The following is a 72089-nucleotide window of genomic DNA, read 5'->3' on the forward strand; positions in this document are numbered from 1 at the left end:
TTTGGATCAACTCCAGGGGCCTCATACGCGTTCCAAGCAAATACATCCATATTTTTCTTTAAAAGTAAAATCAGCTCTGTCTTCTCTTCCTGCGGCATTTGAACTCCAACCTGGAAGAATTTCTCAGGATCATTGTCTATGAGAATTTTTTCCAATTCTTCACATACCGCTTCATCTACCTCGGCTGTGTGAAGAGACTTTGATTGCTATGTCTCTCCGTTAGCCGAGGCCGAGGAGTCCGGTTCTGGTCGACGCAGAATTGCAGCCGTGACACACTGTCGAGCCACAGACTGACTCCCAAGTAACTCCACCACCTGGTCTCCAGAATGAAATTTGACTTTGACATGCAAGGTTGAGGAAACAGCCCCTAACGCATGCAGCCAAGGTCTTGCCACAATAGCTGTATAGGGAGAATAAGCATCGACCACGATGAAATCTACGTCTACCACCTCCGGACCTGATTGCACCGGCAGTCTAATCTGTCCCTTTGGAACGACAGCTCTCCCTTCGAAGCTTATCAAGGGTGAGTCATATGGCATAAGATCTTCAACTCTTAACTTCAAGCCCCTAAATAGGTCAGGGTACATGATATCTGCACCACTACCTTGATCAACCATTACCCTCCTTACATCATAGTTCCCTATTCTGAGGGTTACCACTAAGGCGTCATCATGAGGCTAGATGGTCCCCATCTTGTCCTCTTCAGAGAAACTTAGGACTGGCAGGATACTTGCCTTAATCCTCTTCGGCTGATCCCGTGACTCCTCGGCCAATGTTCGAGCAACTGACATTACCCTGAAAGGAGCTGAGCCAGTCCTACCAGGTGCTGCAAAAATGACATTGATAGTACCTAGAGGAGGTCTGGATGAAGGATCGTCGTGGTTTGCCACTCCTGATTGGTTTCCTCGCCCGTTGGGTTGGTACAGAAACTGCTTCAACTTTCCCTCTTTAACCAATTGTTCCAGATGATTCCACAAAGTGCGACAGTCCTCGGTGGTATGACCTCTCTCCTGGTGATAATGGCAGTGGAGATTTTGGTTGCGTCTCAAAGGGTCCCCTGCCATTTTATTTGGCCATTTGAAAAAAGGCTCATGCCTTATTTTCTCCAACGACTGCCGCACCGGCTCCCCGAAGACGGTGTTGACCACTTGTGGGGGTATGTGACCACTGCCCGGAAAAATCCCGCGCAGCCCGTTGTTGTTGTATCGGTCCGACCTGAAATCCCTCCTTTCTTGTGGGATAACCTTCGCCTTGCCCTTTCCCTGCTGCTGATCTTCCTCAACCCTTTTATACTCGTCGATGCGATCCATTAGTCGACGTACGCTTCTGACAGGTTTCTTCGTTAAGGATTTCCTCAAGTCATGCTCCGTTGGTAGGCCGACCTTGAAGGTCCTTATTGCTACATCGTCAAAGTCTCCGTCAATTTCGTTGAACATTTCCCAATACCGGTCCGAATATGTTTTCAGGGTTTCCCCTTCCTTCATGGCCATGGATAATAAAGAATCCAATGGACGAGGAACTCTACTGCACGTGATGAAGCGAGAACCAAATGCCCTAGTAAGCTCTTTGAAAGAATCAATGGAGCCTGCCCTTAAGCCGTCAAACCATCTCATGGCTACGGGCCCTAGGCTAGAAGGAAAAATCTTGCATAACAAAGTTTCATTCCTGGAATGCACTGCCATTATCTGGCTGAAATGGCTTACGTGCTCCACAGGATTCGTCCGACCATTGTAAAGAGTGAAGGCCGGTTGTGTGAAGCGCCGAGGTAACCTCCCTTCTTCCAATCTGCGCGCGAAGGGTGACCTGGAGATTTGGTGTAACGCTCTTCCCATTGCGTCATTTCCTAAGCCCCTAGGGGGTAGTCTCTGCCACGCCTCCCATGCAGATTGTCTTCCTCGGAAGAGACATATTCACCTGGGGGAGTTCTGGATCTCCGCCCGTAATTGTCATCCTCGGATCCCTCCGAAGAGGGGTCAGAGACCGGAGGAGTTCTCCTTCTCCTTTCGTGACGCAATCTCCTCCTTAGGCCGTCAATCTCCTTCTGCATGGCCCTGGCATTTCTTTCGTAAGGAACTCTGCTTCCTCCTTGCGAATGACTTGCACTTCTGATGGTGTGTGTAGTATGTACACTTCCTTCTCGGTTCTCTCCATGATCAGGATGTAAGGAATGATCCTCACGCTGGGAGCCCACGGACTCCGCACTGCGTTGTGGTTCTGATCCTACCATGATGTCCTAAACTTCCCTAAAGACTAAATTCCCACAGACGGCGCCAATTGTAAGGGCACAATTCAAATTCCCAAACCACGACTGGGAGGAAAATGGGCTTGAAAGGCCTTTCTTCACAATGAATTTGTAGAGGATGGGTTTGTAATTTAGATTTCAAGGATGGTTTAGACAATTACAAAAAGAACGGGCTTTGGGCCCAATGGAACAAAACAAAGAATCGTTTGCAAAGAGTAAGACTGAGAAATCGTCCTCGGATTGTTTCCGAGGATGGTTTATAATAATATTTCTCAAGTTTGGATACAAGTGTTGATTCTCATTTACTATTGACTCTATCTCTTCTACTCCAAAAGTCCTCCCTCTTCTTCGTATGCCTTCCCTCCTATTTATACTCCTCCTCTTCTCTTCATCATCTTCCACTTTATGGTTGCAACCCTGATTTTTGGATACTTGTCCCATCCATTCTTCCCTAAAGCCCGCTGGGATTTTGGGACCAAGTTCCAAGCTCTATGCTTAGGTCCCATCCTTCCATCTATTCTGTCAGCGTATCAATTACAGAGTCTTTAATACATGGGCGGTGGTAGCAGCTTTACTTTAGACATTCCACCGCTCTTTCTACTGTCCTCCACGTACACTGTGTATCCTCGGCCTAACATTCCGAGGACAAATCTATTCCTCGGACGGTATGGGACACTTAAATACTCCACGATCATTTTGATGTTTTCGGATTTGGGTTTCTAGCCCAAAAGACCTCGTTGGGCCGTCCTTCATAAATTACTGGGCCCAACACCCCTACAGATGTTATTCATACTCAAGAATAACAAAGTTTCCACTATAATTTAAACAGTCAATCCATCAATCATCATCATTCCTATTATTAAAATTTTCCAGTATTTTAATTTTTTTAAAATACAACTTTAATTAATAATAACCCCTTAAATAAAAACAAAAATTAAACACACAAGTATTGATACACAACATAAACCAAACAATTTAACAACACTCACAGCCACATGATATCTAACTAATCAAAAATAGGTAATAAATCAAAACAATTTTACCTTAGAAACTTTGTCTCTACAAAGTGCAAAGATGAGTGTGGGCTGTGTCAGTGTGGCAATGCCTACAACTGTAGATCTTCCCTTCAAGACTCATTACAAACAATCTCCACATGCCTTCAATCATATATTTCTCTAAAATTTATGAAAATATAAAGAGCATGTGAATATTTAGGTGTAGATAGTTGAGGGAAAAAAAAAAAAAAAAAAACAAAGATGAAGGTCTATTGCTTAAGAAAGAGAAGAAAACTCACTAGGTAGTCGCCAAGTTCCAAATCCTAAAATTTGACAATGAAATATGCTGAGTGATTTGTTTTAGAAAGCAAGAAGAAAGAAAAAATTGGTCTTTTATTTTTTTTTTTTTTTTCGGGACTGTGAGGACTGATGGATGATGTTGAGTTTTGGGCCTGGTAGCGGTACCAGTGGGAAGTGAAAGTGTACCACAGAAGAGTATAAGAAGTAAAGGGATCCATGGGGTGGGTTTTGAGATTGATAAAGTGTAATTTTGTTGTGAAGTATTTAGATTTTGAGTATTTAAATGTAAGGTGGGCTAGGTTTTGTTTTACTTGGGTATAAAAGAGGCCTAAAACTAAAGCTGGGAGAATAGTGGACTATGGAGGTGTGTGTGTGTGTGTGTGTGTGTGTGTGTGTGTGTGTGTGGGGGGGGGGGGGGTGGGGGTGGGGGAATCAATTTTCCTATATCCTCTAATGGACTTTTTTTTTTCGCAGGGGCCACGGCCCCCCCAAGGGACTACGTGGCTCTGCCTCTGACTATAAACACAATCGTATTATTCCAACGAGAAGCACACATCCGAATAAATTTCTTATATAAAGTGTATGTTTGACAAATATTATTTTTGTCAATTTATTTTACTATTTAGCTTATTTTTGCTATTATTCATGGGTCTCATTGCATTTTTTGTACTATTTATAGGTCCTACTGTATTATTTCACCTAACTTTTACTTTTATCTAAGCAAAAAATTTTCAGTCCAGCAAAATAAGTAGATGCCAAATAGAGCCAAAGCAAGAGAATTTAGGGAGAAAATAAAGCAAACTATTATACCATGGATGATTATAATTTATATAATTAGTTATTTCCATTTTTATCAATACTAACTTTCAAAATACATCAGAGTAACAAATTTTAATTATATATATTTTGCCAAACTGAATTGGGAAAAATAAAATAAAGTTAGAACCCAAGCCATGAAAACGGACACCAATTAGGAACATTGTATTGGGTTTGGTTTGTTCAATGGGTTGAATGCACATCACTATGGACCGGGTTTTAAGTCCAGGCCCAAATTCTCTCCTCTACTCCACAGTCCACGAGCTTTGATTGTCTCTCTCGCCTTGCCTCCATCTCTCTTTGAAAGCTAAGCTAAGCAGCAATGTCAGACTACGAGGAGAGATGGGAATGTTTCTAACCCATATTTTCATTTTCCTGCCTATCAAATCCATCATTGTCTATACCTCAGTCTCTAATCCAAAACCCATATTTCATTTCCACCCATCTACCACCACTCCCACAAAAACCTCCTCCTCTTCAGCCTCTGCTCACAGAATCACAAAGAAATCCTACGCTCCCATATGCTCTTTAAGTCGTCATGAGCCACAAGCATTTGTCAATGGGGCTCTGCCTTGAGCTGCTTTTAGGAAGAACTTCCAAATTGTGAGCTGCGCGGTACTCTTTTCCTAGCTATATGGGTCTGTTTCCGTATGTGGGAATTCCATCGCCTATAGTTATGAAAAGGAGTATATTTTTCAAGTTGGACATTATAGTCGTCGATTCATTTTCTGGGTGATGAAAGAGTGTGATGTTGCATCGTCGTGGACACCATTTTTTACTGCTGATGAAGATTTTGGAAAGTCCAAACCAAGGCCAAGAGTTTTTAGGAGGAAGGGGACGTTGTGTTCGTATTGAGTGAAGGATAACTTGTCTCTTGGAATCGTGAGAGCAAAGAGTTTAAGGACAACGGTGCAGTTACATACTAAGGAGTAAGGAGCATTTCATGTTTAATTTTTTTAATGGTTTTTCATTTTGTTCTTTATATATACTTGACATTTATAATATCATACATTAGATATGAATATATACTGTTCAATATGACACTTTTCCATATATCTTATTATTGTTGATTCATAACCTTAATCAAGTGGATTTATCTTTAGGATAAATAGCTTATCAAGGTTGTGGTCACTCTCTGATAGTTGAGTACATAGCATATATACTTAAAATTGTTTGTCCTCAATTCAACTTTTGTTTAATGTAATAATTTATTACTTAAAAAAGAAAGTGGTCAGCATTACTTATCATATTTGACCTCTTTTAACTCCTTGTTTTCACACTTATACTAAAAGTTCTTCATGTTCTCCTTGTATTATTTATTCAAAAAGTTTCTCATTCTGTCAAATGTAATCTGTATAAGCTAAAGATTTTGCTTGTACATTTTAATTCTTTTTTTGCCTTCAATGCCTATCTTCTTACTGAAAAACAAGGAGAATCAGCTCTTTAACTGGTATTGCTTGCTTTGGGCAATTATGAAATAAGAACTGAAAATGACTTGTTGATATCTCCTGGATCTATTTTGGTATCTTTCCTTCCTTAGCATGATTTGCATCATTGTTTCTAGTCCCAATAAAGTAGTTTGCACTTTAACCTTGTTTTAATAAAGAGCAGCTATGTTTTGATTTTGTTAAAAAAATATCATTTTTTTATTAAATTGGTTCATTATATCAAACTGTTTATATCTTAGTTTGCTTGGAGTTGGACCATTATGGTATGCTTTGTTATGAACTGATTCTTTTCTTAACCCATTTTGTTTATTGTTGCCTATGCTTGTAAGATGAGGATCTTAGGAACTTCTTGATGCGTTATTGTCTTACAATTTTGGAAGAACATGAACTTCCAACAAATTTGAGAAAGATAAACAACTAGCAGCAGTTATCAAGCATATGGTTTTGACTCTGTAAATTCCTCCCTTGCCCTTGAAAGTTGTGACTTTTTTTTTTCTAACATGATAGGTAATCAATGATTTATGATAATCTGTTATTAGCACATGACCTGGTTGAGAAAATTAGAAAGACTAGGAGGTGGATAACTTGGTTGGTAGCCTATAAAGTTGATATGAATAAAGTTTATTATAAGTCGTATTTGGGACTTCATTTTGACTATGCTGGAAGAAATGAATTTTTGATTAAGCGGTGCATCTGCACAATTTCTTATCAGATTCTACTGAACGGTTCCCTGGGTAAAATTATATTCCCTCAATATGGCTCAAGGCAAGGGGATCCACTTTCACCTTATAAGCGTGCAAATAGCTTGTCTTTTGCCCTTTGTTCAAGGCAATAATGATATGCAACATAGTTTTTTGAAATTTTTTATTTGGTATTGTTTGTAATTCTTTCTAGAGACATTGTAGGGAGCAGGAAAATTCTTTTGCTAGACTGGAATTTTATCTGCAGACCTAGGAAAAGATCGTTGGTTAGGATGTAGAAAATGGGTCTTTTAAATAAGGTTTGGTGGCAAAGCAGTTCTGTTATAAAGGAGTTATTTGTAATCCAAATTGTTTGCTGCATAAGGATTTAATGGCTAAGTATTGTGAAGGAAAGCATTTTTAGTTTCAGATCTAAGCATTCTGACTATTGGGTTGGAAAGGTGTCCGATCTTGTAGATATTCTGCTTTGATTGAAACTACATGGTCTATTGGAGATGGTACTTAAGTTTCACTGAATCTGAGTTCTTATGCAAACTGCTGCAGATCTAATTGATTGTGACAGATTGTGTTGTAAATTATATCTCACTAGGAACCTTTACCAACCTACAGGGGCAGGTGAAATGTGTAAGATTTCATTGTCTAGAGGAACATTTAAGGAAAACTTAATCTGGCTACACTCTGAATCTGGACTTTATATTGTTGAAAAGGGTATTTCTTAAGCAAAAACCAGACTTTGGAAGATAATGATGGTACTGTTGTTTCTGCTTGGCAGGATTCTTTTTGGGCCAGATATGAGAGCTTGATATTACCTTTTAAATGTCTTATTTTTCTGTTGAAATAATTAATAATTATTTGTTTGTGAAGTCTAGCCTAATTAGAAGACAAGTTGTAGTTTCTGCTTCATGTGTGAATGTGTGATCCATGGTGAATATGAGGAAATTGTGAGTCATTTGTTTTTCCCTTGTCCAATTCCAAGTACAATTTGGTTTACTTCAGTGTGTGGTTTTAAAATGGATTTTTTGTTTTTTTGTTCCTTGGGATAAGTTAAAATGGACTTTTTGCAACCCCAATCAGTGAGGGTTAGGTTAGAGCACTGGCTATTTGTTCTCTTCGAAAATAATGTTATTTTCAAATTCAGGATGTGAAAAAAAACCAATCCATAGGGATTCTTACCTCTCCAATCACGTGATAAATTGCAATTCTAGAGCACCCCAACCAACCAAAGAAAATATGATTTGTAATTATTATAATTGAACTCCCTAACCAATTAATGGGGCTCTGCATTGGGTTGCTCTCAGGGTTAATGATAATAAATCTTATCTTTTTGGTCTGGTGTTCTATTTGGACAACGAGGTGAAATACTGCTTCCAGAACTTCCAGGTTATACATATAACAATGCAGGTTTGTTGTCTGCTTCTATTTCTGTTTATTGGAATTCCATTGCCTTGTTTCAAAAAGGTTATTTTAGTTTTTAAAAGGGTTGTCATATGGGTGAATTGTATTTATGGGTGATAAAGGAGTATGGTTGCATCATTGTGGACCAAAGTTTTAAAAATTGATGAGTGCATACCAAGGCCAGTAGGTTTTGAAGAGGTTGTATTGTTATCGTATGAAGGACAACTCGAATCCCGGGTTCCTGGGAGCAAAGAGATTAAGGATCTTTAGGATTATTGGATATGAGGATGCTTTTGTTGATTCTTATTCTAGTTTTGCTGGGCAAATTCGCCAACAGAGCAATTACATATTAAGGAAAATAGGTAAGATGCCCTCAAGCTTATCTTTTTATGGCTTTTCATTTTGTACCTTATACGTAGTTGACATTGATCATATCATACATTAGATATGAATATATAATGTTTGATGTGGCACTGTTTTATAAATTTTTTTTATTACTGATTACCTTCAAGTGGCTTTATCTTTAGGATAAATAACTTATCAAGGTTGTGGCTGCTGTCGATTATAATGAGGTGATAGTTGAGCACATAGCATGTATATTTAAAGTTTTTTGTTCATTTCAAATTTTCTTTAATATAATCATTTATTACTTATTAAAAAAAGTTGTCAATGTTGGTTATCAAGCTAAGTTCATGTTTCTTGCTTGCCACTTATAATTTACTATGTGTAGACAGATGTGCTCAACATTTTCTTTGTTGGCAATTTTATGGACATCTCTTTTAACATCATGTTTTCACACTCATACTAATGTTCTTCATGTTCTCCTTGTATTATTTATTTATAAAGTTTCTCATCATGTCAATTGTGATCTGTTATGCTAAAGATTTTTCCTGTACATTTTAAATCTTCCTTTTCCTTATATGAGTATATTCTTTGTTCTCTTCTTTTGGAATTATTTTGTTATCTTTCCTTGGCATAATTTGAGTTATTTTTCTCTAGTCCAAATAATGTAGTATGCTTGAATGTATTGAAGAAAACTTGTTTGTACTCCTCTTCTAGAACTATTCTCTTAATCTCTTGTGATTTGTGAATGAGTTAGTATTTTCTATTACACAATTGTCCGAAGTAAAAGCAAAAGGACAATGCTATTGGAATCAATAAAGAAGAAAACTAGGTAAATAGGGTCCAGCTCTTGCAAAGAAATTTAACTTAATCCCACAAAAGTTGATGTAAACCCCAATTCTTGCATAAGAATCTATTTGCTACAGTGCTACACAAGGTCTAATGCCACAATCATGTTTTTTGCATTAGAGTTCTTTCTTTCTTTCATTTTTCTGGGGGTGGGGGGGGGGGGGGGGGGGGGGGAAGGGGTGTCAAGCCACAGTCATGTTTTATGCCACCATTCTTGTAACCATTTTTCTGAAGTCGTTTATTCCATTCGTTCAAACATGTATATTACAACTGCTTAAGCTGTTCTAGTTACCTTTTTAATAATTTTTTTTTCCTTTCTTAAACCAATTTAGTACCATATGCATATTTTCTGCAAGTGACATTTGAACTCAAACAAGCTATATAACAATACTTATTATAATGCCTTGGAGATAGTACAATCAAAAGATCAGTGATACCCTTATTATATTCATCTGTCTTTAGTGAGGAGCTTGTTCCTTATATCCAACAAGCTATATAACAATACTTTGTCACAGACTAAGCATACCATATAATATTTCATGCCAATCCACCACGGGCAATCTATGTCTAACTGCATTCTATGTTTATGTATTTGTAAAACTGGACTTTCCCACTTTTCAAATCACTAAGTTCATGATTAGCATTTCATTGAACATTGCATGTTTGGAATTTTTTTTATATAAAAAAATTACTTAAATTGGTCAAAAGAGCATTTATTTGAGCTAGAGTCACAACTAAGCTCCAAATCCTAGTGTAACCTGATCTTGTGGTTAGCCAATACCAATTTTCGCCTTGAATGATGAGGAAACCTTCACATGTAGCGGTGTTTTAGGTTCACATACTCCTCTAGGACCATAAGCTTTGCATTATTGGTACCTTAAGGTGCCATATATCATGCCTTTTAGAAACTATGCGCTTCATTGTTTTTTCATTTTTCTTTCTTTGTTACATGAAATATTTTAGTTGTTGATGAGATATTGCTTGTAGATAAGATTTAATATTATAAAAAGGGTTTTTTTTTTTAAAAAAAAAAAATCTATGCATGATAACCCCCCCCCCCCCCCCCCCCAAAAAAAAGAAAAAGAAATTAATGGATGTAAAGTGTGTCTTTCTTCGACTTATAGCATTTGGTTACTAATGTTTTTGTAGAGATGTATAACCACTCATTGGGTTTGATAATTCTTCCTCATGCAAGCAAATAAGAGGTTTTGCTTCCATTGTTTCGAGTCCCAATAAAGTAGTTTGCACTTTAACCTTACATTAATAAAGAGCAGCTATGTTTTGATTTTGTTAAAAAGTATCATTTTTAAATAAAATGGTCCATTGTATTAAGCTGTTTATATCTTAGTTTGATTAGAGTTGGACCATTATGGTCTGCCTTGTTATGCACTGATTCTTTTCTTATCCCATTTTGCTTATTGTTGCCTATGCCTGTGCAGGTGAGGATCTTAGGGGCTTCTTGACGATAGGAGAAGAGAATATCTTTTAAAGAGGAGCTTCTTGTCATACAATTTTGGAAGAATATTAAGTTCCAACAAATTTGATAAAGATAAACAACTAGCAGCAGTTATCAAGCATATGGTTTTGAATTTGTAAATTCCTTCCTTCAATTTGAAAGTTGACTTTTTTTTTTCTTTTTTTTTTTCTAAAATAATAGTTGATCAATGATTTATGATAATCTGTTGTTAGCACTTGACCGGTTGAGGAAATTAGAAAGACTAGGAGGTGGAAAATTTGGTTGGTAGCCTATAATGTTGATATGAATAAAGCTTATGATAAGACTTATCTGTACAATGACTTGTAGATTAGGCAATGCATCTGCACAGTTTGTTATAAGTGTGCAAACATCTTGTCTCTGGCCTGTTGTTCAAGCTACTAATGATATGCAACATAGCGTTTTGAAATTTTTGAGGTGGTATTGTTTGTAATTCTTTCTGGATACATTTAAGGGAGCAGGTAAATTCATTTACCAAACTGGAATTTTATCTGCTCATCTAAGAAAAGATCGTTGGTTAGGATGTAGAAAATGGGTCCTTTAAATAAGGTTTGGTAGCGAAGCAGTTCTGTTAGAAAGGAGTTATTTGTGATCCAAATTGTTTGCTGCATAAGGATTTAATGGCTAAGTACTGTGAAGTAAAGCATTTTTAGTTTCAGATCTAAGCATTCTGACTATTGGGTTGGAAAGGTGTCCTGTCTTGTAGATATTGAGCTTTGACTGAAACTACATGGTGTATTGGTGATGGTACTTCAGTTTCACTCCTGTGCAAATTGTTGAAGATCTAATTGATCATGAAAAATTGTGTTGGAAATTTATGTCACTAGGAACCTTTACCAACCTACAGCGGCAGGTGAAATGTGTAAGATTTCATTGTCTAGAAGAAAATTTAAGGAGAACTTAATCTGGCTAAACTCTGAATCTGGACTTTATAGTGTTAAAAAGGGTATTTCTTAAGCAAAAACCAGACTTTGAAAGAAAATGATGGTACTGTTGTTTCTGTTTAGCAGGGTTCTTTTTGGGCCAGATATGAGAGCTTGATATTCCCTTGTCCAATTCCTAGTACAATTTGATTTACTTTAGTATGTGGTATAAGAGTTAAAATGGATAAGTTAAAATGGATTCTTGGCAACCCAAATCAGTGAGGGTTAGGTTAGAGCACTGGCTATTTGTTTTCTTCGAAAATATTTTTATTTTCAAATTCAGGATGTTAAATTTACCAAACCAATAAAGTAGTTCGCACTTTAACCTTATTTTAATAAAGAGCAGCTATGTTTTGATTTTGCTAAAAAAATATCATTTTTAATTAAACGGGTTCATTGTATTAAGCTGTTTATATTTTATTTTGATTGGAGTTGGACCATTATTGTGTGCTTTGTTATGCACTGATTCTTTTCTTATCCCATTTTGCTTATTGTTGCTTATGCTTGTGCAGGTGAGGATCTTAGGGACTTCTTGATGCTTTCTTGTGATACAATTTTGGAAGAACATTAACTTCCAACAAATTTGAGAGACATAAACAACTAGCAGCAGTTATCAAGCATATGGTTTTGACTCTGTAAATTCCTTTCTTGCCCTTGAAAGTTGTGACTTTTTTTTCTAACATAATAGGTGATCAATGATTTATGATAATCTGTTGTTAGCACATGACCTGGTTGAGAAAATTAGAGACTAGGAGGTGGATAATTTGGTTGGTAGCCTATAAAGTTGATATGAATAAAGTTTATGATAAGACGTATCTAAGGACTTCATTTTTACTATGCTGGAAGAAATGAATTTTTGATTAAGCGGTGCATCTGCACAATTTCTATCAGATTCTATTGAATGGTTCCCTGGGTAAAATTATTTTCCCTCAATATGGCTCAAGGCAAGGAGATCCACTTTTACCTTATAAGTGTGCAAATAGCTTGTGTTTGGCCCTTTGTTCAAGGAATAATGATATGCCACATAGTTTTTTGAAATTTTTGATGTGGTATTGTTTGTAATTCTTTCTAGAGACATTGTAGAGAGCAGGTAAATTCATTTACTAAACTGGAATTTTATCTACAGATCTAAGAAAAGATCGTTGGTTAGGATGTAGAAAATGCTTCCTTTAAATTAGGTTTGGTAGCGAAGCAGTTCTGTTATAAAGGAGTTATTTGTAATCAAATTGTTTGCTGCATAAGAAATTAATCTGTTAATGGCTACGTACTGTGAAGGAAAGCATTTCTAGTTTCAGGGCTAAGCATTCTGACTATTGGGTTGGAAAGGTTTCCTGTCTTGCAAATATTCAGCTTTGGCTGAGTCTACATGGTGTATTGGAGATGGTACTTCAGTTTCACCGAATCAGAATTCTTATGCAAACTGTTGCAGATCTAAGTGATAGTGACAGATTGTGTTGGAAATTTTATATCACTAGGAAATTTACCAGCCTACAGTGGCAGGTCAAATGTGTAAGATTTCATTGTCTAGTGGAAAATTTAAGGAGAAGTTAATCTGGCCACACTCTAAATCTGGACTTCGTAATGTTAAAAAGGTATTTCTTAAGCCAAAAGATAATGATGGTTCTTTTGTTTCTGCTTGGCAGAATTCTTTTTGGGCCAGCTTTGAGAGCTTGATATTACCTTTTAAATGTGTTATTTTTCTGTGGAAATAATTATTAATGATTTGTTTGTAAAGTCAGACCTAATTGGAAGACTAGTTGTAGTTTTTGATTCATGTGTGATGTGTGGTGAACATGAGGATATTGTGAATCATTTGTTTTTCTCTTGTCCAATTGCAAGTGCACTTTGGTTTGCTTCATTGTGTTGTATTTGAGTGGATTTTATTAAGTTAGAATGGATTCTTTGCAATTTAATTAAATCATATGGAAATTATGGAAGCATTTATTATTGAGTGACTCAACCTCGGTGGTTGTAGTTATCTCACTCTAATCTCATGATAATCCAATTACCATATTGGGAAGAGTTTTATGGTTTATGACACTAAACATCTTTAATAATCAGCTCTTCAATTTCTTATTCTTACCTCTCCAATGACATGATAAATTGTGAATCTAGAACACCCTAACCAACCTAAGAATATATGAAATGATGACCATGCTACAAACTCAAATTCATCAGCCTAGGAAGCTGGATGTGCCATTCAATCCAACAACTGGTGATTTATGTTAGTATGCCCCCTTTAATTAAAAGTTGCTTGACTCCTTAAAACAAATTTGTCGATGTATAATAAAAAATTCAACATTGATATAGCTCTGACAAAAGTTCTTAGCAATTCCTGGATTGAGATCACTTGGTTATAGATTTAAGCCTATAACCAAACACTTTGTGAGGGGGTCGTCTACGGATTGAGATCAAGTGGGATATTGCACCATATTCAATTGCTTTCGATGGCTCAACCTGAACAATTAAATAAAAAAATATTTTAAAAAAATTAAAAATTTATGGTCTGTTTGGATAGAGGAGAAAGGAGGGGGAGTGGAGGTGAGTAGAGTAGAATTGACTAAAAATAAGCTAATTTTGTGCTAAATCTATTTTATTCTACTCCTCTCCTTTCCTCTCAATCCAAACAGAATATTAATTGGTAAAATATTTTTGTGAGAGGGAAAATGGTGAATTGGACTTTGCAATATCTAGGGTATTACATCGGATCCTAATCCCTCATCTACCAATGTGTGCACTAATGGCGATCACATCGTCTTCACCTTATCAGTGACACTCACATCATCTCCCATTTGATAGGCTAATCAATGAGGTGGCTGGAGGTTGACGAATGTGGGCCCAATTAGAACGCCGACTAGGATGAAGAGGAGCCTCAATTTTGTTAAAGATTCTCAGCTCTGCAACCTGGTTTGCCAATGGTTAGTTTTGAAATTTTAAGAAATGAATTTGAAATGAAACGTAGATGGGAGATTTTTTTTTTACTTCTCAAGCGTTATGTATAAGCTGATATATTGATTAAAAGTGCCAATGGTTGAGTGGACTCTATAGAGCGAGTCAGATGAGGTATGAAAGTTCTTGAATGTAAATAAAGCAACTTTTCCATTTACAATTACCAGGATAATTGTACAATCTTGATAAAATTAAAATTTGACTATTTGGAATAAAAAAGAGAAATGCTACGTCTACAATATTTTCACAACAACTTATAAGTGGTTAATTATTATTGGTTCAAATTTGAATTTACTACTAAAATTTATTCTTACATAAAAGACAGATTTATTTCATATCAGTGGTCATTTATAAATCCTATTTAAAAAGAGAGAGAAAAAAATTGGTTATTGATGACCACTTTTTTGACTAAATAGTAATTAGAGATGAATTGGTACTGTACAATGACCATTTTTTTGAAAATGAATTATCACTATAATAAATTTTTACAATATAATGACATTTTTTTATGCATAAATATACTTCAAGATATATAATAAGATGCATAATATAATTCCTATATATATAATTTAAATACTATTGATAGTCATTTTTATATTTTGTTAACTTTTTAAAAAAAATTTATTAGGATATTATTAGGTATAAAATGTAAAAAAAAAATTTATAATTATTGTGAAGCACATTTTTTTTTTACTATTCATTTATTCTAGGCTCTTTAGTTTTTGTACTTAATAACTCACTTTGATGAATATTTATGATGTGGTCCCACATTTGATTTTAAAATTAAGAAATAAAACTCTTTAAGAATAAATAATTTATGACACATGGCACAAAATTAGAACTCTAATTTGAAATTCTAATTTGAGTTTCTCTCAACTTCACCTATTATTATTATTATTATTATTATTATTATTATTATTATTATTATTATTATTATTATATATATATATATATATATAGATTACTTATCAAAAAAATGAAGAAGACATTAGCAATTAAATGTAGTGGTATGAATCTAAAATTTTTGGCGATGCAATCATAACTAGATATCCTAACATTCTTCTCTTATTTTACCCTTTTTCTTCTATCTTCAGCATTATCGGTTTAAATACATGAAATTTGTGCTTTTGGTCTTATTATATAAATGTATTTATTGTTGAAGCATAACATTTGTTGTTGCTACACTTCTTTTGAGTCATGATAGTGTAGCATTTTGGTCTAGTTCAGTCTATTTCGGTACACTTCTGTCAAATTCGGTCCATTTGAACTAATTGGACTTTAAATTGATTTTTTTTTTTTTTGCAAGTTGGCTTTTTAGTTTTGGACTCAAAAATTCTTTTTTTTTTCCATTAATTTTTTATTTGAAAAATATGAAATTTTGGTCTATTTGGCCAAACTCTTTAGTTTTGGGCTAAAAATACAAATAAAATGGAATTAGAAATTAATGACATGGGCCTTGTAAGGGCAAGACAAACTCGAGGCCCACTTAGAACAGTGGCTAGATCAATTCATCTATGACCCAAAACAAAGAATTTTTAGAGAGGGAACAACACAACAAAGAAATGGCTCAGTCCAAGGGTCCGGACAAGAAAGAAAAAAGGCAAAATGCATTTATTAGGTGAACAAATCTATCCCTTCAAGCCTTCCCGAGGAGGTTAAAACTACAGTGTAAATAGTACTGTTCACTCTTCTTTCTCTCAATGTTCTTCTCGTTTCTATCCTCTATCTTGATATTTTTTCCACCCCTGCCCCCTCCTGCAATCTCTCTTTCTTATATATATATATATATACTCATTCCTTCCTTACATCTCAATCATCCATTTTTCACCTAACCAGTCCCCTTCCTTGACACTTGTCCCTTCCCACAGTTTGGTGAAGGTGGTGAAAAGAGCTGATAAAGTAGCTGATAAAGCTGTTGTCCACCATTTTTCACCTAGCTGTGACTTGCACTGCTCAGGTCACTTGTTTATCAATGCAGCTGATAAAACTGTTGTCCACCATTTAATGCGGCCAGGAGGCTAGATGCAGGACATTCAATGCAGAGGCCACAGACTACTCTAAACTAAAAACTTCCCCCCCTTGACCTTTGACTCCCACTTGGTAGGCCGTAGAGTGCTTTTGGATCTACCTCTACACCTCCCCAAGCAGTCCTCCTCTTCGGGCACATGGCCCTTGGCCTTGTCACCCTATACTATGACTCTTAAACTTCATCATCGGTCTTCGAGTCCCCTCATACTGTGACTTTTAAACTTCATCCTAGATCCTTGAACCCCCACAGGATCGAAAAAAGTAATAATAACGATAAATATTCAAAAAATTATCTTAAAATTTTGGTTTCAATAATATATGCATTATACTTATATTTGAAAAGAAAAAAAATGCTACAATCCTAAAATTATATAATAATTCAAACTTAAGGGTAAATTCCAGAAAACACCCCTGAGGTTTGGGTTAATCACAGTTAGGTCCCAAGATATTTTAAAAATGACCAATTTGGTCCTTAAAAGAAAAAAAAAAAAAAAAAAACCCTTACATTGTTATTACCATTTCTATTTCATCCGTTACTTTTTTTTTCTTCTCAATCCTGTCTGTCTCTCTGTTTCCTCTCTTCTTCCTCATAACTCTCCTTCTCCCTCTCATCCTCTCTCTCTCTCTCTCTCTAAACCGATCCACTCTTCTCCTTTTCAAGCCTCTGTTTCTCTCGTCCACGCCTCTTTTCTTCATAGTGGTGCGTGGGTTTGGTGGCTGTGAGTTGTGGTTTGGGTGATTTTTGCAGTGGTGGTGCATTTTCTAGCGGTTGGTTTTGGTTTGTTGATGATTTTTTTGGTGGGCTCTAATGTGTGGTTGGATGGTTTTGGGAGTTTTTTTTGTTTTTGTTTTTGGGTTTTATGGCCGGCAGTGGTGGTGGGCTATGATATGTGGTTGGTTTGTTTTGTTTTTTTTTTCTTTGGGTATTGTCGCCTGCAGTGGTTTTCGGTGGTGGTGATGGGCTCTGATATGGTTGGTTTATTTTGGGTTTATGGTTTTTTTTTTCTTTGGGTCTTATGATCAGTGGTGATGGTGGGATATGATGTTTATGTGGTTTGTTTTGGGTTTTGGGTTTTGGGTTTTTTTTTTTTTTTTTTCCCCTTTGGGTTTTGTGGCCAGCGGTGGTTTTCAGTGGTGGTGGTGGTTTCCAGTATGGGGTGGATTTGCAATAGAGGATGCTATGGTTTTTTGGATTTGCAGTGGAGGATGCTATAGGTTTTTTGGATTTGGGTCTTGATGCTATGGTTTGGCTGGGTTTTATGGCTGGTGGTGGTAGTAGTAGATCTGAGGTTATAGAGGGAGAGCAGGTCTGTGAGGAAGAAAGACAAGAAAAGAAAACTGTAACAGAGGGTTAAGAGAGTTAACGGTGTAAGGGTTTTTTTTGTCTTTTAAGGACCAAATTGGTCATTTTTAAAAATCTTGAACCTAATTGTCATTAACCCAAACCTTAGGGATGTCTTCTGGAATTCACCCTAAACTTAATGTAACATGTTACATGTGTTCCAAAAAATGAGGGTATACAAATATTTTTAATATTTATATTCTTGAATATATTCATTATATGAATTAGTCAGCTGATTATGGTTTATTTTAAAATTTTCATTTTAATAACATTATCTCCATTTATATAAAATAATACTATAAATATGTAATTTAAATCTTTTTTATTAATGATATATTTTAAAATTTTCATTTTAATAACATTATTTCCATTTATATAAAATAATATTATAAGTATGTAATTTTAATCTTTTTATTAAATAACGTTTTTCATATTACATTAAAATTATAAAAATATAAAATATTTTTAAATAACACATGCACTATTTAATGTACAAATTTTACATTATGAGTTTGCATCTGGTAAATATAATACTTATTCAAATGGAAACCAAAAAGAAGAGCACTCTGCTTATTTATACTACTATTTAAGGGGTTGCCCCTGTTTAAACCGGATTTTTTTTTTGTTTCAAAATACCCTTATGTCCTTAAGTTTAAGTAGAGACAAAACTAAAGGACAATCCGGGAAAAATACAATTATAATTTCCACTAAAACATTGCCTACAAAATAGAGCCACTCTCTTGTTGATTTTCAAATTTATTTATCCACTTATAAATCAGATTATCAAAATAAAAATTATATATATAAAATAAAATAAATATAGATTTTTTTTTTTTTTTTTTGCTACTACCACTAAAAAAAAAAGCTTCATCCCACGTGCATCGCAAGACTAGTACTAATAACTATTGAGTAACTATTGATAAGTGGAGTTTCTGTGTGACATTGGAGATTAGTAGTTTTAGTATGATCTCCTCTAAGATTACGGCTTTTGAGAACACGTGGAGGTAGCTGCACACATATGTCACTAACAACCAAAGGAAACCACTCTAGTCCGAATTGAATGTTTTTAGGCTTTTAAATCAGACGTATCGCGCACTACAGTTGTAAAGGATAAATATTCAATGAAAAAACATGAGAGTTCGTTGGAGATAGCAGAGTTGTAGTTAAACTATAGTATGAACTATGAAGTAGAGTCATAGTTAAACTCTATGTATCAAATGGTGGAATCCTTAAAATATAACTACGAATTAAACTCTTTTTAAGTATCAACAGTGGAATTGTTTGAGACTGTCCACATTCCACATTCCACATTCAAGAACACAAACTTCAATCTCAGTCTCTCTGTGTGGAAGCGGCAATGTCAGACGACAACAACAAAAACTGGGAATGTTTACCTGGTGAGATTGTAACTGATATTTTCCTACGCTTACCTATCAAATCCATCATTATCTGCACCTCCGTCTCCAAAACTTGGAGAAGACTAATCCAAAACCCCGCCTTCATTTCCACTCATCTCATCCACCACTCCAATACCAGCCATAACTTTCTCCTTTCCAGGCTCTGCTTACAACATCATCAAGAATTCTACACATTGCATAACGAAGATGATCCTGATTTCACTCAACACACCAAGTTTGATTCCCCTTTCCATGCTCCAAAATCAAAGTACTATTATGGAACATTCCGTGTTGTCGGTATGTGTAATGGCCTGCTCTGCCTTGTCGATGATGATATACTCACAGACATTAACAAATTATTTCTGTGGAACCCTTGTGTTAGAAAGTTTCTCAAACTTCCTGATCCCAATATTATCTCCTTCACATTGGGTGAGTTCACGGCATCTATTGGTTTTGGATTTGACCCCAAAACTAATGACTATAAAGTGGTGATGGTCGTGACCTTACTGTATAGACTTCACCATAGTAGGTCTAGACCCATGGTCACGGTTTATTCACTTTCCACTGGTAAATGGAGAATGTTTAAGGATCATGTTGTTCCCACATGTGCTGTACGTGGTCGTGAACCTCAAGCATTTGTCAATGGGGCTTTGCATTGGCTGGCTTGGAAGAGGACTAATGATCGCAAATTTCATCCTTTTGTTTTGGTGCTCGATTTGGGTGACGAGATCTTCAGTGAAATATCACTGCCAGAATTTCCAGGTTATACCTGTGAAAGTGCGGAGGCATTGGGCACTTCTGTTTCCGTGTATGGGAATTCCATCGCCTTGTTTCACAACGGAAATTATAGTTTTGAAAGACAGCATTTTAGTGGTTGTCTCAACGTATGGGTGATGAAAGAGTATGGTGTGGCATCATCATGGACAAATGTTTTAACTACTATTGATCAAGATCTCGGAGGGGGTGTACCAAGAGCATTAGGTTTTAAGAGGAATGGTGAGGTTGTATTGCTAAAGGATGGAGGACAGATCATCTTGTGGAATCCAGAGAGCCAAAATATTAAGCATCTTAGGATTACTGGATATCAGTATTCTTTTGTTGGTTCTTATGTTAAGAGTCTAGTTTTGCTAGACAAATCCACCAAAGGTGTAGTTACATACTAAGGAAAATAGTTAAAGATGCATTAAATGGTTTTTTTTTTAATGGTTTATGGTTTTGTTGGTCTGCCTCCATTGTAGCTCACTGATACATATAGTCCGTTTTAGCCTTGTATTTTCAGGAATTGAAAAATGTTGATGGACCAAGCAATACTAGGTTTTTAAGAGTAATTTCTGTTAGAAGCAATGAGATCTATCATAATTTATGATTGTTGCTTTGAAAGAAATTATGGTTCAATTTGTGGTTTTTGCATATATTTTATTATTTGTCAAGTTATCTAAGTATGCTTAACTTTTGCACTAGTTTCTCTGATGAGAATTACCAGTAATCTTATTATTCCAAATCTAATTAAATTATCTGTAGTTTGTATCAATTTGGGTGTTATATGCCTATTCAAAATGAATATGTAAAGTCAATTGGTTAATATATTTATATTATAAAATAATTAGAAGAACAAATCAATATAAAAAAAAGAAAAGAAAAGAAAAAAGAAGATGATGTGCCTGATTATTTGACCCATTCCATCTAATTTGGTCCATTTAGGTCCATTCGGTCCACTTCAATCCATTCGGTCAACTTTGGTTAATTTCTATCCATTTTGGTCCAATTCTATAAATTCAATCCATTTCAGTCTATTTAGATCCACGTTGGCCCTGTTCAGTCCATTCAGTTCAGTTTGGTCCATTCAAGTGCATTTATATAAGAATGGGATAAAACATGTTTGGATTGAGAGTACTTATTATAAATCCAAAATTATTTAAAATATAGATGATAGAGAGTAATATTATTATTTTTAATTGTTTAATTTAATGAAATGTGGTATAATCTTTCTTTATATTCTTAATTTTCCTTAGTTGATATTAATGTTTTAGTTTTTAAGTGAATTACACAATTTTAGTGTTTTGATTTGATATAATTTGAATTTGAAAACCAATTTCTAAGTCTGATAAAAATCTGGACAATACTATAACTATGGTTCTCATGCCAAACTGATGTCAATAAGTAGCAAAAGAGAATATGTATTCTTATATCACTTCCAGGGGTGCATAAATTTAGGCTAAAAAATCCCTCGACATGAGGAAATACTTGACAAAGTTCTTTTGAATTCAGATGAAACATAGGAAACAATGAAGTGATTACCTTCAAAAGAAGTGTATTGCATTTATGCAAGAAGACTAGAAACACGCAGATTTCATATGTTTAAATCGATAATGCTGAGAAAAACAAAGTGTTTGTGCATTTATACGGTGGACTTCATTTAATGAATGGGTTCTACTCAAGAGGCAAAGGCAATGACACAATACGTCGAATGCGAGACCAAATTGATAGAACCTAATAGAAGATAGAAGATAAGTGTAAAATAAGAGAAGAATGCTAGGATAACAATCTTACATACACACCCTATAGATGTTGGAGCTAATCGTAGGAGCCTATCTAGCTATATATATGTTTGCATCACCTTCAATATCAGATTCATACGTACTACCACATTCAATTGCTTGCTGATGTCTTTTTTTATACAACCACATTTATTTGCTAATGTCTTTTTCTTTTTCTTTCTATAAGTAAAAATTTATACATGTATTTCTTAAGATTATTAAGCAATTGAAAACCCAATGAAGCATATGGCTTATTCCAATGCCCTATGTGTGCAATTTGCCTGTTAAAACAAGGCCTCCAAGGATAGGAGCCTATCTAGTAATGTATGCATCACCAACAACTTTCAGGATTACAACATTTAAAAAAACTTCATTCTGGCAAAAAACATTTAAACTTGGGGAGCCTAAACAGAACTCAAAGGAGCTTTCAACCAATTGGTTGATCAAGTCCCTTTGCAAAGCCCTTATTAGATGGTATCGTGCAATTTTCTATATACTGCTCTCTAGTTGACTGAACAAGGTGATATTTAACACAACTAGGCAGCATATTCATGTCACCCCCCCCCCCCCCCCCCCACACGCGCACACACACACACAAATTGTATTGGCAAGCATCTTCATTACAATGTAAGCATGGCAGACAAAATCAGGTGCTTAATCATTTCAGTACACACACTGAAACCAAATTGCATATCATCTAGAAATACTAACATAAAATGTAGCTGCAAAAGGAGTTTAACATAAACAACTACAACTAGGCAAGGAGAAGCTTAACAAAATTGGGCAGCACATCCTTGTCCCCAAAACACGCACACACACACACACACACCCCCATGTTAATGAGCTTCTTCATCACAATGCAAGCATGGCAGTCAAAACTAAGTGCTTAATCATTTCCGCAAACACCAACTGCAAATCACCCATAATTAGTATTTAATTTAGTAATATAAAATTGGTGTATCCACAAAATGAGTCTTAACATAAACAACTACAATTCATTTTGGCATAATAAACTAATTCCATACCAAGAAACAAAACACCAACAAGAAGCTTTCTTGAAAAATTATCTTTTGCCAAGTTAAAGTCTGTTACTGCAGCTCCACACCAAGCATGTTTGCATAGTGTCCTGCAAGAAATTAAGACATGTAAGTGCATTCTTGCTTGTGATATAACACCAGAAGTAGATAAATAAACACCAATTAGAGTAGTGACCAAATAGAAAAAACCTAAACCAACCTCACTAATACTTATGGTTTTTAGAATGTACATATTAAGAAGTACTCCAAACCTTTACCACATGAACATGTGTGCCAAGGATGGGGACCAGGGTAAATGATCTAAGCATATACCCATGCCAACAAGTACATAATAAGAAGATATCACATATATCATTGCTACTGTTAGGAATGCTATAAGCATATGGATAATAATTGTTGTATTGAGATTTAGTTAGTTAATTAGTTACAATTTCAAGCATGTTAATCACATTTAGCACATATTGGAATTATTAATGCACATGGAGAATAATAGAACCAATAGGATGAGGCCATGTGGGCTAATGAGATTAGAGTTAGTCTTCTATAAACACATGATTGCAATTCAACATTAGATATCATTGAAGAATAAACCAATTTTTCAGTGCATTAGTGCATCTCTCTCTCTCTCTCTTTCTCTCTTTCTTAATCTCTCTCTTTCTCCATGGAGGGTGACTACCTCGAATTACGTCAATTTCCCTACAATTCCCATCAACCCCCCTATAATTCCCATCCATCACCATTAGGAACAACTAGGTTCCTAACAGCTACAAAAAGAATTATGAACCTAAGATTACTTTGTTCATCGCATATTTTCAATTACAGAAAAATAAAAGGCTAAAAAGATGCTTAATACCTATGAACTCCAACAATTTTCCCTTTCAAAATGGAGGCAAGAATGCTTGCCACGTCTACAGCCTATTGCTGCTTTGAACCAGGAAAAGTTATACCATTAAGAAACAACTTGATTGAGGGAAAATAGAAACTAGATGCAAAAGTTAACATCCTCCATAACAAGAAAAATATATGCAAGAATCACAAATTTAACCAAAATTTCTTGCCAACAACAAAAAAATATCATAAATCTAATTGCTACAAACAAAAATCACTCTTAAATCTCATGAGCTAGGATTGCTTTGTTCATCAGCATGTCCACAAAATTGTGGCTGACCTAATCAATAGCTCAACCAGAACTTGCAACTAGATCTAGTAACCTAGTTAGGAAGTTATACCACTCATGCCTAAGGAACACAATCCTATCTTACTCTTTACCCCCTCCCCAAAATTGATGGGGGCCAAAATAGGCTTGTTTGGCATCACTCCAGCTTGGGTGAATACCAGGTCAAAAAAGCATAAAACCTGCTCCATCTAGCTAATTTTCATAATGACCCAAATGAGGCCAAGGTACTTGGTACACCTAATGAGGTTTGGCCCAGCATCTGGAAAGTAAACTGCCAGTAAAAATCATTACCTTCATTTGGAAAAAAATTCATGACAGCCTGCCAGTCAGAATGAATCTCATGAATCTCAGACATAGAGGTATTCAGGCCACTAGCAACTGCCCTCTCTTCCAAGAGGAGAATGAAACCACCTCATATTCCTAGCTTGCCCCTTGGCAAGGGCTGTCTAGCCGGGATTAGATTATCCCTTAGAAAATAAGAGTTAGGACAGACTTCAGTAAAACAGTGGTTAACAAGGTGCATCACAACTAATAAGCTATACCTCCAAGACATTATGGCCTTCTTGCAAGTGATCTTCACCACCCTATATTCAGGTCATCCATGAGAGAAACACCCTAATCCAATTGAAGTGGCGCCCACATACATAACTCTCGTTTGCAGGTACCATGATGCATACAAGAACAGAAACAGGCCTTAAACTGAGGAAAGACATGATGCATCTACCATTGAGTTTGTTACGGTCTGGCAACTAAATATCAAAGCTGCAGGGGCAAGGCACAAGAAGAATAAAAGGAGGAGACACACATTTAAAGCCAGAAATATAGCAGGGACCAGAATCTTTGAGGGATGGAACAATTCCAAAGCCGATTCCATAATGTTGGTACATCAGGAAGCTATCTTGAAGTAGTTCTCAAGGCAAAGGAGCTCGGATGCTGGTGACTAATAGTGCTCACCAATAGCAAGAACCCAGAGAATGTGTGCTAGCACTTTCATTTCCACCTTCATGACTGTGTACTAAATTGATATTAGTGAAAACTATTAATAAGATACTGATTCTATGCAAAAGATTCATAACCCATAAACTTTTTTCTTTTCTTTCATAACTAAGAATAGTACTAACTCAAAATAAGTGAATCATTGATTCCATACCATCCAAATTGTGAGCAGCACAAAAACATTGAATCAAACAACACTAAGAAAAGCATCAAGTGGATTCTCAAATTCATGCTTTGAAGAAATGTATATTTAGCTAAGGGGAATTTTCACCATTCTATTACCTAAATAAGCACCATAGTTTAGTTGTTGGATGCCTGAACGATTAAGCGCTTCCTTCTCAACAAAATCCATGTATTTCGCTTTCACTACTTTCATTATCACACACCACAAATGGTTCCTAAGAGCACACTTCTGTGCAAATGGCTCAAATGCAATAACATGGGGTAAAGCTTAATTAACCTAAGACTTTGTTCCATGTAGAGATTTATATAACAGTAGAGTGAAATCACAAATAATTAAGGCATAGGGTAATATCATCCTATCATTCATTGCATCTCTCAACAACAAAATAAAATGATTCCATTTTGATTCAAACCTCATAAACATTGAAATTTCCATTAGGGGCTGGCAAGATGAAATAGAAGGTATCAATAATCAATATCAAATTCTAATAAAAAAAACAAGACCCTCAAGTATTTTATCAAACACCGTGCATGAATGTAACAAATAATCATAATTTATGGGAGGGAGAAGGGGTTGGTTTTTTTAGAGATTATATATGCAGCTTCTTGTGTAGCAAATACTTATTTGATATTCAAGTAGACAACATAATTTTTTATTTTTCATTTTTATAAAAGTAAACAACAAAACTATTTAAAGAACAAAAAGGACAAAAGAAAATAGAAGGCAGAAAATACCTGAGTTTTGCCAAGAAGAAATGAAACATAGATCAAATTTGGCTTTGGGAAACATGAATATCTAAAATAACAGGTTTTAGAATCAAAGATAAGCATAAACTTTCTCCCCCTATAAATGAATGAATTTTTAAAGTAAACAAACTATACAAACAGAGCAAGCAACAAACTAAATAGCAACTGAAACCAATGGTACAGATAATCGAACTAAAACCCCTAAATTATGGCTATCATACAAGATAGTGAAATGCAAACCCCCTCCCTCTCTTCCAAAGAGTTACAAGTTTACAACATAAGATTATTCACCAACAATTTTTTCATTCTCATTACAAACTCAACCTAGGCCTTAATCTCTCTTCTAATCAAAAGCAGGATAGCCTTCTTAGACTTTACATTGCCGCATCATACAAGAGCATTTCTTTGAAGCTAAATATAATAAACCACCATAGACCAAGCAAGTTTGCACATGGTGCTTTCAAAAATTTTACCCTTCAACCAATCCATACCCCACAGACTCACTTAACGCAAGATATATACTGGGGATTTTATTAAAAATCATGACTTAGTCAGATCACTTTCAAAGAAACTCCTGCAGACACACCATGATTGCCCCTTTTAAATGGCCTGTCTTGAGTGGAAAGTCAAATCACTTTCTCCAACTTCATTTCAGGAGATATAGTTCTTATTTACTCCTAAGCTTATTTACAATATAACTGCAAAGTTATGTTCCACTCACAACATGGCTCAATGCATTTTTTATTATTCTTTAAGTAGAAGGGAGAAGATTTAACTAAAGAAGGAAGCCTAGCTTGACAAGATGGAGGCATATTTTTTGAAGTCTGATTAATGTGTTCTAATTTTCTATGATGATAAATACAGACTGGAGTCAGAATCATTGTTGACAAAGGTAAGGGTCATTGAAGATGAATCCAAATCAAATGCATCATTAAATCCCAAACCTGGCCAACCTAGAGGTAAGAATAATCACCAGAATATGGATCACTAAAGCTAAACCTAAATTGTAAAAAGAAAAAAACAAAGCTAAACCTTTAGACTAATTGGACCTTTCAAGATTTGACCACGCTAAGAATTACATAATTCAACATGCCTGGATAGATCTATATCATTTTGGTCACTAAGAGTTGAACTTGAAACACCTAAATTTGTCTATAATTAAATTTAATATCTTAATAGTAAGCTACATTAAATAAAAATGCAATTATAGAAACTGAAAAGGAAAAAAAAAAAAAAAAGGGATTGCACAGCTACCGTTAAAGTCTCAATCACCTTTGACTTTTAACTCTTAAGGATATGAACCTCAACTGTTGCAGAACATTCCTCACATGTTGCATTTCCTTTTGCTTTCTATCCAAATCCTGAACTTCTCAATAATTAAACTGCAAAAAAGAACACAGTAAATGAAAAAAAAAAAAAAAACTATAACTGCAGGAGCAATGTTATCAACAAAAAAGAAGAAGTTAAATTAGTTAGAACATTAAGGTTTGGCTGCAAGGGAATTCAGGTTTGAATGCGCACTTTTGTTCTAAATTGTTTCAAAATGTAAAAACTAAGTGAGCAAATATAATCAAGGTCCTTAAGGAAAATCATAGATAGCTGTAACTTTTTTTTTTTTTTTAAATGAATGAAACCATACAAACGGCAAACTCCAGCAGCTAACTAACCATGCAAAGAATCAAACTAAGAGTCTAAAACCCTCAATTATGCCTATCATCAAAATCAGAGAAATGCCTTCCCCTCCAATTACAACTTAACTATTCACTAACAAAAAACTCTCTTTGCAACCTCAAACCAAGCCTTAATGTCCCCTTAGACTTCACATTTGGTACCAGGTATATACCTGGGATTTTATTAGACACCATGACTTAACTACCATAGCCTCTTTGACAATTGATACTTGTTAGAATATGGTTAAAAGATTAAATTGACTATTTTCTAACAACTTAAACTTTTGGGAGAATTGGTAGTTTAACATGGTAATATATTACAATACAATCTCAATATCATCCTAAACCTTCAACCTAGTTGAATTCTCATTTTTTTTCTTTATTCAATCAAAAAGTGACAATATTCACATTCAACATGAATAACAAATGTTAAAATATTAAGAAATGCATTCACCAAAGAATCAAAAAATGGACACAAAAAACAAAATCAAAATTTGAATACACAAGGATATGGTTAACAAATTTAAAAATCAAGAAAGAGAGAAATAGGACCTTTGTGTTAGCTGTAGAGGTCTTGATCTGTTCAAAAGCACAGAGGTTACTGATATGTTTTGAAACATTGGAGGCAACAGCCTTGAACCTTACTGGGCAAACAAATCAGATCAATAAAAGACAAATATTATAACAACAGAAAACCAAATTGCAAGCTGGAAAGAGATCTTGAGCTTACCAATTACTTCAACAGTAACAATGCCAACCAGCTGCATTAAAATAAATAAATCAAACACTTATTTTATAAATAATAATTAAAAAGCCAAGCATCTTGATTTTCCATTGAATGAGCCTTTGAATTTAGAGAAAAAGAGATAAGAAAGTGACAAAGGCACCCAAAGATGTAACTAAAAAGGGAGGCATACCTTGGCAAAGAATGGTGTCCTGTGTCTTTGAGGACCATGAAAGAAGTTGATATTCTCCAAAATAACAATTCTGTGCTGCCTCCATTGTTTAAAAAATGAAGAAGAAAGTGAATAAAGATGATGAAGAAGTGAGTGTTTAGAGAGGCTTCTTCTTTAGCCTAATCCTGCCACATGGACGGGTGAAGGAGAGCTCCGCTTTCTACTGGGCTTCAACATTTGTGTCAAATTCAGAGTCAATTTCTACTTAGCCATTGAAGTCAGATTCCTGCACACCCAGATTCTCCTCCTTGGTTGAAAACCCCATGATCTAGAAATGAGGAAGACCCACAACAGATGCATTCTACATGGACTCCCAACCATTTTATAATGAAGTGGTTTCCACAAATTACAACATAGTACAACATGCCTTTGAAACCTTCTTGAAAAACTCTAGCAAAACCACCCACAAATTGTTTTGACTGGTTATTTTTCCTTCATGTCTGTGGACATTCTTCTTCAGCCTTTTGAGCATGATATGTTACTCTAGCTTGACCATCCTCACAATCCACTTTGGTTTTCCAATTTTAAACATAAGATATCCTATCAATATTCCATATATCACTCCACATCCATAACCAATCGATATAGCTTGCCAACTAAACCCATTTTCAGGCTCTAAATTGTCTTTTTGTTGCAAGGTCAGTGGTGGTGGTTTCTTAGCCGCATGGCTATTGCACTTTCTTGACAATGGAAATCCACATAATCCCAAGTTTTCAGTGTATGAATCATTAGTAAATGTATTGAATTGTTTTCCTAAAGGTATGGGTCCTGTAAGTTGATTATGTGACAAATTTAAAACTGCAAGCCATGGTAGATCTGCCAATTGTCTGGGAATCTCCCCGATAAGCTTGTTGAAAGAGAGGTCTAACCATTCAAGATTGCTCAAATTTCCAAATGATGATGGAATATGACCTATAAGGTTATTGTGAGAAAAGTTGAGCCCCTTGAGTGATTTCAGTCTCCCAATTATCTTTGGCACCTCTCCTCTAAAATTATTGTTTGAAAAATCAATGGTTGTGAAGACAGTTTGGATTCTCACCAACTCAATATACGACCCTTTAATCATCACATTCAAAGAGTCCTGATAATACCCTTCTCCCATATATTTCAACATAACTTTTCCTTCATCCACATTTGTCATGGCTTTAAAAAATTTGAAATATTTTATTGGCAAAGAACCATTAAACTCATTGTTAGAGATGTCAAGGATTCGCAAATTTGGGAAAGGAAAATTGGTCTTAGGATTGCGTATACGACCTTGAAATTTGTTGGATCTTATGACAAGAACCTGTAAATTCAAAAGACTTTCCAGCCAATAGGGGAAGGTTCCATTTATCTTATTACTTCCAAGATCTAGAACTTCCAAGTTCCTACAATACGCCAAAGATCTTGGCAATGGCCCTTCCAATTGATTGCCATTCAGGTTAATATTCCTAAACTTATTTCCCTTGGAAAATGTTGCAGGGATGGTACCATGAAGGCGATTCATTCGCAAATCCAACACTGAGAGGACATTAGAGTGTACCAAACACTCAGGAACCATGCCACTTAAGTTGTTATAAGACAAGTCTAGAACATAAAGGAAACTTGCATTGCAAATTAAAGACGGGATTTCTCCAATTAATTTGTTATTGGAGACAAACAAAAATTCCAGACTATGAAAATTTAGAGTGGGAAATGGTCCTTGAAGCAAGTTGCCATGAAGATCAAGAAAATATAATGAATCCCTCCCCATATCCCCCAACCATTTTGGAACTTGACCATAAATTCTATTCTTGGAAAGGTCTAAGAATTGTAATGTTGTTGCCATTCTTAAGAATATTGGGAATTCACCAATGTTGCAAGAAGACAAGTTCAGACTGCTAAGTTTAGGCAGGGTATAGGTGACATTATTGTTTATGCTAACTAGGTTACTTGACAAATCAAGATAGTTGAGATTTTTGAGCTTTGAAAACATGTCTAACTCCAACATAGAAATCAAGTTATTTGATGAGAGAGATAGATAAGTAAGGTTAACAAATCTAGATATTGACCTTGGTATAGAACCCTGTAGCTTATTATAACCCAAATCAAGATGCTCCAATGAATTGGACTTGAATTCACCAATCTCACCAATGAATTGATTACCATCAAGATTTAATGTCACCAAAGAGGGCAAATTGAACAACCAAGATGGCAATGTCCCTTTTAGAAAATTTGAACTTAAGTAGAGATCTTTTAGATTCAAAAGCCCACTTACGTGATTAGGAAGGTGACCAACAAGTTGATTGTTGTCAAGGTATAAACTTGAGAGGTTGGGCAAGTTAAATAGCGACAACGGCAGCAAACCTGTTGAAATATTCCCCAATAATTAAAACAAATTGTTAGTTCATGCGTAAGCCAAAGACAACTAAAATTTAAAAGGGGCAATTGAACCTCACCGCTGAAGTTATTAGATGACAGAGCCAAATACGTAAGTTTTGTAAGGTTCCCAAGTGATGTTGAAATTGACCCAGTAAAACTGCAATTATAGAGATCCAAATGCTTCAGAGACTTCAGATTGTCGATAGAATCAGGTAATTTTTCTGAAAAACTTATCGAAGATAGATCTAAGAACTTTAGGAAAATACTGCTCCAATTACACTTTGGAAGAGAACCCAAATCAAGATTGTAATTTTCCCCTAGATCAAGGGTTTGTAAATTGGGAAGGCAGAGGATGTTATTTTGGAGTTTTCCCTGCAACTTACAGTAATTGAGACTAAGAGTTGTTAACGAGGAGGATAGATTCATCAAAGAATTAGGTCTAATTGAGGACATATCTGACTCATCCAGAAGAAGTTCCCTTAACTGAGTAAGGTTATGAATGACTCTTTTCCATACTGGTGTTTCAATTAAAAGCCCATCGCTGAATGAAAGATCAAGTGAAACCAGCGAAGACAAATGAGAGATTTCGTACGGGATTTTGCCAGAAAAACAGGAATAAGAAAGGTTAAGATGAGTCAAAGTCTTAAACTTGCCAAACTCAGGGGAAATTAGGGAGTCATTGAAGCAATTGCCAGCGAGATTCAAGGTCCTCAGATGGGGAAGAAAGAAGAGGGTACTGTTGGAATGAATGGGGCCTCTAAGCCAGCTGCAACTGAGGTCAAGGCCAATAACATGGCGTGTGGTCTGGTCACACACGACCCCATCCCAAGTACAGCAGTCCTTATCCTCCTTCCAAGAGGCTGTCTTTGGATATGAATTATCACACATCTGAATTCTAGATCTATGATAAGAAGGAGAAGCGGATGAATCAAGAGAAAGAGAGTGATTGAAATGGAGTAGGGCAGAGCATGGTGAGATTGATGACAAGGAAGAAGAAAAACACCGCATTTGAATTAGAACAAGAAGACAGAACAATTGATACTTCCAACCTAAACACCCCATTTGAATTTGATACCCAAAAAGAGAAGAGAAGGCAAAAGCAAAACACTGTAAATATATCTGATGTTATGAATTGAGCGAGGTGAGGGATGGGATGAAGATGAATATAAAATGAAGATTTTATATACTTCCAAGTCAATTGAAGTCTTTGAACGCAGTTACATAAAAAATTAAAATAAAAGACTTTTAAAACAGTTGACTTGACCCAGAGTTGTTGTTGGATTAGATTAGTGTATCCACGCATGTGATTTCCAAATAGAAAAAGAAAAAAGTAAAATTTTCTCTTACAGTGTCCACACTGTAATAACTCAAAAATTGGCCTCCACAAGTCGTAAGACACCAGTCACAGCTTCAGTCCTTGTCTTCTGCAGCCTCCAGTCGACGACCAGTGAGCAACGGCGCTGGGATCCCTCTTTCTCTCACTGTTCTTTTTTTTCTTTTTTCTTTTTTGCTGAGAACCCTCATTTCATTCGGTCATTTGTATGTTGAAGACTTGAACAATAGATAGTTTCCACTTTCTAGCTTAGGAAATGACGCCTGCCACTGTGGGACGAAATAGCAAAATAACCCTCAGTTGCTAACTATATAGTTAGCAGGCCCGGTTTGCAAAGTATATTATAAACTAACATCTCGAGTCTTAGACGCTCGATTTTGAGCTAAAAATCGAGTCTTTAAGGCTCGGTTTTGTCTGTTTGATGTGGCGTTTTTGCCAGGTGGCCTCCACCTGTAAATCGAGTCTTAGAGACTCGATTTATGTGACGTGGCCATCTGGATCTGACGTGGTTGTGCCACGTGGAAAATGAGAAACCGAGTTTGTGAGACTCGATTTAAATTTGGGTTTTTTTCAAATTTAACGCCTCTCACAGCTCTCCTCTCTCTCTAACACGGACGGACTCTCTGTCACTCTCCCTCTCTCTCACTCTCCCTCACTCTCACACACCGAACCTCAGCCTCTCTCACTCGCTCACCCTCTCCACTCTCACTCACTCACCCTCTTCGTACTCACCAGTCTCCACCATTTTCCATCAGGCTACGCGGTTTGCTCTGCGCCTCCACTGCCTCCACACCATTTTCCATCAGGCTACGCGGTTTGCTCTGCGCCTCCACTGCCTCCACACCATTTTCCATCAGGTTTGTTTTTTTTTTTTGTGCAAAATAAAATTATTCTGTTTGGTTACCGAGAAATTGAACTAGAGAAAAACAATACCCATGTCTTCAATTTCACTATCTCATCAATTTTACTCACCAAAATAAGAAAAACCCAATTCCCATTACTTAAAAGTAGTTTGTGTTCAAGGGTCAAAAATTCAATTTGGGGGTTTTAGTTCTCTTTGGTTCCTGATGCTGTAAAGGCTAAGGTTTTACCATAAATTCAATATCCCTATTTGGAAGACCCGAGATTGTCATAACCCCACGGGGAACGGTGGATTCTTCGAAGGATGAACCCATCAAGATTAGCTTTGGTGGTTTAAAGAGACTTGTCTTGGAGGCGATTACTTTTGGTTCTTTCCTCTTGGATGTTGAGAGCTATGTGGATTCTATGTACCATTTTGTTTTGAACTGAGCTATGGTTACTTACATCCCGGCCAAAGCAAATTGGTGGTGGTGTACAACTGACCACCCTAAATGGAATAGGTGAGTGAAATTAGGTGATAAGTGCGAGTATTTGGCACTAAATATGCATGAAGGAGTTGTTAGGGTATTAGGATATATTTTGGCATTGAGCATTTGAAAAAAAAAAAAAACTTTTTATAGCGGTTAAATTTGAATTTGGTTGGTATTATGCAATGTATATATTGCTAGGAATACTATCTTGCTAAATACTGTCTTATTGAAATGGATATTGTGCAAAAATATATGCTAGAAATTTATGAGGGAAAAAAAAATATAAGTACAATAGAGATAGTGTTTACCTTAAAATCATCGGGAAAGAAGCCATAAACGAGTGAAAATTTTAAGCTAATCTTGAGATATATTACTTGTAAGTAACATGTAACTATCAATACATGCTTCTTCCTTGATAGTTATTTGATGGAGTCATCAGTCAAGTTTGCTACGGAGGACTGATCTTTGCACAAGGTACTGTATATATTGATCTAACAGGTCTCTCTCAATATGAGATGGAGAAAATTATGAAGGAAAACTCATCGGGCAATCTATTTTGGAACATCCACAAAACATTGTGAGGTCCACTACCAACTAAATAAGTGATTCACTACCCAAAGATATAAAAAAGGTCTAGCGATCGGTTGTGGAATGTAATTATGCTTTGATTTATCATAACCGTAGGCTGTTTTAGGAATGGAAAAAAAAATCAATAAGATTTCAGTTTTTGTGATGATTTTATGCCATTTATGATTTCGGCATTAGTCCTTTTATGGATTAGGGTTGTGGGAGTAAATTTGGCGAGATAGGGATCAATGATGTTTTGTTTAGTTATACCTACTTCCATAAGCATATTGTGTGTTCATTTCTCAAACTAAGCGCTTATCATTTTTGTGTAGTATGGCTGCCGCAAATGCTGGGCGGATTGACTATACGAGCCTGGACCCATTGACGGGTCGGTGTTGTCAAAGCGGCTCAAGCATCGGTCCGAAGCCATTTGGAATGGGCGGGTAAAACATAAAACTAAAGATTTAACTAATGTACATGCATTTAATTTATACAATGTACATGCATATGCCATCCATATATTAATCCATGGTTTGATCCTGTGCAGGATCCAGGATCTGTTAACTGCCGTAGCCGTAGTTCAGAGTTCTCCAATCGAGAGCCAATGGTGGACGACCGAGTCGGGAACATCATCAAGGCGGTTGGTTTGGAGGGACTCCTTTGGATCCCGGGTAGAGAGATTGACCACGGTTTGATAACTGCCTTAGTGGAGCGATGGCGGCCCGAGACTCACACCTTTCACATGCCACATGGTGAGATCACCATCACATTACAGGATGTGGAGGTTCTTCTCGGGCTTCCTGTTGATGGTGACGCTATAACGGGGAGCACGCGAGAAAACTTGGGTGGATGTGTGCCGGGACTTCCTTGGCTTTCAACCTATAAATCAAGACAACCATAAGCAACTTGCGGGTCGGAGGATTCTCATCAACCGGCTGTTGGAGCAAGTTGCCGATCCATTGCCGCCTAATGCTGAAGAGGACCAGCTGCATAAGTATGCACGATGCTACATCCTAGCGCTATTGGGGGACACAATATTCATGGACAAATCCGGCGATAGGGTGCATCTAATGTGGGTGCAACCGTTGGAAGACCTTCGTAATCCACGAAGGTACGGTTGGGGAAGTGCTTGCCTTGCATGGTTATACCGAGAGCTATGCGGGGCAAGCGAAGACACTAGTCGGATTGGTGGGTGCTTCTTGTTACTCCGGTATTGGGCATGGGCCAGGTTCCCCTATTTGTGCCCCGCGGTTGAGCATGGTCCGCCGGTGGGTGCTTATGGTCCTCCGGTGCGTGGTCCATTGTCCTTGAAGTAAGTCTTTACCTCATGCACGTCATCTACATTATGCGATCATTCCCTAAGCTTATAATAATGTAACTTGCTTTTATTTCTTTATTTTAAAGGCTTCTAGCAATTTTTTATGTCAACATTGTGTAAATTTCAAATGGAGGTTCAATATATATGATTACGTTAATATACTCCAATTTTGTGATTGTCATGTGGCTTGTATGTGCTTTGTTTTTTATAATCGAGTTTCTTATTCTATTGTTATTATTAATTAAGTAAATATCTATAAGATGATCTTAGTAGTTATAACATTGGAATTATCTCTGTACGAAATAATCGAGATATTGATCTATTGCAACTGATTGTAGGTGGTTGTGGGTCCCAAACAAGAAAAATAGGCCCGCCCACATCTTCAGGGACAGATATCGCGAGCAAATAGCTTCAATGTTGCCAGGCCAGGTATGAAAATGCATTGTTTTACATGTTTAGGAACAAGATATTGGATTGAGGGGATTTGAAATATAAACATTGCTACCTAACGTGTTGTGTACTTGTTTTTTGGCTGTTGTAGGTGGTGTGGCAGCCATATGAAGCTGAGTTAGAGGACCTTCCGCCATGGTGCGTTGCAGGGAGGGCCGTGTGGACGGCAACGGTGCCGCTTGTATGTTTCCACCTAGTAGAAAAACATACACCGGATCGTGTCGTTCGTCAATTTGGGATGATCCAAGAAATTCCTCGCAATGTTGACACCGACACTGTGCTTCATGGCATTGATTTGAGGGGGAAGGTCGGTGTTGATTGGACGCGAAAGCATGCTGTGCATATCGATGAGTGGAGTAATCGCCTTCAACGACGTTGTGAAGCAGTGCTTGGTGATATGCCTCCACAGCACGAGTACCATGACTGGTTCAAAAGGATAACTCGGAGGTTCATAGATAGGCCTGGTGCTATAGTGACTCTGCTGGTAACTTCTCAATGTCTTCTACATCTTACCATATTGAAATAGCATGAAACCACCGTTTAGATAACGGTATACTATCACATTTTTACTTAGCACTTGGTCTTTCTATAATTTGCAATTATTACTAGCACAACCAATTCTAAACCAACATTTATTTTATTATCGATTGGCATTGTTGATTTGGTATTGCATTACTAATATGTGTGGTTTTTCCATGTGCAGATTGAGGGATACATCCGTTTGTTGAGGCGTCACCTAGTGGGCACAGAGGACCACAAGGACATTGCGAGGTCCTAACGGCGGTGCATGCAATTGAACGTGTACAACCTCCTATTCACGAGGCCCCGAATGAGGAGGCACCTACTCCAACGGGCCCAAGCACGAGCACAACCCCGGCCGGATGTCGCCCTCGTCCTTTGTTACTAGCCCTCGGGTTGTCCCTACCCCCGATCCTTCTCCATCCACCCCACCTCCATCCCCTAGCCCTACCATCCCTTCATCCCCCCCACATCCATCCCCTACCCCCACCATTCCTTCACCCACCCCACATCCATCTCCTCGCCCCACCATACTGACACCCACCCCACATCCTTGTCCTGGGTCTGACATTCGTCCACCTACTCCACGGTCATTTCCTCAGCTGTTACCCATTCCATCCTTTGACCTGGGTATTGATCCAACTCCACCTGACATGCAGCAGGAGCCACCCTCCCACAGTCCATCTACTGCCCCGTCTTTAGCCATCGACCTACCCCATGTTCAGGCTGAGCAGACTGTTGGGTTACCTGCAGTGGCAGAAGGTCGGCCGAAACGCATATCAAAGGCACCTCCTTGTGGGACAGGGGGGCACAAACATGGACACAATGCTGGGCCCGAGGCATCTGACGAAGGACATGCAAGACCTCCTCCTTATTATACTAGACGGCATAAGATTCAAAAAAGGTAACTCAAAGCTAAATGTGAAACAACACACTTTATAACTAGTGGTATTCCTCTTTTCACATTTCAATCTACTATTGATTACTTAATGATATTATTATGGAGATCAATATGGTTTTAACCTACATTTTTCGAAGTAGGTGATGGGAACGAGTGGTTGAAGGGGGCCAAAATGACAGTGATGCGGGTGTAGAAGACGATAAGCAACTACTCTGACTTTGGCGGTTAAATCAATGGCCATTGTCTGCTACTATGGTAAAGTCTTGGGCTGCCAAGCCTAAGTACATCTAATTAACATTTGCCTATACCCTTGGATGCTTAGTTTCTGCCCAAAGAACAGGTTTTACTTTAGTAATTGATGCTTGAAAGTTGTGACTCAACAAATTGGTGATACGAGTTACGAGATTAGTTTTGTATTAGCCAATGGGTTAATTGCTTAGCAAAAAATTATTACAAAACGGTCTTTTTTCTTCTTCTTCTTGGTTCTGTTTTGTGTGTGTGTTTTCATTTTCCTTTTGCAAATGATCCTCGGATCAAATGCCATTTCCTCCCTACCTAAATAAGAGGTAGAGGATAGCTCAAGGATTGAATCCCATCTTTGGTGGTCATTATGTTCTAATTTCAGAATTTAATTCTTTCTTTATGGTATTTATGTTCCAATATCGAATTTTTGCTTTTCTCTATGGTATTTATGTTGTGGATTGATGAATTCTCGAGAAGATGTCTTTACATGTTCTGATCTGAACAATTTTGTGGTGCTTACATTCTTATTAATCAATTATAGCAATATATACCTTTGCTTTGGCTGGTTCTATTTGCCTCCCATGCCCCGCCCAATAGGCTGAAAAACATAGAATCAGATTCCTTTTCTGTTCATTATTGAGAAATCTTCATTGAGAACAAATCAAGAAAATGTAATCCTTTATATTGATCCTACAAGAAATCCTCCTATTGTTTGGTAGTTGAGAAAGCAAACAATGAAATTGAGCCTTGGGCTTTTGGTGTTATACGTTATTTGGTTTAGACGACAAATCCAATTAAATGAATGCAGTTAATAAAAAAGTTACTTGAATTACACCAACCTTTGTATCAGAGTTTGTCTAGTGTAAGCTGTTTTGCTTCTCTCTTTCCAAACAATGAAGAATTAAAGATAGAAACTTTGAGTTCTTCCTTCCCTTGCTTGCAGTTTCATAAAAGCTTCATTGAGTATTAAGTTCTTATTTTAGCTTTTTAAGTGTTTTACTTTGTGGTGTTAGGCGACTCACAATTTTTAGAGGATGAAAGCACCAAGATTTTTGCTTGGAAAGTGGCCGAGCATTACAGTGCAAGGACAAATCAGACTCTGGAAGAAAGAGAAGCTAGTCCAATCATTCACTTAAAGAAACTTAACAATTGGGTATATCTTGTCAATTCATGTAACATGCTATGAGCTTGTGATTGTTATGAGTATGCATTGTCTTTATTTGTTGTCGTTCCTTATTTTGATAAACAGATTAAAAGTGTTGTAATTCAACTCTATGCTCGACGAGGAGATGCTGTTCTTGACCTTGCCTGTGGCAAGGTATTATAGGTTCTTTATTCCATTGCAATTGTGTTTTACCTCCCTACCCAAAAAGTGTAGACATTAAGCAATTTTTTTATTTTCTTTAACATTCACCGGGGTGGTGATCTCATCAAATGGGATAAGGCAAAAGTTGGGTATTATGTTGGTGTTGATATAGCAGAAGGCTCAGTAAGTACTTCATATCACCATTTTACTATTTTTATTGGTCCACTTTTTTGTGTGGACATATTGACATTAATGGGTTCAGTTATGCTTAATGCCGGATTGTGGTTGGGTGAGGCTGTCTAGCTAATCATCATGGTAGTTAGTTTGTTAGTTGTGTGAGGCGATTTCTTGTATTCGAGTATTTCTGTTGCTACATGTGTTGTCATCAACCATCTTAACATTGTTTTTATTTATTATGCAGATAGAAGATTGTCGTACACGCTATAATGGTGATGCTGACCATCATCAGCGTCGTAAAAAATTTACATTTCCTGCCCGCCTCATATGTGGAGACTGTTATGAGGTAATTGCAGTTTTGTAGCTAGTTAAATGAATTTCCTTATATGTCCACATACATGTCTGCTTTCCAATTGAGCTTATCTAGTATTGCACTTGATCAAATGAGGATTGTGTCAAGTGTCATATCTGGACATAAACACTACTGTTTGTCATGATTGCATGGATAAGTGACATCAACTCCGAATTTGTTTTTGAGCAACTGAAATTTTGGCTGGCTGCTTCAATAGAAGTTTTTATGTACTTTGTTAAGACAGCAGCTGAAATAACTTTGATTTGTGTTCCATGTTTTGTTCGCAGTCTCGTTTGGACGATGTTCTTGCAGATGATGCTCCCTTTGATGTCTGCAGTTCCCAGGTGAGTGATATTTGAGTCTGCTAACTGCATTTTTAAGGTATCATATTTCATACACTCACACACATCATATTTGATTGAATGATTAACGTTGGAGACTCTTTACCTCTGTATTAAAATCAAATATTTCAGGAGCTGCCCCTTTTCACAACGTTGAATGTTTAAAATATGGTGTACATAAAATCTCAAAAGTTTTATGGTGCATTAAACTTGGATAGTGAAGTGTGTGCTTTGGTTTCCTAACTTAGAAAGTTACAGTGAAAAGTTGGATAGGCAAAAACTTCTCTTGCAGAATTTCTTTGAATATCTATCCATTCGGATATTGGCTGGTGCCTTGTATGAAGTGCGGGTTATTCTTACCATGAACAATATCCGATTTTCACAACTACAGGTAATAATTGATGCTATAAATCATTCATGTTTTGCCTTCTCCACTGCCTATTTTGCTACTGAGTTTTCTCAAGAAATATGAAGAGAAATACAAGCAAAGTGGAGATGTAGCCTCCAAGTTAACTATTGAAGAAGCAACATTTCGTGATTTACAGGTAGCCATAATTTCTTTTCATGAATGACCTATAAATGGCCTGCCATTGATCATTAAAGTATTAAAAGTGTGTCATTGTGCTGGTCCTTTTGTTAGATTTATGTTAAACAATCTTATGCTTTATATTTGTAGGAGAGGAAAATGGAGCTTTATCGGGCCATTGTTAAGATGGAACAAGATGGCAAGTCTTGATGGCGTTCTTCGGGTATGTCTTCACAAATTTGGTCTGGTGCAGGCCTATTTAAAACTTGTTTATGTTCATTTTCAATCGCAAATTTCAGGTTCACGCTGATCGTATCCAATCAGATCCTGATGAACTAGTAAAAGGTCTAAATGAACGCTGCAAGAAATATGGATTACGTGCGAAACCAACCACATTGACTCAGCTTCCCTTTGGTAAGTTTTTGTCATCCTTGCCCTGTGTTGTTGATTCCCTTTTGATTCATGCATGTGTTGCCCAGAATTTAGAGGAAATCCCTATTCTATCAAACAGAAAAGGCAAACATCTTGTGCTGAAGAACCATGTAAGCAAGTGATCTACCCTAGAATTCCCTTCGCAGGATACAGCTTGATAGCTCATACAATTTGAAAAACTAGCTGCCAAAGATTTGAGGATGAGCTAGGTGTGGAAAACCTTGAATTCCCTTAACCGTCTTGTAGAACTGTGAACCAGATGGTGAAGGAATTTCATTACCACTACATTCCTTGAACTTTGAACAATACTCTATCAATTCCTTAGGGTGTTCATGTGCTGGGTTTGGTTGGGTTGAGCCAACCTAGATTGGTAGTATATAATGCCAATTGAAAAGGATAAGGTCTCTGACAGCACTTCCTTTTCAACTTTACGGAACCAATCGGTTCCACCGGGGTTTGCTCATTGATCACCCCATACCTTGGATATTTGCTTTTGTATGCACTTCATAATTTTGAAGAGGAGCCTTATTCGCTTTTATTGGATGGTTTTATTCCATTCAATTTCTAATGACCATCCACATACTTGGTTTTTCTGTTAGGAGCCAGTCATGTAGCTATATATATGAAATCTCAAACTTATTGTCATGTTTGCATGAAATAATGGTGATCATGCTCACTTTGTAAAAATCTATTATGTTCTTAATTTTCTTCATTGGTAGGCATGAAGTTTTAAAAAGGGAATTAACATTTGAAATGTATCCGCATTAGATTACCATAGCTAAAATTTCCTCTTCCCGTATCGTGGCAAGCTATGAAGTGGGTATGGTTTCTTTGTTTCAACAATGAGATGTATGATTGCCATTTTTTATCTAAAGTTTATCATGATTTTGTTTTTCTTGTTTTGCTCCAAAAACTTTCCAAGTGATAAACTCAAAGCACAACCGATTGAAATTATTTATGCGTATGGTGATCTCGGTTTATTATACCAGCAACAAGAAGGTCCCAACTTGATCATAACAACAATGCCCTTGCAGTAATTGTTCTGCTTCAATATGTTCCAAGATTATATCTGATTTTTCCATTAAGTTCGCAAATAATCAAAGCAACCGGAGTGGTCACTAAGACTGCCGGCGGGCCGCATATAATCTCGTTGTTGTACATGTTGGCTAGCCATGTATGTAACCTGTTATTTTTGTTGGGCTTCCTCTAATTGTAATTCTCTCTTTCCCCAATCCCTTATTTGAGTGCACTTATCTTTTGTGTATTATACTCTCTCAAAAAAAAAAAATCATATGTTGCTCTTAAAAAGCGGTACGTTAGCATCGCAGAATTTCCCACTATTTCGGATCTCTCACACCCATTTCCTTCTATCTGTTTCTCTTTTATATCTAAATTTGGAAATTGTGCAGGTTTCAAGTATTGTACCTTGCCGTGAAGACAGTGAGAGAGTCGGGGCATCAACACGTCTACTCTGCCGTTGAAAGACCCCTTCGCCTTGCTCAAGCCGCCGCCATCTTGGAGGTTCTGTTCTACTTTTTTATTAATTACCGTCCCAAGTCAAATAGTCTCGCATTAACTCACTTCTGGTTTGCACATGTTTAAGTTTCTTAACTTCTTTGGGTGGTGGTTGTTGTTGTTTCGGATTCCCCGCTGAAACAGATTTTTCATAGTCTAGTAGGTTTTGTTTTGTTTTGTTTTGTTCTGTTCTGTTCATCAATAATGTTCCCTAAAGATGCACATTTATTGCCCCATACCTGGTTTATGCATCTCTTAAGCCTGAGGATCAAGCTAATGGATCTGAATCATCAGCTGGGACCAGAAAGGTTATCTATTAGATTGGTTAATCTTTTATACATACATGATAAACAAAATTTTTGGTAAATTCTTATTTATGTCTTTCATTTTTCGTTCCTTAATTAGTACTTCTATTTATGTAAATCTTGGTTGATGCAGGATACATCTGTGCAGAAGGAAATTTAAAAAAAAAAAATTGCATTCCAGTTAGCCCAGGGAGTAGCAGATTGATATGAAGCTTCCCAAGAAACTATGGTCATTGGATTAATAAAGTTGTGCCACGATGGATATTTCATATGGAACAAAACCTGGTTATATAGATTCTGAATTATATCTTCTACACATTGAGGTGACTCCCATCGCTTTGTATGTTATTGCAAGTTTCTTTTCTTTGCTTTTGATGAGTTACTATCGAAGTTACTGGTATATGTTCACCATATCAACCTTACTACAGATTCATGGGTTCTGCTATTTTAAAAGATAATTATTCTCAATATTTTACAAACCCAACTTGTAAGGTTTCCAAATGTAATTTGAGAGTGAAAGAGAAACGACACTGAACAAGAACCATGTATCCTGTATTTCTTTCATATGTCTACATACATAAATCGTTATTGATTAAAATATGTAGGATCTTCAATGTTTCGATTTAATTATTATTTTTCTTGCTTTTTCTATTACATTAACTAAAATTTGAATTAGAATTTGGAAATATTATTATTTACTAGGCAGCACTAGTAGCTGACAAAATCACTTTCCAGTTCTATCTTGTTTCATAGATTATTGCTTACTATTATTATTTTATAAACACTTCGCACGAGAGATGGTTCAATTTTTTAGAACTTTCTTTCCATGTAAATGTCTAACGATTAATCTGATACAAATTTTTATTTTTATTTTTTTTTCTGAAATTTAACTTTTTATATGATAAGGTAGAAATTGCTCACTAAGATTTACCCGGCTGTGATGTGTAGTTTAGTGACCTCCCTAATTGAATAGTTTTGAACGCATGGTTAATTAAATATATATATATATATATATATATATATATATATATATATATATAGATTTTTGATAAGTAATGGTATATTAAATATTTTATATGCTCGCTTTCTCTATATGTCTCATTCTCCTTGCTCCTATAAACCCCAAGTCTGTAATTTAGGTATTCTCTTGAAAATTGTGTTAGAGCCAGTTAAATAGCAAAATACGTGCAGCATATTTATAAGTTTGAATTTTTTAGGGTGATTATACCAAAGCCCTTTTTCCTAGAGTCATGTATATATATGCATGTATTTGGGACATTCTTATTTTCTTTCCCTCTTTCGAAAAGTAATTTGGGTCTAGCACATTTAATCGTCGTGGGATGTGGGGTTTCTTATATAGGCTTCCATGTTTTTGTATTTCCCTGGGTACTTTAATATTTCGCAGACACAAACTATAGTGGTTAATATTTTCACGTTAATATATATTATAAATCAACAACATTTTTTCCCACACCGCCAATAAAACCTTCGATCTCGTTAATTGAATTTTAAGTAGCTTCGGTTTCTTGGTTCCTGTGAAGAGTAGTGATTGACGATTGTAATGGAAAAAGTAGTTTTTAATGTTATGCAACGGGGGTTGTACCTCCATATTTTAATTATTGTGATTGAATTCTTCATACCAAGATTTTTGCTTTTAGTTTAAATGAGTGAAAATTGTCATTCTCATTATAATTTTGTTTGCTTACTCTATCTATCTTAAGTTTCATCGTAATTAATAATTTTGTGGACATTCATTAGTTATAACTATGGACATGCTTTAGTTGTGAGAAGAGTTTTCAACGTTTCCATAGTCACATATTGGAAAATGCATGCGGGGAAGAAAGTCAGAAATATGTAAACTGTGATTTTGGGGGAGTTGGGTCTACCAAGAAACATTGTTCAAAAAGAAGAAGAAAAACATCCTCACATGACCATTGGAAATAGCCTTGTTTAGTGCTCCATCAATTATGTAATGTACGCACTCTTAATTTTTGTAGGACAATAGCAAATATGGATTTGAAGCTGGATTTGTCCCTCCATCCCTAATAAACTTTGAAAATAGCCTGCCAAGAGACCTTATGATTGTGAAGATGCCTCAAGACAGTTAACCACGAAATCAACTCCATATATTGAAAGTGGTTCAAGTCTCCAGCGACCATATGTCAATAAACTCACATCATATCCCACACCGCTAGATAAAATCAAACATTGGGTAGAAATGTTGCTGATTTCGTCATCTTTTGGAGGTTCATATGGCGGCAGGTTTTCAAGTTTTGCTTCAGCAGCAGCGAGATTCTCTTTAGCTTTAATGATTCTTTCTTGACGAGATTCTTCTAGCTTCCTCAAGTCTTCCATTTCTTTATATTTTTCCCTCGTACTTGCACCCCCTATAGAAAATGTAAATGAATGTAAACCTGAGGATTTAGGAGACAAGAGTGATACTGGTGGATGAAAGTGATGCTTGTAATGGGGAACTCATATCATACACAGTAGACTCTAGGTGCTACATTGGAATTCAATCAAAGTTGCCCAGGTTTGGTTTCGTATTTGCAAGAAACATCTTTCACGTTTTTTTAGGCTAAATTTGTATGAAATAGAATTGATCAATTCTCCCTACCCTCGTCTCCCTTTTTTGTGTGATAGTTGTGGACGCTCAAAATGTAATGGTGCAATTGGCTACATTGGCTCCATTGGAAAGGACAAGTTTGGAGAGGAGATGACAAAAAATTTGTCTTCAGCGGGTGTTAATGTGAGTTTCTCTTCGTCTTAGACTTACAACTGTTCTATTTTGGTTATGTCTTCACCTTCTTCCTCATGTTAAGACGATTATCAAAATTGTAATCGTGTACATTATTACAACTGAATTTTGGTTATGTCTTCGCCTGATTTTACCTTCACTCGTGAAATTGCGGACAATGTATGCTAAAGTAAGTGTTCTATCTTATAACTTTTGACGAGTCAGCTATAAATTTTGCTGCGTAAAGATACTTGGTGATCTTTCACAGAAGCTGTACGTTTCTTCTCACACGATTGTATTTATTCTTAGGTTTGGAGGTTCATTTACATTTTCTATAGGGGGTGCAAGTACGAGGGAAAAATATAAAGAAATGGAAGACTTGAGGAGCAAGAAGAATGTCGTCAAGAAAGAATCATTAAGCTCAAGACAATCTCGTTGCCGCCGAAGCGTAACTTGAAAACCGGCCGGCATATGAACCTCCAAAAGATGACAAAATCAGCAACATTTCTTCCCAATGTTTGATTTTATCTAGCGGTGTGAAATATGTAAATTTATGGACATATGGTCGCTGGACACTTGCACAACTTTCAACATATGGCGTTGATTTCGTGGTTAACTGTCTTGAGGCATCTTCAAAGATTTATGCTCTCTTTTTTCTTTTTCCTATCATAAAATGTATTGGTGTACCAAATTAATAACCTGTGATGTTGTTGTTGTATTGGTGCAAGAGTCTCCAAATAAATGATGGATACAATTTTCGATACCTATGCTATTTATGTTGTAACTTCTTGAGTTCCAAATAATATATGCATAATTTTATGTATACAAAAATCTAAATTCTTCTGTTGATAATAAGCCATGTATATAAGGCCAGTAGCGTGCCTATGATATAAAGAAACTTAACTATTTAATTGCAGAAGTTGGAATTAAACATTAAAGATTACCTTAATTTTTGTTATTTGATAGTGTTTGGGAATTAGTTATTGAATTTGGAAAAAAATAATAATAATTCCTTTTCGCACAATGAGAAAAAACATAAGCCAGTGTAAATCGATTTTTGCTTTTAAACTCAATTTCCTTTTCAATACTTTTCTATGAAAATCAAGTTTAAAAGGCTCGATTTTTGCTTCAAAAATATAGTGGAAATCGAGTTTAAAATGCTCGATTTTTTCTTCAGTGGGATTCTCAAAAATATTGTGGAAATCGAGTTCCAAAGACTCGATTTCTACTGGGATTTTGTTTTTTTTTTTTTTTTTGGTTGCAGCTACAGCAGCGGTATTTAACCCTCAGCCCGTGGCATTAACTCTCACAGAAAATCACACCCTCGGTAACACACAGAGAAAACCTAAAACAGAGCTCTCAGCCTCACTAACTCTCACTCACTCACCCTCACTAACTCTCAGTCACCCATAACTCTCTCACACCATAACTCTCTCACACCACTCACTCTCACAAAACCACATTGTCCACTCTCACTGCTCTTCCCTCTCAGCAAATTCATATCTAAGGTAAGGGTTTGCATAATTTGATTGTCATTGTAGTTGGGTATGTTGTCTATGGGTGTGGGTGTCAGAGTTTTACCATTTATTTTGTAGATAGTTAACATAACTTAGTTAATTTATCAATATTGTGAATTATAGAACTTGGTCTGATTTGGTCTGATTTGGTCTAATTTGGTCTGATTTGGTCTGATTTGGTCTAATTTGGTCTCATTCGGTCTGATTTGGTCTGATTTGGTCTGATTTGGTCTGATTTGGTCTGATTTGGTCTGATTTGGTCTAATTTGGTCTCATTCGGTCTGATTTGGTCTGATTTGGTCTGATTTGGTCTGATTTGGTCTGATTTGGTCTCATTCGGTCTGATTTGGTCTAATTTGGTCTCATTCGGTCTCATTCGGTCTGATTTGGTATGATTTGGTATGATTTGGTCTGATTTGGTCTGATTTGGTCTCATTCGGTCTGATTTGGTCTAATTTGGTCTCATTCGGTCTCATTCGGTCTGATTTGGTATGATTTGGTCTGATTTGGTATGATTTGGTCTGATTTGGTCTCATTCGGTCTGATTTGGTCTAATTTGGTCTAATTCGGTCTGATTTGGTCTGATTTGGTCTAATTTGGTCTGATTTGGTCTGATTTGGTCTCATTTGGTCTGATTTGGTCTAATTTGGTCTCATTTGGTCTGATTTGGTCTCATTCGGTCTGATTTGGTTTGATTTGGTCTCATTCGGTCTGATTTGGTCTAATTTGGTCTGATTTGGTCTGATTTGGTCTGATTTGGTCTCATTCGGTCTGATTTGGTATGATTTGGTATGATTTGGTCTAATTTGGTCTAATTTGGTCTAATTTGGTCTCATTCGGTCTCATTCGGTCTGATTTGGTCTGATTTGGTCTGATTTGGTCTAATTTGGTCTGATTTGGTCTGATTTGGTCTAATTTGGTCTGATTTGGTCTAATTTGGTCCATTCAGTCCACTTTGTTCCATTTTGGTCAGGAAGATCCATCTTTGTGTACTTACATATATAATTGGAGACAACATATTTAGGTTGAGAGCCCTTATTCAAAATCTAAATTTATTAAAACAAATTCTCGAGTTTGGGGGTCAGCTGTCCACCATTGCTACACTGATATTCATAGTGCTACATATGCTGCTCAATAGCTCGGCACTGTTGAACCCTATCTAGTCATATCATTCACACTCACGTCAATACACGGATATCCGCATCATTTTGCAATGCACCGTTTTCAAGGATGCGGAAGACCCCCGAAAAGTTTATGATGCATTTAACACAACTCGGTATTGTCTTGTCAAGTTCATGTCGGATGAAACACAAGCATGCTAAATACTCTTCACATGAATACTGTTCAATTTGAATAGTCATAGCAAGACACCGCAACTACGCCTAGAATAAGAGAATCTCACTATGACATTGGGAACATTTGAACAAAAAATTCGTATCGTGGTTTTCCAGCCTGTATTGACATGACAAGCCTGAATATGTTAAATTTTATTATTGAATACACAGTGGAATGAGGTTATAAATGTACCACAATTCTTTTCTTATTCCTACACCACTAACTTTGTAGGTTGAGTAAGCTATGAGTCGCAATGCCTCAACATCATCTCGTACACGTAGAAACAAGTTTCAATCTACTTCAACAAATGAATTATCACAAGTTCCGGCGGTCAACAACTACAAACATACACAGACCACTATGGAGGGAAATGGGTTGGAAAGAAGAGAGATTTCGTTAATATGCCAATATACACGTACGAGAGTCTTGGAAGCGTTGGCCACATCATGGTCGGCAAACCTACAAAACTAAGTACAGATACCACCGCAATGGAGTTCACCGTAGCAGAACCACCATGGTCAACCCTATACGAGAAGAGGTGTGAGTTGGAGGTGTATTGTCGATGGCACGGGTTACGAGTTCCTAAGGCACGCTCGGCGAGTTACCTAGAGATGAGCCTGCCAACATACTTGCTCGCCTTGAACAAGAGAACAATCAAATGCAAAGGCGGTTAGACCGTTTTCATGCAGTCCAAAAAGCTAGGAAGCATCTAAAGGGGAAGGCACAAGAGCGAGCCATGAAGTCTATTAATGAAATTACTGCGTTAGATGATGAAAGTGACATTTCAGACTTCTCAGATTCAAGCAATGATGACTTCCAAAAATTTCTACCTACGAACATTCAACGTTGTTGTTGATGTCTACACATTTTGTGCAGACTGATCTGTTGTTGATCGTGAGGGCAAATGATCCTATTGTTCGTTGTTGGTATGTTATGAAAAGATGTACTTGTATTAGTGTTTGCAAGAATTATAAGTGCTTGGTGAAAATTATGGTCTAAACTCAATATTCCGTGAGTAAAACTCGCTTTTCTAAAGTAATACTGAATGTCATTATTTAAATTCTTTGACAAATTCTTTGAAATCAATTCGTCCATCTCCATTGTCATCAAAGACTCTGATCATCCTTTGGCATTCCACTTCCAAAGGTTCCATGAGCCCCACTGAACAGATCTAACATTTGAAACAACTAAACCACCGAGCTTTTTTTCTCAAATCAAATAATTTCCTACACGTCACGCCTTAACTCTCATGTTTTGTTTCTTTTTTTTCTTTTTCTTTTTCCTTTTTCTTTTTCTTGTAAATTTTAAATAAGATACAATTTTTAACCTTAGCATATCAATAAACTTCCCTATTTGACAACAATTGATTTGAAATGACTGGTGGCAATATTTATCCCATATTTTAAATTCATGGTTGAAATCTTTTTAGATCATTTAGATGAAACACTAGTTGAAGTTATGTGATGAGAGGAAACACTAGTTGGAAAATTATTTTGTGATGTCAAGTATTCTAAAATCTGACTCAGGACACTTTTTGAGACATTAGCTCTTTCACATGCAACATAACATGCTATAAACTCAAACATATGGCCTATGTCTTTCTTAGAAGGCCATTCTTCGACCAATCCATTGACATCTTCACTATCTGACCTCTCTGTCTGGGAAATGTCCCTATTAAGCATACAAATAAGAGAGTTCACTGTATCTTGGACCAATATATTTTGACATCCATTGTGGGAGCAGGGAGGAACAGTAAATTGTTATGTTCCCTGCTTCTCCCTTCTTGTTGAAGTTATGTGATGAGAGGAAACACTAGTTGGAAAATTATTTTGTGATGTCAAGTATTCTAAAATCTGACTCAGGACACTTTTTGAGACATTAGCTCTTTCACATGCAACATAACATGCTATAAACTCAAACATATGGCCTATGTCTTTCTTAGAAGGCCATTCTTCGACCAATCCACTGACATCTTCACTATCTGACCTCTCTGTCTGGGAAATGTCCCTATTAAGCATACAAATAAGAGAGTTCACTGTATCTTGGACCAATATATTTTGACATCCATTGTGGGAGCAGGGAGGAACAGTAAATTGTTATGTTCCCTGCTTCTCCCTTCTTGTTGAAGTTATGTGATGAGAGGAAACACTAGTTGGAAAATTATTTTGTGATGTCAAGTATTCTAAAATCTGACTCAGGACACTTTTTGAGACATTAGCTCTTTCACATGCAACATAACATGCTATAAACTCAAACATATGGCCTATGTCTTTCTTAGAAGGCCATTCTTCGACCAATCCACTGACATCTTCACTATCTGACCTCTCCCCGGGAAATGTCCCTATTAAGCATACAAATAAGAGAGTTCACTGTATCTTGGACCAATATATTTTGACATCCATTGTGGGAGCAGGGAGGAACAGTATGATTCTGACTCTGACAAGGCTTATGAGGATGAAAAAACTGGATACCTTGTAGCTTCATGGCCACAAGTCATTTTCTAATGAACACCACGTTGCAACACCGCAAACATCAGCAAGGTATTCAACTATCAGACGCAGAAGATCCAAAGCTGATACTGAATTTGAAGCTTATGCAGGTCAACAGTTGATTGTTACCATCCTCCAGTGTCATCTTGAGAGTGTAAGAGCCCTGTGAATACCACAAACCATCAGCTGGTTGATGCGAAACACTAGAGTAAAAAAAAATAAAAATAAATGATAGATTAAATTGTTATATTGGACTGTGACAACTAACGAAAATGTTAGATATCTAATGGTAAATGGCAACAAAATTCTAGGAATTGGCCCCGTTAAAAATCGAGTTAAAAGAATCGATTTACATATAAAATCGAGTTTAAAACCCTCGATTTACACTGAAAAGCCACCTCTGCAAATCGAGTTTTAAAGCCTCGATTTTTAGTTTAGTGGTTCTTTTAAAAATAATAATATTCCGCGGAAATGGCGCCTTTAAAAATCGAGTTTAAAAGCCTCGATTTACATTAGTTTTCTAAAATATCATCCCCGTGGAAACGGTGCGTTTGAATCTGCCCAAAGGAAATCGAGTTCCAAAGACTCGATTTCCACTGGGATTTTTTTTTTTTGGTTGCAGCTACTGCAGCAGTAAACAAGATTTAGTTTTTTCCCTTCCCCTACAGCAGTAAACAACTAGATACAACCAATCAAAGGGTACATCAGAAACAAACAACCGGTCCCAAACAGTTACTATTCATTACTGGCTAGGCAAAAGCTGCACAACGCAACTAATGTGACGAGTACAATGGATAACAAATAGTTCAATTACAACAACATTCAACAATAAACAAAATATAGAAAATAACAACTAACTAAAATTAACATAGTCTACATTCGGCAACAACATTCAACAAAGAAAAAAAAAACACTTGTACATGCATATACAGAAGATAACGACAAGTCCCACGTACATTGCCAAAACTTTAATCGAGTCTTCACTCGCCTGACAAACATGAAAATACAATCGTTAGTTTCCAAATGCGAAGAACAAAAACCAAATGAAATTCATAGCATATTATATAAAAACAGTGAGAGCACTTACCTAGTTTGTAGCACTACCACTTGTCGAAGCCCCAAGGGAATTGGGACAGCTTCTACGGTTATGCCCCTCTTGATGACACACTCCACATCGCTGCCTCGGTTGAATCTCCCTCAAGTCCGGATCTTCCCTCCGGCTTCCCCGTTCTCGTCGTACCCCGTCCATTTCATTCCTTATTCTTGAGGCCACAGGACGACCTTTGGCCCGCAATAGCTGTGGGTCAGGCACCCACCGTGGTCCGCGAACGTCCCTCCACAATGACTCTGACTTTGGCACCACAAAATGATGTGAATATGTGTGAATGGCGTTGTTCAAACTATAACATGGGTCAATATAGCTGGTCGCATCGAGGTGCAGACCTTGAAGAACTTTAATTGCATGTGAACAAGGGATCTTCAAGTTTTGCCACTTTCCGCAACCACATCTTCTATCAAATACGTGCACGTCATGATCGTGGTTTCCCCTCCACCTCTATGGTCGTTGTACGGGGTAAGCACTTGATATACACCGGTTTCATGATTAAAATTCCTCACGGTGTGGCCTGCGGTTTTCTCGCGCATTTTTGTTATAGATCTCCATTGCATAATCACTCCACACCTTACCTCGAGAGAGATCTTCCGTAATTTTTTTATGTCGATCGTGGAAATATGCAACAAGTTTGGACCAAGTGAACTCAACCATTGCCGCAATGGGCAAACCGCGGGCACCTTTAAGTACCCCATTAAAGCACTCAGAGATATTGGTTGTCATTGCCCCGTAACGTCTTCCACCATCATGTGACTGGGTCCATTTGTCCACATCCTCACTGGTTAAATATGTGTATGGCATACAGCGTCCAACATGGCGAGCAGTAGGGTCTACACCCCTCAGTAAATTAATCTCGACCTCCTTAATGATTTGCATTATAGATTCAAATTTAGCTTCATGGGTCGCATATCCAGCTTTCAAGGCCAATGCCTTTAGAATCGGGTCATCAAAGCGTCTATTGAAGTTGCTAGCAACATGTCGAAGGCAATATCGGTGATATACCTGTTCTGTTCCGTCCCTCCCTCTAGGCCACTGTCGAATGGCATTTTTGATACCTTTATGTCGGTCAGAAATAATGCAAATGCCATTGGCAGGTGTAACATGCTCAATCAAAGCCCTGAGACACTCTAAAAACCACCCCCAACTAGCCTCTGACTCCTTGTCCACAACAGCAAAGGCAAGAGGCAAAACCTTTTGGTTGGCATCAGTTGCCATTGCAATCATCAAAACCCCTTTGTATTTACCATACAAATGAGTCCCATCAATACTGATCACTGGCCTACAATATCGGAATGCAGCAATGCATGGAGCAAATGCCCAATATACATAGCGCAGTAACGCAGAATTCTCGTATGGCCTAGGTATGGTGTGATAATTGTACTGGGTACCCGAATCCTGATCCAAGTATGCCAACAACAACTTTCGCAACCTTTGATAAGACTCCTCCCAATCCCCAAATATCTTAGCAATTGCCTTTTGTTTTGCGTCCCATACTTTATAGTAAGAAAGCTCATGTTTATACTTAGTATGTATGATGTCCCAGAGATCTTGTATACGAGCAGTGTGATTTTGTCGCAATTTTCCCACAATTTCTGATGCAACAAAATTAGAATCCATCATTTTACCGTCTCTTCGCAAGCCAAAGGGTATACAAGTGTGTGGACCCACATAAGACGTGACCATCCATAGACCATTAAGTTTAACCTTCATGAATGCCCCAACGTACCACTTGCAGTTGTCGTCAACGCATGCAGCGCACAATTTAGTTTTGGTCGACCTCCGGATTATAAAATTTCTATTATCATTTGCTGCGTATATTATCAATGCACGCTTCACCGCCTCTTTATTTGCAAAAGTCAACCCTTTATGAAAATGCATCCCATCTTCCCAAGTTGAAACAAATGGTATCTGAAGACGTGAAGGATCAACCATATTTTCCCAAGTATTTGCGTAAAATGAGTCGGCAGGAGGTCTGTAGGCAGTAGTCGCATTTGTATCATGCTGGATGCCAATATCATGGTCTGCATCACCTTCATCATGGTACTCCATATTTTCCTCTTCAAAATTGGGAACAACTTCATGGTCATCCATATCGTTATCAAAGTCGCCTCGCTCAATCCTCTCTTCGTATTCATCCACATCATCAATATTTTCACCATCATTCGCGGCATGATCTTCGTCTTCGTCTTCCTCCTCTAAATGTGTCTCTTGAGGATGGAGGGGTTCACCAGTATTGGCAACATGATCTTGAGATGGGAGCGTATAACCTCCCATTGTATACCCTCCCATTGTAGTACATCCATCATCTAGGGCTGTAAATTGTAAAGCCGTAGTTGTTTGTTGCACCACCTCAGTATCAACTTCTACAAGCGGCTCCGAACTTACGTACAACTCAGCAGCATTTACTTGGGGCATTTTTTGGATCCTATTAAACATCATCTTTACATGTTTGTCTTATTTGATCGCCATATACCCGTAATTTATCCGTTCATGAAGGACTTCTTGTGGGTAACGATAAATAATCTTGATGTCATACCAAGCAGGGTTCAAACTCAATGAGTGCATTATTTTCCTCTTCAAATCATCCAACGTCTTCAACTTACGACGTATCATCATGTAGTAGCATTCAATACCCGGCCCTCTAAATGGGAATCCGTCAATCTCTCCAGGATTGTCAAGGGGTCCACCATAGTATACATTTATATCAATATTCTTCAGAGATTGTGAACCTATTAGAGAGTAAAGTATAATATGTTAGTGACATATTTTATCTCTTTTATTTAACATCAATTAGAAAACCTTGAATATCTACTCAAAGTACAAAAATTACAACTTCTCACCCCACATCACATACAAACACACTCAATCATTATCATTTCGTACTCAAACAAATAAAAAAATTAAAGACAAAACTCACCCCCATTACAAAATTTCGACTCAATTCTAACAAAAATATAAATAAAAATATCAAACCAAACAACAAAAGTCATGAGGATGTGCAAATGAATGAGTGCAATTTGATCATGAGCAATCAAAATTAGACATATCATCTAATTTCAAAATCAAGGCATTAATATACAGTTAAATATACCATATGTGATATACAAACTCAAATTTAATACAAATTATGGAGAAAAGGAAGCAGATAAATTCACCGAAAGCTAGCAAAAAGACTTCCTAGGTCATGAATAAAATCTATATATATATATATATATATATCTTTCTCCTTACTTTCTAAAATAGATATATATATATATATATATATATATATATTTATATATATATATATATATATATATATATATATATATATATTTTTTTTTTTTTGTATATATATATATATATATATATATATATATATATATATATATCTTTCTCCTCACTTTCTAAAATAAATATATATATATATATAAAAATAAATATAAATATATAAATAAATATAAATATATATATAAATAAATATAAATATATATATAAATATAAATATAAATAAATATAAATATAAATATAAATATATATATATGTATGTATGTAAATATATAAATATATATATATATATATATATATATATATATATATATATATATATCTTTCTCCTCACTTTCTAAAATAAATATATAAATATAAATATAAATATAAATAAATATAAATATAAATATAAATATAAATAAATATAAATATAAATATAAATAAATATAAATATATATATGTATGTATGTATGTAAATATATATATATATATATTTATATAAATATAAATATGTATGTAAATATATATATATATATATATATATATATATAAATATGTATGTAAATATATATATATATGTATGTATGTATGTAAATATGTAAATATATATATAGGTAAGAGTGAGGAGAACATTACCTGACATGAGGATGTGCAAATATGCTACTAGGATTGTATGAGAGTGAAGAGAGGAGCAATGTTTGTGTGAGAGTTGAGAGAGGAGCAATGTTTGTGTGAGAGTTGAGAGAGGACCAATGTTTGCAGGATTGTATGATGAGATGGTTTTGCTGAATGTGTGAGAGAAGAGCAATGTTTGCTTTCCTGTACAGTTTTTTTTTTAAGATTCCTGAGAGACCTAGGAGACCTATTTTGTGAAGACGTACACGCGTGCTTTCTTTTTCTGAAAATTCACGTGATATTTTTTCTGAAGATATTTTTTCTAAAGATTTACACTACTTCACGTGATACTTTTTCTGACTGAAGATATTTTTTCTGAAGATTTACACTACTTCACGTGATACTTTTTGTTATATTCAAGACCAGGTCTTCAGATCAGAGATACTTTTTGTTATTCAAGACCAGGTCTTCAGATCAGATCAGAGTTCAGACTCTCCAGAGAGAGAGACATGGAAGTGACAGATGGGACCCAACGCTGAGGTAAACCCCCACTTAAAAATCGAGTTTATGAGACTCGGTTTCCATTTCAGAAAACCGAGTCTCTAATACTCGAGATCTAAGTGGCGTTTACGTGGCAAGAATCGAGTCTCTAATACTCGGTTTTAAAAATCGAGTCTTAGAGACTCGATTTCCAGGTGGATGCCACCTGGCAAAAACGCCACATCAAACTAAAAAACCGAGTCTTAAAGACTCGATTTTTAGGCCTAAAATCGAGTCTCTGAGACTCGAGATGCTAGTAAATGATATAGTTTAGAAACCGGGCCTGCTAACTATATAGTTAGCAACTGAGTGTTATTTTGCTATTTTCTCCGCCACTGTGTGTACCACACTCTATCAAAGACCACAAAAAAAATCAGATTTTCACTAATATTTATTATATTTATTTATTAGTTTTGTTGATATCTGTGTTCCACAAAAGCTTTTTAATATTTTATGTTAGATTTAAATTTGATAACGATGGTTTATTATTTGTTTACTTTGATGGTAGTTTTGATAAATCAACTACTTGATTGCACATTTATATAAAATATATATAAAAAAATATATAATATTTATACATGTTATATAAATATTACAATGTAAATTAATAATTTTTTTTTTGATAATTAGTAAATCAACTATAGAATTGTTATATGTTTTGTTTATTATGTTTGCTTAAGATTTCATATTTTTTATTTATCTTATGAAAGTTATGATTTAAAAAATATATTTGAAATATAGAACTCTATATTTACCTGGACTATTTTAGTCATTTTTTCTTTTCTTTTTTTTTACTAATTTAATATATTTATTTATATTTAAAATAAATATAAAATTAATTATGACATTATCACGTTTTGACATCAGTTTAATCTTAGTCCGACCTCAAAAATCTTGAACCTCTTTATTTTACAGTTCATTGAACGGTCTAGATTTTAAAACCATCAGACTGTTTTGTTTAATTATTTAGGTGATTGATTTTTCTAAATAAACTTTGGCTTTGGGATTTTTTTTTTCCTACTAATAAAGCAAGTCACACTTAGAAAATGTTAGTTGATAAGTCATTTTATTTTAATTTTTTTAATATTATTGATTTAGATGTTGAACTATGAGGTTTTGATAAGTTTTTTTTTTCTTAGAAAAAAAAAACACTTTCAAATATGAAATATAGATAACTTAATTTAGAAAATCTAGTATATTGTATCAACTATACCTTGTTAGAAAAAAATCACTTCATTTTAAAAAGGATTTGGGACTTGGCCCTTATAAATCTTATTTACTATTTTCACTTTCACTAAACAAAAAAAAAAAAGTATAAGTGCTTTACAAAAGGGTGAAGCAATTGTCACCTCCTCACTTTACAAGTACTAGGTGAAATGTGAGGTTATGAGTTAAAGAACAACTAAAAGGGTGAAGCCATAGAAACTTGGCCAAAATTGCACCTACTATGCAGATACTTTTCCACTTAATTGCCTTGGAAGATTAAGTACTATAATTATTACACAATAGCCCCTCCCCCCTTTTCTCTTTTTATTAATGGTCAACAATATTCCAAGACATTGCAAAGTGATTGATATTGACCGCAGAAGCTAAAAGCATTTCTCAACCTTTATACGTTCTCCATGTGGCTATATTAAGGTCATCTTATAATGTATGAGATTGTTGATACTACGCTTTCAAAAAATCTTTGCTAACGACATAACTAACATGAAACTTTATATCCCAACTATGTGTGATGGACTTCACCAATCCTATTTCATAATTCATTTTTTGTTGAATCTTAAGCTCTGATATCACTTAAAACCAAAATGACCTACACTTGTTTTGGCTTTCTGTAGTTCCTTCCACTTGAATTGTTTTGACTATACTTTTGAGACAGTCTCAAAAGGCTTTTGCATTTTATATTTCCATTTTCCTGTTGGGTGGTATGTGGTATTTTTTCAAGTATTATGCTAAACAAATTGCATTTCAGACTTTGACACCAGTACTTGTCTTCTTGATTTAAAGGATCTTCCATGAACATTTTATGCTGAATGAGGCTGTCTTTACATGAATTACATGCAGAGGCTATTTGGCACAAATCAGATACTACCATGCTTATCAGTTTGTTATTAGGTGCACCAGAATACCGAAAAAAGTTAAAAAAAAATGATTTTACTATAATCAGATAATGGGCTATCAATTCAAACTACCAAATTGAACTGTTGCTGAATTGATAAGCTGCAATGTTTCAAGCCACAACATCGTTAGATGAGTGTGAATTGAAGGAAAATCTGCTGATTGGCTCCACTATGCACACAAGGTTGTATGACGTACAATTCCTTCTACAAATAATAGAATTCAGTATAACCACAATGTTAGCTTGCTAAGCTTCTGTGCAAGAACAAAGCATATAGACAAATTTAAAATCTTTCATCGTGGTACACCATAATGGAGAGATATTGGAGAAATTGGGTTTCTCATACATTTTAATATCCCAGAGCATAATACTTAGAATGGATTTAACATTGCTAATGCAAGACATTGTTCATTATCGGTAATTATATGGATTGAAACTTTAAATTGAAATTAGAAAAATAATCTCACCTGCAGCATTTTAAAGAGAGAAATATCCCAGTTTGCAACAATAATCTCCCAAGAGCACCTTGTAGTAGAGAAACAAAATATAAATATATTCAAATTCATGTCAATTTTGCAAATATATAGATTTTACATTTCAGTCATATTACGACTACAACTTGCAAGTTATGCACGGTCGAGGGTATTCCATTTTTCTATGCATTTTATTTTTTCTTGGGTCACATCCACTTGTAGCAAGTATAAATGTACCAAGTAAATTCCCTAACAGCCTAACACCATGTTCAGTTCACCCTCAAAGAGAAGAAATGAAAAGGCTAGTAAAATTTTGAATTCTACGTTTGATTTTAGTCCTAACAGTCGTAACACCATGTTCATTGCACCCTCAAAGAAAATAATTAGATGGTAATATGTAATATGCAATTGTCTCTCTCCTGCCCCCCGCTCTTTCTCACTTTTAACTTCTTACCAATAGAGACCTTTAGACCCATTAGACAAGTATAATGGCTATCTAGTTGACTAAGAAAGAAGAAATTTAACCCAACTGGGCAGTATATCCTTGTTTAAACACAATACATTGGTGAGCATCTTTAGCACAATGCAAGCATGGCAAACAAAACAAAATTTAATGCTTAATCATTTTTGTAATAAATTGAAACCAAAAAGCAAATCCTGAAAAAATACTTATATAAGAATGGTGTAGCCACAAAAGGAGCGTAACGTAAAACTACAATCCATTCTAGCATAATAAGCTAATTCAATACTAAGAAACTAAACACCATCAAAAAACTTTGGTCAATCTTTTCTTTTGCTGAGTTAATGTCTGTTACTCATTTAGAGCTCATCACCAACCTTGATTCATGAGGCCCTGCAAGAATTTAAGAACTGTAAATGCATTCTTGTTATTTGTAATTTAACACCAGAAGTAGAAAGAATAATACTAGTTAGTGTATTAACCACATAGAAAAAACCCTAAACCAATATTTTCTGGTTTTTCAAAATGTACAAAATAAGTACTCCAAGCCTTTACCAAATGAACATGTGCATCAAGGCAATGGGGAATATTCCCATGCTAGCAGTTATATAGTAAGAGGATATCTCGCTACTCAACAAAGGGCAATTGTAAATAGAAGACACCATGTTTCAAAATAAAATAATAGAATAGAAATATCGCATATTATTCATAGCAAACCAAAGAAAGCAAATACAATATGACATCAATTGTTCTTTACAACTAAAACAAAACATTTGAAAGTAAGCAGAATCCAACTAGAATACCAAAAAACACTATTATGAGTTAAGGTTTGTATCACCTATTAACATGATTTAGTAATACATCTATGGCTGTTAGTTATGGCAATTTAAAAAAAAAAAAAAATCCCTGAGTGATCAATCTGTCTTATTTTCAAGGTACTATCCCTTCCTCAACAATAATTTTCATTCATAACACCAATTTCCTCCTTTTGCTAGTTACAACAATATGAGTGAGGGAAATTGAATCCAAGATGACTTTGTGCAAAACACCAATGTCCTCTTTCTTAAATTTCTTAAATTTCTTAAAAGAAACCTTTAACTACCACTACAAGACAACTTTGACCTAAAGAACAAAGTAAGAACATTAGCACATTTTAGATTAAATAACTTTCAGCATTAAAAGTCACAAAGAAAAAGTTAGCCTCTTGGTAGGTTTTTTTGTGAGTTGTGTTAGGATTTTGGATTGAGTTCCGCCTATACCATGTTGGTATGGGATTAGAGGGAAGTCTAGTAATGAAAGGCTTCCCATGCGTACAGCCTACTGCTGCCTCTGAACCAGGAAATGTTAGATGGAAAATAAACAACCTAAATAGGGGAAAGTAAAAGAAACTAGATGCAAAAGTTAGCATCTCAATAACAAGAAAAATGCACGCAAAAACCACAAGCTGAACAACTTCTTGCCAAGCAACAATAAAATTATCACAGGTCACATTGCTAAAAACAAAAATAACTTTTATGAACCTAGTATTGCTTTTTTCATCAACATGTTTTCAATTTAAAAAAATAAAAGGCTAAAAAGAAGCTTACTATCGATGAACTTCAATAATTTTCCCTTCCAAATAAGGTAATATATTATCAGTGAGCTACAATGGAGGCAAAACTTCTTGAATTCTTGCATAGAAAAATTATCAAACTCAATGAGTGCTTATATCTCTTTACAGAAAACATTAGAACAAAATGTTGTAACTTAAAGACAAATATAAACACTCAAAGCATTCACTGTAGAATGACCTCATCAACAACTAGAAAACTAAAATATTCCATATAACAAAGAAGGGAAAAGGGAAAACCAATGGACGGCATATGGTATGATAGATGGCACCTTAAGGTACCAATATTGCAGACTTATGGTCCTTGATGTATGTATGTGAACCTGCAACACCTAGACATACAAAGGTTTCTGCATCATCCAAGGAGAAAATTGGTCTTGGCCAACAAGTTCAGGTAACATGGTGATTTGGAGCTCAGCTGTGACTCTTGATGATATAAATGCACTTTTTGAGAATAAAAATAAAAATAAAAGGGTCCATACATGCAATGTTCAACTATATGCTAATTATGAACATAGTGAATTGGAAACTTGGAAAGGCAAGGAGGTCTACAAAGTACATAAACATGGAAAGCAATTAGACAGGTTGCCTGTGGTGGATTGGTATGAGATCTTAATAGTTATGCTTAGTCTGTTGCAAAGTATTGTTATTTATATAGCTTGCTGGCCATTAGCAACAAGCTCCTCACTAGACAAAAATAAACATAATCAGGGTATCACTAGTCTTTTGAGTGTGATATTTCAAAGGAATTGGGTATGAGTTCAAACATCAACCTGCATGTAATATTTACTTGGAACTATATTGATTTAAGGGAGGAAAAAAATCAAAGGTAAGAGTTTATTAAAAAAAAATTACTGGAATGATTTAAGCAACTGTAATATATCATGTTCCAAAAGATTGATTAAGAGGGCTTCACGAAAATGGTAACAGAATGGTGGCATAAAACAAAATTCCCATGATAGCAATTTTATAATAAAAAGATATATTGTTACTCAACAAAGGGCAATTGTAAATACAAGACAATGAGTTCCAAAAGAAACTTAAACAGTACTTTATCACACAATTCATGTAAAAAAAGAACACAATTACAATATAACATCAACTGTACTTTACAACCAAACAAAACATTTGAAAGTATAGCCAAAGACACTACAAAACACTTTATGAATTAATGTTTGTATCATCCATCAACATAATGTCATTAATACATCCCTAGCTGTTGTCTATTAGCTAAGGGTATTTGAGAAAAAAAAAATATCCCTGAGTGTTCAATGTGACTTACTTGTAGTGTGGTATCCCTTCCTCAACAATAATTGATCACTCATCTACTATTTTCACACAACACCAATTTCCTCTTTCTTAAATTACTTGAGACAAATTTTTAGCCATCCTCAAAAAGAAAACTTTCACATAAAGAACAATCTAAGAACATTAGCACATTAGAAGATGAAATAATTTTCAGCATTATACAGTACCAAGAAAGAGTTGTTAGCTTATCTTCTTCGTATATTTTTTTGGGGAGTTGTGTTAGGATTTTGGATTGATTTCCACCGTTATCTCATTGGTGTGGGATGAAAAGATGTCTACAAGGAAAGGCTTCCCATGCCCATTGCTGCCTCTGAGTAGGGTAGTTTTAAGTTGATGTCTTCTATTTTCCTAGTTTTTCTCTTTATTGTTTCCATTGGTGTTAGCTTTTGCTTCTACTTAGAACAATTGTGTAATAGGAATGGAATCAACATAACAATACATCTTAACATAACTGCGTTATTGGGACTATAAAAAAATTAATGCAAATCATGCTAAGGAAGGAAAGATAACAAAATAGTGCCTAAAGAAGAGTATAAACTAGTCATTTCAATTCTTAATCACTCAAAGCAAGCAATACTTGCTGGAGGGCTGCTTTCTCAATGAACATTGCTCTATGGGAATGTTTTACAGTAAGAAGATATGTATCTAAGGCAATAGAAGATTTAAAAATGTAAAAGAAAAATTTTAGCATAAACAGATTACAGATCAAAGTTTTTTTTTATAAGTAATCAGCTTTATTAATATGAAGAAAGAAAATAGAGTGCTAACATCACAGTACACAAGAAGTGTACTAGCAGTGCATCAAACTAAAGAAAAGTACAGCAGTCACCTTAATCTAACAAACTTGAGAAGGAATGTCTACTCATAGAAGTCATCTATTCGTATAGAGTGAGCAGAATGATTCGCTTCACCACCACCACTAATCAAAGTTGACATAATAAGAAACTTTTTAAATGAATAATACAGCAAGAGCATTAAGAACAATTAGTATGACTGTGAAAGCATGAAGTTAAAAGCAGTCAACTGTCACCATAAAACTCCCAGCAAAGAAAAGTTTGAGCTCTTCTATGTATACATCGTAAATCATAAGTGGTAGGATTCAGGAAACATGAACTTCTCTTGACAAACAAGCTTACTAAAAGTTGATAACCAACACTGACCACTTGTTTTATTATAAAAGTAATAAATGATTAATTTTAAAGAAAAATTGAAATGAGGACAAAGAATTTTAAGTGTACAGTCTATGTACTCAACCATCCTTGATAAATTATTTATCCTAAAGAAAAAGACACTTAATTAAAGTAATCAATCATCAATAATAAGAATTTATAGAGTAGTGCCATATATAGCAGTATATATTCATATCTTATATGAAGAACAAATGAATTAGTATAAAGAGATAAGTTTTAAAAAGCAGGCATATTACCTATGCTCCTCAGTATGTGATTGCGCCGTTGGCAGCTTTGTCGAGCAAAACTAGACTCTCAACATAAGCGTCAACAAAATTACAATTATATCCAATAAGCTTAAGATCCTTAGTCTCTTGGGTCTTAAGATCCTGTGACATAAGGTGTCCTCCATTCATTTCCAAAACAATCATGCTATTCCTGGTAAAACCTACAGCCTTTGGTATATAGTTTGTTGAAGCAAAGCCACCTTGATAAGTCATAGGTAAACTTAAAGCTTTGGTCCATGAGGAAACAACACCATAGTGTTTCATCACCCATATGTTGGGACGAAGACTACTATAGTCTTCATGAAACAAGGCAATGGAATTCCCATATATGGAAACATAAGCACACAGAAAATCGTCATGGGTATAAAGGTGGAAGTTCTTCTGGCAGCAGTATCTCGCAGAAGACCTCATCCCCCAAATCAAACGCCAAAACAAAATGATGTGCTTTGTAAACATTAATGGCCCTGAAAGCAATCCAATGCAGAGCCCCATTAAGAAACGCCCGCAGCTGACAAGGGACTAAGGCGCATTGGGGAGTCAAACTAGAGCTAAGCATTCTCCATTCACCAGTGTAGAGTGAGTAAATCTCAACCTCGTTGTCTGACATTGCTGCTTTCAGAGAGAAATGGAGGGGAGAGAGAGTAGGCAAGAGGGACGAAGGTTGTGGACTGTGGAGTGTGGATTTGAGTGTATATGACGGTGCTTAAAAGAATCAGACAACGTTTGGACTTCTTTTTTAAAAAAAAAAAAAATTCGTGGAAAACGTGATTTGGATATTTTATGGATTTTTTTATTCTAAAAAAATGTTAGTATATAAATAAATAACTTATATTATGCTGCTCTCTATTTTTAGCCTCTCTCTTTATATTCTTAACAATATATATATATATATATATATAAAGTTTAGATACAAATTAGTTGTAGTTAATAGATACAACATTTATTTAAAAAATTTACATTACATGACAATCATGTCAAATTTTATTTCAATCGAATATTATTTACTATTTGATCATGAACTTATATTTTATGCATAATTTTAGACTATAAAATATTAAAATGTAAACATTTAATGAATGAGAAAACAATTGATATTTAATTTTCTAGAAATTTTATAAGTATGAAAGATATCAGAAGAAAATATAATTTAATGGTTAATTTATTAAAATTTGCATTTAGTAGTAACAAGATGTTGAATGGAGTTCTCCAAAAAAAAAAAAAATGATAATATACCAAAACATCAATTTTTACATTTGGTCCATTTTGGTCCAGTTAACGAGTGTCTCAAGAGTAAAGACATTCCATATTCTATTCTTTTGTGTCATTGACATTAATGATCTGTTCTAGACTTTAAAATTTCTCTTATTATTATAGATGATCCTCCTTTTCTCATCCTCATGGACTTAATCCATCTCAATGTCTAACAGCGTTGATAGTATGTTGTTCCTTGGCAGTTGGCATCAATTGTTTTATGTTTAAAAACCTCACTTGCATGGAGTTCAAATGATAGCCTATTGGTGATGGCTTCCTTTGATTCAAAGCCCAATCCCCCTCCCTCATTATATGCCAATGCAAAAAAAGAAAAAGAAAAAGCCTCTTTTGTATTACTTATCTTGGAAATTTTAAAAATAAAAATTACAAAGATCCTGAAATCTCCTCTTTTTTTCATTATGTATTTACGTTCAATCAAGCTTACCATCTTCCACTACAAATTGAGGTACATTCAATATCTACATGCATCTCTTAAGCATTTCATAGTATTTTTCAGTTCTAGCAAAACTTTAGAGGAGACCACTATTGGTTGTAATCAATACGTTGTCAAGAAAATACCCAGCTTCCTTTTCTTTCTTAAAACACTCACCCTTATTATTACTAATTTCCTTTTGACTTCGATCCAATATCATCAGGTTTTTAATTCCATGCACTGAGTTAAAATGGAAAATCAGTAGAGATAGATATATTATATATATAATAAGGGTATCACTTGTGAAATCTCCAAGGTACTATGGAACTAGATAGGTTTAAGAGGTAAAAAAATTCAAAGGTAAGTTTATTTCTAATGTTACTAGAATGGCTTAAGCAGCTGTAATATATCATGTTTGAACAAATGGAACAGGGGGTTTCATGAAAATGGTTACAAGAATTGTGGCATAAAACATGCTTGTGGCTTCAACCCCCCACCCTCCAAAAAAGAAAAAGAAAAAAGATCCAAGGCCAGCATAATTGGTGTTTCCAAACTCATTCACAAGAAATTAAAGAGAGGCAAAATAATATATATATATATATATATATATATATATATAAATTAAATGGCATCAACAAAACAATAAATCTAAGCATAATTATTTTATTGGGACTAAAATTTTTTTTACACAAATCATGCTAAGGAAAGATAACAAAATAGTTTCTGAAGAAGAGTATAAACAGTTCATCTTCAATTTCTAATCACCCAAAGCAAGCAATACTTACTGGAGACCCGCTTTCTCAATGAACATGGCCTTATGGGAATGTATTTCAATAAGAAGATAGGAATATAGGGCAATAGAAGATTTAAAAGGTACAAGCAAAATCTTTGCATAAACATATAACAGTTGACAGTTAACAAAATAAGAAACTTTTAAAATAAATAATACAAGGAGGGCATGAAGAACATTTAGAATGAGTGTGAAAACATGAAGCTAAAAGAGGTTACCATAAAATTGCCAACAAAGAAAAATTAGAGCACATCTATCTATACATTGTAAATCATAAGTGGCAGGAAACATGAACTTGGCTTGATAAATAAGCTTGCTCAAAGTAGATAACCAATACTGACCACCTCTTTCATTATATAAGTAATAAATGATTATATTGAAGAAAATTTGAAATGAGGACACAATATTTTAAGTATACAATGCAATGTAGTCAACTATTGCCTTAATATAATTGACAATAACCACAACCTAGATGAATTAATTTTTTAAAAGATAAAGCCACTTAAGTAAGTCAATCAATCATAAATAAATAAAGTCAATAGAACAATTCCATATCAAACAGTATATGTTCATACCTAATGTATGATATGATCAATGCCAAGTACATAGAAAGAACAAAATGAAAATCCATGAAATGCATTGGTGGCTTTATTTATTTATTTTTATTAGTAAGTTACACATGCACACAATGAGTGTTGAACCCATTACCCCACACTCCAACTAGCACTTCTAAGGGAAGGAAGAACTAGTTGAGCGGGAGCTCATTCGCAACCCACGGCCTCAACTTTTAGGTTCAGCCAAAGCTGAATTTCTAAAGAAACGATATCTTTCCAACCCCAAGAGTTAAGAAGGCTTAACCCTGGCACTAAAAATATTTTCCTTCTTACAATACTTAGCCATTAACACCTTGGAAAACAAAAATTTGAATTAGAAATAACTCCCCAGAACCACTTTGCTACCAAAACCTTTTTTAGATGAGCAACTAAAACTCCAGTTTATTATATGAATTTTCCTGATCCCTACATCATGTCCTCAGAAAAGATTCCAAATCCTTCTATCAATACAAATTGCATCATGCACTTTAATGCTTTGTTTGGTTAGGAAGGATTTGGGAAGAAAAGAAAAGATAGGGAAGGAAAGGAAATAAATTCCTTTGTTTGGTTAGGAGGGATTGGTGTGAAGGAAAGGAAAATGACATAAACAAATTCCTCCATGGCCCACCATATTCTTTCCTCCCAAAATGAGAGGAAAATGAGAGAGAAGAGAGAGTACTTATGGTGGGACCCACCAATAAGGTGTGTTTCCCTCCATTTTTCCCTTACAAACCAAACAAGGGAAAGGAAAAACTTTATCCTTTCTCTTCCCCCCTTTCCCTTTCCCTTCCCTTCCCTCCCTTTTGCTTTACCAAACATAGTGTAAAGCATGAAAAAAAGGGTAAAAAGGCAATGAACTCATAACAATTATGATTCGAAATTTTGCTATCTTCCTGAGAGTGAGACAACAATTTTGCCTTCCATCATTGTGGCTTTTAAGCTACTTTGCAACTACAAATTTAAAAAGTTTTCTTTTTCTGACCCATATCTAAGTTAGACCCAAATACTTACTAGGTCCATCAACTTTTTCCGCTTTAAGAAGAGCTAACATAGGGTTACTCGTTTAATAATACCTTGAAACTGTCCCTCCAGTAATTAAACCTTGAAACTGTCCCTCCAGTAAGGCCAAAGACTAGGGGATATATATATATACACACACACACACATAAACAAACATGCACAAAGACTCACATTCACATATATTAGCAGTCTATTTGACTTCCAAATTTCATACTAATGTAAACTAAAGATTTATAGGGAAAAGAAAAGAAAGAAACTCTGACATCGAAATGAAAGACAGAAAGTCCCTTTATATTGTTGATGACATATTCATACATTTCCGACTAGCCTGCTCAAATGATTTAGCAAGAGGTACAACTCTACTTATGCTTTTTGTCCCCCATAATGTAGGGAACCTCTCTAAAGAAGAGCCCTTTGGACTTTCCTCTAACCGATAAAACCTACAAGTAACTGACCTCGCCCTTTAGAACCAGTTGTTAGGTAATCCAGGTGCATTCACCCTTGACAAGCTAAGTAGTTTATACTGATGCTTTGAAAGCGTAATCTAAGCAAAGTCATCAGCATGTAAGCAGATTGGTAAATGTGTTATGTGTCCTATTTAGTCCCCTAGCAATTACAGTAGATCCAATACAATTCCAAAGCAATTCAACCAATTAACATCAATTGAAAAATAAGTTATTTGCCACTAGCTACAAAACTTGTTAGTCCACCACATATAAAAATCTAAGTCAAAGGACCAACTGAAATTGACACAAACTCATCACATCCATGAGAAAATTTAAGGATCCAAGTTATAAGAGTCATCATAAAAAACCAGTTGAATTGCTTGAGCTAGCAACCATCACCCAAGCTTTATGAACCAAGTCTCATAGTGAAATACCAGTTGCTATCTCAAGTCAATGAACACACAAAAAATATCTTAGAGTTTTCAGTTGCCAATTACCCTAAGTCTTCACCCAAATTCCATAAGATGATGAAAACTTCATCAAAATGGGCCTTGAGCCACTAGTACTAGTAACAAAAATCCAGTTCAACTAAGGCCAAATGCTGGTCCCCAATAGCTAAGTTTGTGGTAAGGAATAACAAAACCAAACTTACATTATACTTAAGCAATAATTCACACCAAAGCCCTTGATGAGAACACTAGAAAAGGAACTTCCATAAACTTACATGTCGATGGGGTTGGAAGTACCCTCATTAGCAAGGATTATAAAATCAGAAAATTTAAGCAATATATTATTCATAACTACTTACAAGATTTGAACAAATGTGCAAAACACAAGTAGAATTTACAGTATTTATCAATTTATCAGTGTAGTTACCCTAGAATTACAAATGTTTGTCATAGACTATTTGCAGTTACCCTTGAGGCCACTGTAGCTAAAGAGTAAATATTTTCTTACATCATGTAGACATTATCATCAATCTTGATCAATCCAGTTCTTATCGTCCTTAGTTCATAGTGTTACATAGAGTAACATAGAAATGGGTTTTAGTTTTAAACTAGCTTTTGTGAGAATCAAGTTATATTTCTTTGTAAGTAGGGAAGTTTTAAGTTGATATCTTCTATTTACCTAGTTTTTCTCTTTATTGTTTCCACCAACGCCAGCCTTTTGCTTCTAATTCACTCAATTATGCAATAGAAAATACTAACTCATTCACAACAGATTGATAGAGTGAAAAGAAAAAAAAAGTCAGAGTGCAATGGAGTCAACAAAACAATGCATTTAAACATATATACTTTATTGGCACTAAAAAAACACAATGTAAGTCATGCGAAGGAAGGAAGGATAACAAAATAAATCTGGAAGAGGAGTATAAACTGGACATTTTTAATTCTTATTTCTTAACCAACCAACCAAGTAATACTGTGTAGTAATCTGCTTATCAATGAACATGATTCTAAGGAAATGTTTTCAGTAAGTAGATAGACATCTAAGGCCATCTAAGGCAATAGAAGATTTAAAATGTACAAGCAAAACCTTTAGCATAAACCAATCAATGTTGAAAAAATGAGAAAGTTTTAAATAAATAATACAAGTAGAGCATGAAGAACATTTGTTATCAATATTAAAACATGAAGTTAAAAGAGGTTAGAATAAAATTGCCAGCAAGGAAACAGTTGAGCCTATCAATCTAAAATTGTAGATTATAATTGGCAGGAAACTTGAACTTTGCTTTGATAAATAAGATCGCTCAAAGTAGATAACCAACATTGACCACTTTCTTTTATAAGTAAGTAATAAACAATTGTATTAAAGAAAATTTGAAATGAGGACAAAAAAAATTTAGTATACATGCTATGTTGTCGACTCATCTATCCTTGATAAGCTATTTATCCTCAAGATAAAGCCACTTAAATTAAGGTAATCAATCAACAATAATAAGAATTTATAGAACAGTACCATATTGATATGCCAATTATATAAATATAAATAAATAAAAAACCAAAAAAAAAAAGTGAATGATATGCATCTTACCTATTTTCCTCAGTATGTTGAGTAGACTCTCAACATAAGAGCCAACAAAATTATACTCATATCCTAAAAGCCTAAGATCCTTAAACTTTTGGGTTTCAAGATACAGTAACACAAGCTCCCCATCCATTTCCAACACAATCTTGCCATTCTTCGTAACGCCAACTGGCTTCGGTATGTGTTTTCTTGTAAGGCAAACAATTTCACTAGTCAGAGTTAAACTCAAAGCATTGGTCCACGAGGAAACAACACCACATTTTTTCATTACCCACATATTGAGACAAAGACTTTCACACTCCTGCTAAAACAAGGCAGTGGAATTCCCATAAGCTGGAAGTTCTGGAAGAAGTATTTTGCAGAACACTTCGTCCCCCAAATCGAACACCAAGATAAAAAGATGAGATTTTTAATCAGAATTTGTCTCGACAGCAACCCAATGCAGAGCCCCATTAACAGTTGAGTGAAATTAGCATCTGGGTCATCGTCATTTTTGTTATGCAATGCGTAGACATCTTTGTTATTGTCATTTGTGATAAAAATAATAATAATAAAAAAACCACTTTTTTTTTTTTTGCCAACTTGAAGAAGAGGAGGTTTTTGCTTTTGTTATGGGAGTGGTGGAAATGAAAGTTGGGTTTTGGATTTGGAATCTTGGATTTCCATGTTTTTGAGACTGAGGTACAAACAAAACAATGATGGATTTTATAGGTGGGCAATGGAAAATATGGGTTAGAATCTCAGAAGGTAAGGATTCCCATCTCCCTCATTGTCTGACATTGCTTGCTTAGCTTTGGAAGAGAGAAAGCAAGAAGACGAAGGATTGTGGACTAAGGAGTGTGAAGTGTAGTCTGTGAAGAAGAGCAAAGAATTTGGGCTTTATGAAAATTTGGATGGTGCTAAACTTAAAACCCGGTCCACAGTGATGTGCATAAGACCCACCTGCATGACGCATCCAAATACAATGTTTGAATTAAAATTTTCCATATTCTTTGTTCAAATGAGATTTTGCTTGATTTTTTTGCATCATATTTGGAATATTTGGGTCATAAGCATGGTTTTAGAAATTGGGTCGGTCGGTTCAACCGGAAATTAGACCCTAATCCATTACAATAAAAACTTCCAAAATAAAAAAATAAAATAAAAAGGTTAAAAACTAGACCTATTTTCAGTTCTTTGATCGTTATGGTTTTTAAAACCATAATTAGCCTTCATCAAGAATGAGCCTTATTGTTGGATTTTTAATTTTTTACTTCTCCTTCTTGAGTCAATAGCCCACCTTTTATATCTTCTTTTGTTCAGTTTCATGGCTAGATAGCAAACAGTTACTCTATCATTTCAGTCCAAAAAAAAAGCAAACAGCATTATACAAGTTAGTGATATCCTCCACCTCATTTTTAATCTATTATATATCCACTTATCCATTATTACAAAAATAAAGTGAGGGTGTGGTTTGAACTTTAGGTATATGGAAAAAAAATTATGATAAGATAATAATGAAGTGGCCAATGGTCATAAGTACTTATCTATATCTATATATTATAATCTAAAAGTCAAAGAACTGTCTTAATATTTTCATGTTTTTGTTGAGCCACATCATCGGTCATAGTATTTTTTTTTTTTTTTTATTGATTTGTTCCTCTAATGTTTTGATAATATTAAATATATTAAACCATTAAGATATTATTAGAAAAAAAAATAGCCATCCAAAATGAATATGTAAAGTCAATCGGTTAATATATTTATATTATAAATTAATTAGAAGAACAAATTTATTAAAAAAAATGATGTGCTTGATTATTCGGCCCATTCCATCTAATTTAGTCTATTTTGGTCAATTCGGTCCACTTCAGTCCATTCGGTCAACTTGGATCAATTTCCGTCTATTTTGGTCTAGTTCTACAAATTTGATCCATTTCAATCTATTTAAATCCACGTTGGCCCTGTTCAGTCCATTCAGTTCAGTTTGGTCCATTCAAGTGCATTTATATAAGAATGGGATAAAACATGTTTGGATTGAGAGTAT

At 35.4% G+C, this 72089-nt stretch overlaps 3 protein-coding genes and 1 long non-coding RNA gene across 6 annotated transcripts; 3 read left to right on the forward strand and 1 right to left on the reverse strand.

The window, feature by feature from the left end:
• The first annotated feature begins 4653 nt into the window (after positions 1 to 4653).
• Positions 4654 to 13309, forward strand: LOC142610032 (uncharacterized). Of its 2 annotated transcripts, none has more exons than XR_012839742.1 (3): positions 4654 to 5282; positions 10528 to 10680; positions 12019 to 13309. It is a non-coding gene; the product is annotated as an uncharacterized LOC142610032 (long non-coding RNA). The 2 variants fall into 2 exon arrangements; XR_012839741.1 differs by lacking the exon at positions 4654 to 5282 and adding an exon at positions 5910 to 8469.
• A 5873-nt stretch (positions 13310 to 19182) lies between these two features.
• LOC142610076 (F-box protein At3g07870-like) lies at positions 19183 to 20385 on the forward strand. The gene has a single exon (XM_075781785.1). It carries the CDS (start codon positions 19183 to 19185, stop codon positions 20383 to 20385), a length of 1203 nt encoding a protein of 400 aa, XP_075637900.1.
• A 1983-nt stretch (positions 20386 to 22368) lies between these two features.
• On the reverse strand, positions 22369 to 32362 carry LOC142610291 (receptor-like protein 6). 2 transcript variants are annotated; one of them, XM_075782074.1, is made up of 7 exons: positions 30946 to 32362; positions 28487 to 30853; positions 28300 to 28330; positions 28122 to 28213; positions 27172 to 27281; positions 22785 to 22885; positions 22369 to 22668 (listed from the first exon to the last, which is right to left on the reverse strand). In XM_075782074.1, the coding sequence occupies exons 1-2, from the start codon at positions 31928 to 31930 to the stop codon at positions 29004 to 29006; spliced, it is 2835 nt and encodes a 944-aa protein (XP_075638189.1). In that variant the 5' UTR covers positions 31931 to 32362; the 3' UTR covers positions 22369 to 22668; positions 22785 to 22885; positions 27172 to 27281; positions 28122 to 28213; positions 28300 to 28330; positions 28487 to 29003. The 2 variants fall into 2 exon arrangements, with proteins under 2 accessions (XP_075638189.1, XP_075638190.1); XM_075782075.1 differs by lacking the exons at positions 22369 to 22668; positions 22785 to 22885 and having other exon boundaries at positions 27264 to 27281; positions 28122 to 28209.
• Positions 32363 to 34703: 2341 nt separating this feature from the next.
• On the forward strand, positions 34704 to 36645 carry LOC142609256 (serine/threonine-protein phosphatase 7 long form homolog). The gene is made up of 5 exons (XM_075780842.1): positions 34704 to 34908; positions 34991 to 35411; positions 35756 to 35846; positions 35959 to 36351; positions 36571 to 36645. Exons 1-5 carry the CDS (start codon positions 34704 to 34706, stop codon positions 36643 to 36645), a joined length of 1185 nt encoding a protein of 394 aa, XP_075636957.1.
• Positions 36646 to 72089: the final 35444 nt, after the last annotated feature.

This window comes from Castanea sativa, chromosome 9, assembly GCF_040712315.1.
Source record: "Castanea sativa cultivar Marrone di Chiusa Pesio chromosome 9, ASM4071231v1".
Classification (NCBI taxonomy): Eukaryota; Viridiplantae; Streptophyta; class Magnoliopsida; order Fagales; family Fagaceae; genus Castanea; species Castanea sativa.

Excerpts from the sequence above, each read along its gene's own strand:
- LOC142610076 (XM_075781785.1), top strand. The coding sequence starts at position 19,183 with ATGTCAGACGACAACAACAAAAACTGGGAATGTTTACCTGGTGAGATT.
- LOC142610291 (XM_075782074.1), bottom strand. The coding sequence starts at position 31,930 with ATGGGGTGTTTAGGTTGGAAGTATCAATTGTTCTGTCTTCTTGTTCTA. Across the intron at positions 30,854-30,945 it reads GTCATCTAATAACTTCAGCG|GTTTGCTGCCGTTGTCGCTA; the intron begins GTGAGGTTCAAT and ends ATATTTCAACAG.
- LOC142609256 (XM_075780842.1), top strand. The coding sequence starts at position 34,704 with ATGGTGGACGACCGAGTCGGGAACATCATCAAGGCGGTTGGTTTGGAG. Across the intron at positions 35,412-35,755 it reads CGTGGTCCATTGTCCTTGAA|GTGGTTGTGGGTCCCAAACA; the intron begins GTAAGTCTTTAC and ends AACTGATTGTAG. Across the intron at positions 36,352-36,570 it reads GTGCTATAGTGACTCTGCTG|ATTGAGGGATACATCCGTTT; the intron begins GTAACTTCTCAA and ends TTCCATGTGCAG.